This window comes from Sus scrofa, chromosome 4 (genome assembly GCF_000003025.6).
Source record: "Sus scrofa isolate TJ Tabasco breed Duroc chromosome 4, Sscrofa11.1, whole genome shotgun sequence".
Taxonomy (NCBI): domain Eukaryota; kingdom Metazoa; phylum Chordata; class Mammalia; order Artiodactyla; family Suidae; genus Sus; species Sus scrofa.
The window spans coordinates 17635100-17707188 of record NC_010446.5 but is presented as its reverse complement, the minus strand read 5'-3'; the positions used below and the strand labels follow the sequence as shown (position 1 = coordinate 17707188).

At 39.8% G+C, this 72089-nt stretch overlaps 1 protein-coding gene across 1 annotated transcript; it reads right to left on the bottom strand.

Moving 5' to 3' along the window:
- On the bottom strand, window positions 32985–58844 carry LOC100737755 (hyaluronan synthase 2-like). The gene is made up of 4 exons (XM_021088980.1): window positions 58571–58844; window positions 50613–51241; window positions 36014–36113; window positions 32985–34627 (listed from the first exon to the last, which is right to left on the bottom strand). The coding sequence occupies exons 2-4, from the start codon at window positions 51239–51241 to the stop codon at window positions 33698–33700; spliced, it is 1659 nt and encodes a 552-aa protein (XP_020944639.1). The 5' UTR covers window positions 58571–58844; the 3' UTR covers window positions 32985–33697.

The window sequence follows — 72089 nt, the reverse complement described above, 5'->3', positions numbered from 1 at the left end:
AACATAGAAGGCTCTTTTCTGCCTTCCTGCCTTTGCATAAGCTGGTCGTGTTGTCTAGAAGACTACTTTCTCACAATTGAATGCTCAGTAATCCTTCCAGATAACAATGTGGTGGTGATAATGAAGATGAATGGCCTATATGATTTGAGCTGGGGTGCTCTGTGCCTGTCACTGCCCTTAAAATTTGCGTGGACTGTTTCCTTTATTTCTCAAAAAGAATGTGCTCTATTTCTATTCATTTTACAGATAAGAAAACTCAGGCATGGAAGGGTGTGTTGCCCACACATGGCAACTTGCCTACTTGATGTATGGCAAGTAGGTGCCAAAACACTTCACTACACATCAACTAAAAAGACTAAAATGAAAAATACAGAGCACACCATATGTGGGTAAGGATACTTACCTGCATTCCTGGTAGGAGTACAAATTGGTCAAAGATTAATATTTACTAAAGTTGAAAGTAGCTGTACAAGTAATTCTATTCCAAGACTTCCCCAAAAGGCAGATATATGCTCCCCACTGCTGGATAAACATAAGTAAATCACTAATTCCATTCCAGGATATGTAGACCCAAATCAAATGCAAGTAGAAGTTCACTAAGCAATTTGTGTAATAATGTTAATAGCACTTTTTACAGTAATTCCAAATTTGAACTCTTTGAATGCTGTCAACAGTAGGATGGATAAAATTGAGTATAATTACATATGGAATAATAGACCACAGATGACAATGTGTAACAATATGGAAAAGCTTTCAAAAATAACGTAGATAGAAAGAAGCCCGGAGTTCTCTTTGTGGATCAATGGATAAGAACCCAGCATAGTCTCTGTGAGCATGTGGGTCCAATCCCTGGCCTTGCTCAGTGGGTTAAGGATCCAGCTTTGCCACAAGCTGCAGCGTAGGTTGCAGATGTGGTTTGAATCTGTAGTTGGCTGTGGCTGTGGTGTAGGCCTACAGCTGCAGCTCTGATTCGACCCCTAGCCTGAGAACTTCCATATGCTCTAGCTGTGGCCCTAAAAAGAAGAAAGGAAGCCTGACACACAAAAATACATATATCATTGTTTCACTTTTATAAAGCTCAAAAACACAAAAGGAATCTTTTTTTTTTTTTTTTTTTTTTTTTTTTTGGTCTTTTTGCCCTTTCTTGAGCCGCTCCCACAGCACATGGAGGTTCCCAGGCTAGGGGTCCAATCGGAGCTGTAGCCGCCAGCCTACACCAGGGCCACAACAATGGAAGATCCGAACTGCATCTGCGACCTACACCACAGCTCACAGCAATGCCAGATCCTTAACCCACTGAGCAAGGCAGGGACGAACCCACAACCTCATGGTTCCTAGTCTGATTCGTTAACCAGTGCCCCACATGGGAACTCCACAAAAGGAATCTTTGATGTCATCAGTTAAGAGAACAGTTTCCCTTGTGGGAAAGTCGTAACTGTAATGGGAGCTTCTGTAGTGCTGATTATTATTATTATTTTTTTATCTTGGGCTGGTTACACAAGTGCATTAACTTTATGAAAATTTATCCAATGGTATTCTTTCATATATTTTTTACCTTTCTGTATTTATGTATGAACTACAAAATATTTTAATTAAAACTTTAAAATAAAAAAAAAAAAAACTCTGAGAAAATTCAAAGCTTGTGCTCTTAACCCCTGAACATACATAAATATTTTAAAAATCATCTAGGGAGTTCCCATTGTGGTACAATGGATTAATGATCGAGTTGTCTCTGTGGGGGCACCAGTTCAAACCCTGGCCCAGCTCAGTGAGTTAAGGGTCTGGCATTGCTATGCAGCTGTAGCTTGGATTTGATCCCTGGAGCAGAAACTTCCATATGCTGCAGGTGCAACCCTAAAAAGCAAAAAAAAAAAAGAAGAATTAACAGATTTTCCTCATGATTGATAGAAATGAGTCACTTTATAATCTGGTAGAAACATGTAGCCATTGGAGTAGCATACCATGCAAATGAAACCTAAGGAAAAAATAATAAAAATTCTACCAATCATTACTTTAGTAGCTCTATGACATCATAGTATTAGAAATTGAATCATTTGAATTTTTAAATGATTACGGATGTTATGTGCGTAATTTGTCATTTTAATTATTAAACTCCATATCTAGGTATTCTTCTAAAGATCTTTGATTCTAAAAGATTGTTTGCTCTCTTTTGATTTGATTACATATATAAAATCACATCAGAGAGAAAGAAAGATCTCCTTGGGAACAACCATATGAGACATTTTACCAAGACGATACCTCCTCTCTTGTCACATCCCATTCTTTCATTTACTCTTCAGCTGTTTCCCTGAACACATCACCTGTGTATGTTTACAGTGTCCTTCCAAAATGTATTCAGTTAAGCCATTTTTCTTCATCCTTTGAAATTCCATTCAGGCATCACTACTTTTATAGTGATCCATACTAGCCCAGAGAGAATTAATCCCTCCTTTTCATACACTCCATCTATACTTTTTGTAGTTCTGTCATTGCAAATAATAATAATAGAACTGGCTACCATTTGAGACCGTCTTACATGAGAAAAACAAATGACATACTGTATTATTGTTCTCCTTAATATACAAATGTGAAAAGTGAGACTTGAAGATGTTACATAACTCAAGGAAGTACTAAAACTATTTTAATGGAGAAAAAAAGAAAAAAGTTTGAACTTTGTCTAGATTTGTGTTGCTTGAATTGCAATCACTCTTTAGATCCAGGTGTCTGAAGTGCCCCAGCAAGCTTATAGGAGTACTATAGTCTATTTATTTATTTATTATTTTTTATTTACTTACTTTTTTTTTTTTTTTTTTTTTTTTTTTGCTTTCTAGGGCTGCACCTGCAGCATATGGAAGTTCCCAGGCTAGGGGTCAGTTGGAGCTACAGCTGCTAGCCTACACCACAGCCACAGCAATGCAGGATCCTAGCCACATCTGCAACCTACACCACAGCTCACTGCAATACCAGATCCCTGTCCCTCTGAACGAGGCCAGGGATGGAACCCAAATCCTCATGGATACTAGTCGGATTTGTTTCTGCTGGCTGTGAGGGAAACTCCCCTATGGTCTATTCAAAAATTTTAATACTCTATGTCTGTCAAACACTGCAGAAACCTCTAGCCCAAGTAATTCAGATTCACCATTAGATTATACTACCTTCCTTTCAATGATATAAATTTGCAAAGCTGGGGTTCCCATGGTTGCTACAAGAGCAATACTGTGCATAAAACTAATGCAAAACAGGAAATGAGTGGATTAATGTCCAGTCTGCTTCCCGGTTTTGAGAAGTTGCGCCATGCCTGGCAAGTACACACATCTCACTAGCAAGTAATTGTAGCTGTCTATAAATGAAGTAATAATATTATTTTTTCTTTCATTATTAGCATTATTTTTTTCATGGCTACTAAGTTATTGAGACATAAATACTTATAAGGATGCTTGGAGCTAATTAGTGAATAAAGGGAACTTTTAGGTATTTCTTTTGATCTGGAGTACTGTGAAAAAAATTACTGTGACACTAAAGACATCATATCAATGGAGAAATTTTTGAAACCTCTGGCTTAGATATTTGCCTCACTTATCAGGCCATGATTTTCTTGAGTGCAGGGTAAAATAAGACCAGTGGAAGTAAAAATCAGAAACAATCTTTTCCTTCTATTATGGCTCTCTCTCCTCTGTGAGAGATGGGAAACCTTTGGCTACAAGAAACAGATAATGCAACTCATATTGTCTTAATTAATAATGGAGTGAGGAAATCATGCAATGGTTACTAGGCTGTGTAGCTTATTCTCTTGTTTACCTCCTTTAAAGGGACTTGTCTTCTTTGCCTGTGTTTGTTAGCACACTTTCATCAATTATATCACCAGGCATTCCTTGGTGGCTCAGCTGGTTAAGGATCTAACATTATCGTTGCTGTGGCTCAGGTCACTATGACGCAGGTTCAGTCCCTGGCCCAGGAACTTCCACATGCCATGGGTAAGCCCCCCAAAATTAATAATAAATAAAAATTAAAACTTCAAAAAGTTATATCACCAACATCTTTGGAATAATCACATAGATGCTTACTAAGAAATAACTGTGCAAACTTCTAATAAGGGATATGGAGAAATAACACGAAAAGAAAGCTATAATGCCATTACTGCTAAATTCTCTGGAGAGCTACATCAAAGGTATCTAATCATACTGGGTATTCCATCCCAATTAACAAGGGGGAAAAATAAGTGAATTTATTTCATTGCAAGTGATTAGCAGAACATTGCAAACTGATTCAGGGGCAAAGGGGTTGGAGAAAGGTAGTCAAAATTTTTATTCCTCACATAATTCCTCTCTCTGAGGAGAGCAGCCCTATTTCCCCTTACAGATGAAAACTAATGGTTGCCAGATTTATCAAATGAAAATTCAGGGTGCTCAGTTCAATTTGAATTTCAAATAAACAAGAAATAACTTTTTCATATAAGTATATCTAGATACTTCATACTCATACTGAAAAGTTACTTCTTTTTTTTATCTGAAATCCAAATTTAAATTCTGTATTTAACCCAGACCCTCCAATGAAAACAGAAATTCCTTTGAAACATAATTGTTCATAGAATTTAAATGTTACCATTCTGCAACTGCTAATGAAATAATGGATCTAGAACAGTGATTTTTGAAGTGTAGAACTTGTAAAAATGTGAATTCTTGGGATCCGCCCCATACATACTTAATCAGAATGCTGGGGTGGTCCAAAAATCTGTTTTAATGAGCTTTCCAGGTGATTCTAATCCACATGTTGTGGTAGACAGAATGGTCTTCCACCAAAGATGTCTGCTTCGTCCTGATTTCTAGAATCGGTAAATATCTTAAGTTACATGACAAAGAGGAATTAAGGTTGCAGAAGGAATTTGGCTACTTAAAAGAGGAAGAGGAACTTGTATTATCTAAGGTGGGACCAGTGTAATCACAAGGGTCCTTAAAAGAGTCATTCAGAAGAAGTGACGTGAAAAGAGGTCCTAGAGAAATGCAACATTGGGCTTCGAACATAGAGGAAGAGGGCTCTGAGCTAAGGACTATGTCAGTAGGCTCTAGCAACTGAAAAAGGCAAGGAAGCAAATTCTCCCCTAGCGTTCCAGAAAAAAAAAAAAAAAAAATGCAGCCCTGGTGACACCAGGATTTTAATCCACTGAGATTCTTAGACTTTCAACCTACAGAACTTTTAAAGAAAATATTGTTTCAGCCGTTAAGTTTGTGGTCACTTATTACAACGAGGAATATTTAGCGATATTACTCAAGATCAGGTTGAAGATAAAAACATGTGAAAATAAGAAAAGGGGTGTCTTGGTGGTTGCTGGAGAGGTACCAGTTAGGATGTGGGAGGAGAGCAGGAAGCCATAGAGTGGAGAAAAGGACAGAACAATAAGGATATGAGGCAACTGACACCAAACCAGTCGGTCTACATATATCACAGTCTGTTCATTGCTGAGGACCAGCTGGGATTTTCTGATACGTAGGCTGACTTCCTAGTCAGAAACTTGAGAGACACCAGGTGCCCCTGAAGGGGACCTCCGCGTGTGGTCATGCAGGCTGGTCATGGCCCAGGTCCAGGCAGCTCCACTTACCTAAGTGTGTGACAATCGCACCTTAGCTGTACCATGTGGCAGCTCTGCTCCAAGACACATTCCAATAGCTCACCACTTCCAGCACTAGGAGATTATCTCTTCTTTCGTGGTATCCAGCCGAGATAATTTTTAAAACCTTGCCATCTGACATGGAGAACGATTTACATCAAGGCTGTATGGTTCCTTTCAGCTCCAACATTCCATGGGGCTGTAATTCTGATAGCTTTTGAAAAACCTGAGGATTTGGAAGAAGAATAAAATGAATCCCACTCATTCTTCAAGGCTCAACTCAAGTCCCATGTCTCCCTGACACCTCCTCTGCCCTGATCACCGCCTTCTCTAAGCCCCTCTAACAATATGGTCTCAAATCTTCCAGGCTCAGATAAGATCACAGTAGGCTCTCAGGAAGAGGGCTGTTGAGAATGAGAGTGATGCTAAAAAAGAGTCAGAATGGAGGACTCTGAAAACCAATGCAGGGTGTGGCCAGCAGATCAAAGTGCCCACTCCTGGTGAGCAGAGTGACCTCAGCCTTGGGTAGAAAAGATGCTGCTATTTATTAGGAAGGGAGAAACACATCTCGAAGAGGAAGATTATTCTACAGGTGCCTGTCTGCAGTGGGTTCCAGTTTTTATTCCAGTCATAGCACAAGCATGGGGGGGAGGCGTTAATGGGAACAGCATTGAGCTCCATGAAGAAGGGCACTGATAAGAGACCTGTAAATAAGGCAGAGTGCTGAGACACAAGCCCATGCACACACGAGCACACACACATATGTGTATACTAGTAAACACATGCAACATAACTTGTAATCACCTAAGTGTGGCTCACAGGTTGGAGGGTGGTGGAGGAGGTTAGCCTGTTTCTCTCTTCGAAAAATAATGTTTAATTTAGTCATTATAACCATTCTATCCTTTGTCATAAGATTTTTGAAACTCAAGAGGTTTAAAGCATCGCTGTAGTTTATACTTACATATTTTTTTAAATCAACAAATCATTCCAAGTGCAGATAAGACCCAGGTCCCTAAAAGATTGCAATAGCCTCAGTCACAAGGGCTTATTTTCTTACTTATTTCGCTACTTATGTGAACTTTCAGAGTCCACCAAATAAGGTTAAAATAAGAAAAGGAGGGCTTACTCCACCCTAATTATTTGTTTTAGAAGAAAGAATTGATCGAGATGGCAACCATCTACCCGACAGAGAAGCCAGCACGAAGAGCCCTTGTATGAAGGTGCATTTGCCCCCCAAGATAAAGAAGGGAAGTAGCAGGAAATCAGAGAGTTTAACAATACTCTCCTTTCTTCCATCATAACGTAAACAACCGTCCCTGTCTTTGGTCAGAAGGCACTAGCCTCATGAGGCCGCAAATGGGAACCACACCAAATAGCCACTGCTGGCAGAAGATATGGAGGAAAGGAAGTGTCCGTAGGAGGTTTATTTATTTTACCAGAGGCTGCAACTGTCAGGGGAGACTGTAAATGCCATACACTTTATTCTGGACAGGCTGTCAACTTCAAAGCAGAGGTCTGTGGAGAGGAGTCTGGAATCTTCTCACCGCCATTAAGCAAAGCCCCACCAAGTTAAGCTGAACTTCTCTAGTGTTTGTGAAATGAAACACACACACCGTAGGTTACGATTCTGCTGGCAGGTAGGTGTTGTTAAGAAGGCCACTGCTTTTTGAGAGAGTTACGGACTGCCAAGGAAGAAAATCCAAGAAGTGTACAGTGGACAAAAGCAGGAGTTTGTATTAACCCTTGGCCCGTGATATTCCTGGCTCTTTTTGCATTACTCATTTCAGGATATTTTAAGAAAGAGGACTGTGTTTTCTGACTGTAAATACAAGTGCAGCAGGTTGAACCAGGATACACCAAATATTTTTCTAACTGAGGGAGACCAATGTAGAATTTAGATGCCAACAAGATGACTCAACAGCCGTTTGTCTCATATTTACTCATTTAGGACCAAGGGGAGTGGAAAGAAACAGCTGGTGTGAGCTATTTCTATTGGGAAGCAACAAGATACAGCATGCCGTTGGAGATTATTTTAAACCCAAGGTATATTATTGTCACAGGTCTTTTATAGAGCCTTCACACCCACTAAGCTCCTCTGTCAATGTATATACACATATACAAAGAAGTTTTAACTGGATCTCATTGGGAGGGTTTAAAAAAAAAAAAAAATCTGAAGCCACATTGTGTAGCCCTTCATGGTGAAAAGACCAACTGCTCCTGTTAATAAGAAAGCCATGTCTTTATTGTTTCATGTGCGATGTAGCCCATCTGAGCGACCCCAGCTTTTTTCCACTAGTGGTTGGTAACTACCTCACCAAAGCCTCCCAGGGACTGAATTCCTGGGGATGTTTACTCTTCCATTACTAACACTCCCAACACATCCTCCAGCTTTAACTTGGTAGCCTGTCTCCTCCACCAGGGAAAGCGCCAACTTAGATTTTCTGGAGCAGGGCTTCAGGTAGTGGTTTATTTGTGTTCCATTTAACCTCTGAGGAAACTCAATGCAGAAATACAATTTTAAGGAAGAGGTCTCTGTTTTTATCGACTTTTAGAGTCAAAAGCAAATTTTGAGGAGTTTCAAGGTCAGTATTCTTTTTCGTAGGTACCTTCTCAATACTTCAGCAAATTTCCTGGCACGTAAGAAGTACTTAGTTAATGTCAGTTGATTGATAGTTGGCTTTTTTTTGTTTGTTTTTGGGGTTTTTTTGATTTTTGTGTTTTTTTGTTTTGTTTTGTTTTGTTTTTGTTTTTGTTTTTGTTTTGCTTTTTAGGGCTGTACCTGAGGCACACGGAAGTTCCCAGGCTAGGGGTCGAATCAGAGCTACAGCTGCCAGCCTACAGCACAGCCACAGCAATGCAGGATCAGAGCCGTGTATGCAAACTACAGCACATCTCATGGCAACACCAGATCCTTAATCCACCCAGCGAGGTCAGGGATTGAACCTGCATCCTCATGAATACTAGTCAGATTTGTTTCTGCTGCACCACAATGGGAACTCCAATACTGTTGGCTTTTATTCAGGCTTTTGAAGACATTCTTTCTAATATCAGTTCTTATTATTCAAGATTCTGGCTACAAACATGAAAGAGTATTTTGTGGGTACTGAGTTGATGAGGCATTTAATATCTGTTTGGTTTTGTTTTCTTTACTAAATCCCTGCTAATTACTTGTCTTCTATTGTAGTTGCTTTCATGGTTATTCTGTTTTGTTTGTTTGCTTTGTTATGTGTTATCTGATTGTTTTTTCTCCAAAAAAGTAGCGTAAAAAATACACTAGATGTCTTTTCTTAACTTTTACATCCTACACCACTCTTCTTCCATTGCCAACATGCGCACACACACACACACACACACACACACAGAGAGATTTGAAACTCCTATAAAGGACTTCTTTCAGAACCTCTATCATCCTCAGAAATTCTATTTTCTGCTTTTATTATCCACTTAATTCCTCTCAAAGAACAATTTGTTTTTTAAGGATACTGTTAAAAGCTAAGGTCATTTCTAGTCTTTCTGTCCTCATTCCCAACATGTCTTTAATGATGATATTTCAGTCCTGTGCTTGGCGCTGTCTTTTGGAAGGCCCTTTCTAACAACTTTAATGTACAGCCTTGAAGAGAATCTAAGTGATTTGACCAAGGTCTCATATAAATTACTTCTAGAAATAAGTTGAGTGTACGGATTTTTCTGACTCCCAGTTCAGCATACTTTTCACTGACTGTATCCAGCTGAAGTCTGCCATCCAAGAGACTTAACATTCTCAGAGGAATTAAAAACCAGCAATATGAACAACAATAATTACACTGTAAGATGATTTCTCTAGTGTGATAAACGTCCACCATGTTGCTCAATGAAAAAATGTGATGCCAAGTCAAACAGCATAAGCTGTGCCCAGCTTATGGTATTGATAAGGATAATGGTATAAATGATGCAACCTCAGATAAATGGTGAAACAAGCATATGACTGATTAAAGGGCCCAGTAAATACTAGAATAGTGATGACCTGAGAATGGGTTAGAGAGTTTAATGAGAGCTTAAGTAACTATGATGTGTCACACACACACAAAATCCACTTTCCCACCAAAATATACCCGCTTTCCCATAAATAACATCATTACTTACATTGTGGCTGTTATCAAAAGTATCCTTTCCTTTTTTCCCCTTTCTATCACATGAATCCTATCTTTCCTTCAAGAGTTTTTCCTGCTCCATGAGGCCTTCTTTGAGCATCTGGGCCTCACAATTTCCTCTCCTTACTCTGAACCTTAGTCTGTGCTTTGACTGTCTGCTAAATTTTTTTTTCAAAAAAAGTCTATATTTTATTCTTCTCACTAAAACCTCCATGCCTTCTATGTATTTGCTTCTTCCAAATAGTTTACGACAGCTCAATACATTTCTGATAACGAACTGACTTCAGAGTCGGGGAGCAGAGGCATACAAGAGAGAGTTAAAGAAGCACAGGACATTAGGGATGTGTCTCAGAGACATGGGACCTGCATTTACAGTCTGGTTTTCCTTTGCATTTCTCATCCCTCCTTGTAGAAAGTCATCCATGACAATGAGTGCTCTGTCTGGCATTCTCGAGTATTCCAGGAACTTTTTTTTTTCCACAAGGGCAAAGAGCTATTTATTACACATTCAGATGTCCATCAATACATGTCAGTCAAAACTAGGAAGCACAATATTCTTTACAATTACAATGTTTCATAAGTTCGAAATTGGGATCCATGGCCAGGAAATGGATTTTTCCTAATTTTTAGATGTACTTTTTAGAGGAAGAATGCATTATCTAAAAAAAAAAAAAAAAAAAAAAAAAAAAAGCTCAGGAAGTTCCCTGGTGGCCTAATGCTTAAGGATTGGCATTGTCACTGCTGTGGCTCAGGTTACTGCTGTGGTGCAGATTCGATCTCTGACCAGGGAATTTCTGCATACCATGGGCATGGCCCCTCCAAAAAGTTCATGTATTAGAATGAAAACCTGGGACACTGACAATGTCAAGTGCTGGCAAGGATGTGGAAGAACAGGAATTCTCATTCATTGCTGGTGGAATGCAAAATGGTACGGTCACTTTGAAAAATAGTCTGGTGGTTTCTTACAAATCTAAAAACACTCTTGAAGTTTCTGTCATGATGCAGCAGTTAAAAATCTAACTATAGAGGCTTGAATTTCTGTGGAGGGTGGTTCGATCCCCAGTGGGTCAAAGGATCCGGCATTGCCACAGCTGTGGCATAGGTCACATCTGTGGCTCAAATTCGTTCTCTGGCCCAGGAAAGTCCATATGCCATGGTGTGGCCATAAAATGAAAAAAAAAATAATAATTTGTGCTCCCGTCATGGCTCAAGGGTAATGAACCCCATTAGTATCCATTAAGACTCAAGTTTAACCTACTGACCTTGCTCAGTAGGCCAGCAGCTACAGCTCTGATTTAACCCCTTGCCTGGGAACTTCCATATGCTGCAGGTGTGGCCCTTAAAAAAAAAGTAAATAAAAACAATCTTATGCTATCTAGTAATCAGACTCCTTGGTATTAACCCGAAGAAGCTGAAGACTGATATCTACACACAAACCTGTACATAGATGTTGATAGCAGTTTTATTCACAATTACCAAAACTTGGAAGAACCAAGATACCCTTTAGTAGGAGAATAAATCAATAAACCGTAATGCATCTGGACAACTAAAATTGTCAGCACTAAAAGAAAATGAGCTATCAAGACAGAAAAAGATACAGAGGAAACTTAGATGCATATTACTAAGTTGAAAGAGAATCTGAAGAGGCTACTTACTGTATGACTCCAACTATATGAGATTTTTGGAAAAGTAAAACTTTGGAGACAGCAAAAAGAATAGTGGATGTCAGGGTCTGAGGTTGGGGGGACAAGTAGGCAGAGAACAGGATTTTTAGGACAGTGAAACTATTCTCTATGGTGCTGTAATGATGGATAATGTCTTCATACATTTATACTAATTCATAGAATGTACAGCATCAAGAGTGAACTGTAGGGTAAACAGTAAACTTTGGGAGATAATGAGTAGCATGTAGGTTCATCGTTGTAGCAAATGTACCACTTTCGTAGGAGATGCTTAAAATGGGGAAGGAGGCAGGAGGGCTGAGGGACCTGAGGTATATGGGAAATCAGTACCTTCCCTTCAGTTTTGCTGTGTGTGCACCTTAAACTTATTTTTAAAAACACTTAATTAAAAAAAAGACACACAGAAACACAAAAATTAGTTACATTGATATGCTTGCTTAAGTATTTAGGGGGAAATGTACTGATGTCTGCAACTAACTTTGAAATACATCGAATAAATGTGATGGATTGTTGGATGGATGGATGGACAGATATATGATAGAGCAAGAATAGCACGATACTAATTATGGATGCTAAAAACTGGGATTATGGATGTTCACTGCAAAAGTCATTCAACTTTTCAGTATGTTTGAAAATATAATCAGTGTTGAAAATTCTAGTTACAATGTTGAAAAATAGATGTTCCCTTATTTTATCTACTGAACAATCTAAAAGCAGACCGTAATCTGTCAGTAGGTCCCTGTGTCTTTGTGTGTGTGTGTGTACTATGAATCTGATAAATATTTCATTTATTAACAAAAGTTCCTAATACTGATCTGATTCAAAGGAAATACTGATATCTGTCAAACCAAAATGTATTCATCTCCATATAGAATTTCCTAATCTATGAATATAATGTCACTTTATTGGGGGCTTTTAAAACTTGTCTCAACAGTTTATATATATATTTTTTTCTCTTGTCTTTTTTGGGCCACACCTGCAGCATATGGAGGTTCCCATACTACGGGTCGAATTTGAGTTGTAGCCGCCAGCCACAGCCATGGCCATCCAAGCCGTGTCTGCTACCTATGCCGAGCTCATGGCAACTCTGGATCCTTAACCCACTGAGCGAGGCCAGGGATCCAACCTGCATCCTCATGGATGCTAGTCAGATTCGTTTCCACTGAGCCACAATAGGAACTCCAACATCTTATATTTTAAATATATGTCTTCAGTAGGTCTTGCGTGTATTTCATTAAATTCATGATTTAAATTTTTTCAAGTTGTTCACTGCTAATTAATTTTTGTATGTTGACTCATAGTCTGAAACCTTTGCTGAATTTACTTACTAGTTGTAGTAACAGTTTTATAGATTCCCTAGGCTATTTACTGTACACAATCCTTTCAGCTGCGGAAAAGACAGTCTTATTTATTTTCTTTTTGTATGTTTTCCACTATTTTTCCTGCTTCATTGCACTGGCTAGGGCTTCTCATATAAGGTTCAGTAGAAGTGTTGATAGCAACAAACTTTTTCTTAAAAAATTTAAGAAATTTAGTCTTTCATGGTTAAACACAATGCAGGTTTATTGTAAATACTCTTCTTTACACTGAGGAAGTTGACTGAGATCTAGTTTACTGAGTTTTTTTTTTAATCATGAATATGTGTTGAATTTGAAAAATACTTTTTCTGCCTCTAATGGAAAGATCATATGATTTTTCTCCTTTATTCTGTTACTATGGTGAATTATATTTACTGAATTCAAATGATAAATGAAATTGTGCATTCCTGGGATAAACTACATGTGTTTATAATATAGTATTTATTTTGTATGTTGTTAAATTCAATCAATTTTCTGTGTTTTAAAGGATATTTCTGTGTATGCTTATGAGATATATCAGTCTACAGTATTTTGTTGGTTTATTGTGTTTTGCTTTGTTTTTTAAGTAATATCCATTTCTGGGATATCAGAATAATGCTGAACTCATAAAAGTTACTATTATCTTATTTTACAAAAGAACGTATAAGGATTGATGTTATTTCTTCTTTAAAACATTGATGGAATTCATCAATGAAGTTATCAGAGTGCATTTTTTCATGGGTAGGCTTTTTATGGTATTAAATGTATGTAATTTCAATGTAATTTATGTAAATTTATGCAAATGAATGTAATTTCACCATTCAATGTAATGGTGGTCTGAAAAGGCCTTCAGGCAGAACGTCACAGTAATCAGAACGGTTACCTGTCTTGTTTTCCATCTCCCATAGATCACAGTCCTGCACCACCTGTTGCCTAGTGTCTGAAAATATTTGTCCTAGGTATTTTTTTCCATCTTTCTATTTGTTTACAGAAGGAAAGCAAGTCTAGTACCAGTCACTCCACCATAACCAGCAGATGAATTCAAAAGTTTTAATTTTTCATGTTGTGAGCTCTGTTCATGAATTCCACACTTCTTGGCAACTCTATGCATTCAGTCATTCAGTTGTTTGTTTAATATTCATGCCTTCTATAATATTCTATATGCCAGGCACACAATATACACAAACACATAGGCTATTGGGGGAGGGAAAATAAATATTAAATATATATTTTCACATATGTGTGTGTGTGTGTGTAAATATGTATGTAAACATTTTTGATAAGGTATGGTACTATGGAACCTGTGATAACCTATATAAGTATAATTGACCCAGTCAAGATGATCAGAAGTTTCAGGTGGGCTTTTCATACGCTTCTAGTCAGGCTTTTCTTTTATTCCTCATAGTAGGGCTTTCAAATTTCCTTGACTTTCTTCAATTATAGACCTTGCCAACCTCATTTTCAGTAGAGTTCCTCCGCAGATGTCTAACAGTTTGCAGTTTGTTTTTCCTGAGACATCTTCCCTCAGCTCAGGTTTTATAGATTGATACTATTTTTCTATTATTATTATTATTATTATTATTATGAGGCCATATCAGCAGCATGCAGAAATTCCAGGGCCAGGACTAGAACCTGCCACACAGCAGTGACGACATTGGATCCTTAATCTGCTGAGCCACCAGAAAACTCCTATTTTTTATTCTTAAAGTACAAAAACTAGGAGTTCCCATCATGGCTTAGTGGAAAGACAAAGGTTCAATCCCTGGCCTCATTCATTAGGTTAAAGACTCAGCATTGCCATGAGCTGTGGTGTAGGTTGCACTCAGCATTGCTGTGGCTGTGGCGTAGGCTGGAGGTTGCAGCTCTGATTCCACCCCTAGCCTGGGAGCCTCTATATGCCATGGGTATGGCCCTAAAAAAAACTACACACACACACACACACACACACACACACACACACTAGTTTAGAAATTTTTAAAATTACTTTCTCTTGGAATGTGATGATCTTTTTCAAACTGCTTATTCAGGTCTTAATCATTGAAGGAAATTTTTCTTCAATTGTATCATTGATTATCTCAACTCTTCTAAGAGCATTCTATTACCACAGTGTTAATAACTCTATTCTTTTTTTAAATTTATTTATTATTGTCTTTTTGCCTTTTCTAGGGCCGATCCTGAGGCATATGGAGGTTCCCGGGCTAGGGGTCTAATTGGAGCTTTAGCCACCGGCCTACGCCAGAGCCACAGCAACTCGGGATCCGAGCCTTGTCTGCAGCCTACACCACAGCTCACAGCAACACCCGATCCTTAACCCACTGAGCAAGGCCAGGGATTGAACCCGCAACCTCATGGTTCCTAGTCGGATTCATTAACCACTGAGCCATGATGGGAACTCCCAATAACTGTATTCTTAGCCTAAGTCTGTGTTCTTTGTCTTTTAGGACCATCACCTTCACTCTTATATCATTTTCATCTTTTGTCTTTTTTTCTTTCATTCCTGAAAATTCTCACATTTGTCTTTCTCATCCCTGATTTATCTTGGTCGGAACCTCTCTGACCAACACCCCCCCCCCAAATGTTTGTTGTACTCTTTGCTGTTTCTATTGTGTGTATTAATGTAACTATCTTGATTTTATTTGCATTTCACCTTGTTCCTTTATTATCTAAGTGTGGTGTCTTTTTTTCTCATTCTTTTATTTCTTTTCCTTAAATATTATCCCCTTAGAATTTTTGCTCCTATTTCACAAAGAATCTCTCACGTCTTGTAAGATTTTAAGATTTCCTTTTGCTTTCCAAATAAAATGTATTTTAGAAGTAGGACTTTCTTCTGAGTCTTCAGAATAATAATACTTCTTCCCTTTCCATATATTTATTGGCCCCATGGTTTCTAATGTTGGGATCAGTTTTTGTCTTTTTGTTTGTTTGTTATTAATTTTGAAAGAAAGAAAGATCTATGCAGACATGATATTTGTCAGTAAATCTCTGTGTAAATTGCTGTTGGCTTCTCTCACTGCTCATTTGGCTGTTAGTTCCACTCCATGTTCAGATTAATAGCTGGAGTGAAGTGGAGGATAAGGAGGCTATTTTGATGGGTTTTATATTCGACCTCATTTCCAGGCATGAATTCCTCTGCTTTAACTCTGCTGACTTGAAGTGAGATTTCTCTCTAATCCCCAGAGCCTGATTCTTTATCACTTTCCCTAAATCCTCCTACCTTGGTATGTTATCCTACCAAGGTAGGGCTCTTCCCACCCCTGCATTGCCCTATTCCCTATTCGCTAACTTTCAAAATTGCTTTATTATGAAGACGTAACTCCCAACACTCGGTGCTCACAGTCTTGTATAAAAGGAACATAAGGATGGTTGGTGTCTGATAGGTTGAAGGTACAGAGGAGCATAGAGAAAAACACTTTAACCCCCAGATGTAGAACTGAACACTAGAGGAACAATTTTTTTTTCTTGTTCATGATAGTTTAAACAGAATTTGAAGCTAGTTCTCTTTGACTACTTTGTTCAAGTCAGTACAGTAGACACTCCTTCTAGAAACTAATCCATTTTCTTCAAAAGGAAGAAATAGAAAGTTTCTGCCCCATTTATACTATAAGATACATAAAAGGGAAGGACACTTTCCTAGCCTCAAAGATACAAACATCCACATACAAAATGACAACACAGCTTGTGTGGTGAATTCAGAGATAAGGTAAAGGATTGCATTTTTGAATATAGGTATCAGACGACTCATTCCCATAATACAGTAAACTCCTCTTTGTACAGTACACTGTAAAGGAATGGGTATTTGGGATAAACAAGAGCTGCAGCACATTAGGTGTGGTCTGACTCTTGCCCAGACAGCAGGAGTATCACTCCCTTTGGTCTGGACACTGCAGTCCTGTTAATTCAGCTCCAGATCAAATTATCCTCTTGGCAGCATCAACACACTGGTGACTCATATTGGGCTGGCAGTCAACTAAAATCGTTAATCCCTCTCACACGTGCAGCTGTTTAGTTACTTCTCCCCCATTCTGGCTTGGTGCAGTGCTGCTCAGAGGCTGAATGCTGTGTTTTCATATTCGTCTAAAATCGTCTCATTTAGAAGTATGGAAATTTCACACACTGCATAATCATCAAGACATAGGGATGAAACAAGCTGAAACTGTTATTAATTTGCTTTTTAAGGCAAAAGGACTAAGTAAATGAAAAAGAGATGCAAAGATTAAGAATAATGTCAGTTTCCTACCGCTTCTCCTATCTAATAGAACAACAGTTTTCCTCTGTCCTCCTCCTGAATAAAAGGTCTATATAAATTCTCTGCATCCATCTTTTCTCTGCAAATCTTCCAGCTATGGGACTTTGGGGGAATTCATATATACAAGGCAGAGTGGTACCCTGGTTCTCTGGGATGGTCACCTACTCCCCCTCAAATGTAATTTTAGATACCGTCTTCTCCAAAAATGACTGAGCCACACTAAGGGGGAACTAACATTTTCTGAGCCTCTGCTAGATTTATTTAGGGTTAGGCACTGTTTTTATATATGATATTTATAACATTGTCATGGCAACCTTGTAAGTTATACAGGACTCTCTCTGTGTTTTATGGTGGCACAATTAGAGGTATTGGGAAAATAAGGATATTATCCTAAGTTACAAAGCATATAAATGAAGGAGGCAGGATTTGAACATCAAATGATCTGAGTGGAAGGCTTGGTTTATTCAACAAACTTCTATTCCCAGTCAAATGCTTAGAAAGCAGCCAAATCTAGGAGAAAAGCTCTGGTGTGAAAAAAGCGAAAGGACATTTACTCTGAAGGAAAGATTAATGAGGTGGTGTGCTTACTTTGGTCTTGGTTTCTAAAGCGATGCCAAACTCATCATATGTCCTCAGTAAATAATAGAAATTTATAAATTAGGCAGGAAATGGTCAGACATTTTTAATGTTGCTTATCAAACCAATATGACTCTATTAACTAGCAGCAATGTATTAAGTTCTTACTTTATATTCCGTACTTCATGGGGTATCATGGGGTATGTGGTAAAATAAGACAATAAGGTTTGAGTGAAACCCAATATATATGACCAACATTCTCCACTTTCATCAGGTAGCGAATTGTATACTGATTGTTGATGGTATGGATATTTAGAGACGGAGCACTTGAAGGATTTGTGGGGGAAGGGATCATGGAATACATAGGGCTCATTTTATGTGAGTTGTGAAGGTTGATGCATCTCCAAAAAAGAAAATGTCACCAGGAAGGAAGGAAGGCAAAGTGTAGAATGTTTGGGGAAAAGGAGAAACAGAGACACAGAAGTGATAGGAAATGATTGTAAGTTAGGGTAATGTTAACTGGTGGAACAAACAAATGGATAATGCATGGAGGCTTTTATTGGAAGCTCTTCAGAACCAGATACATTAAGTGGTGTTTAACATATTTCCCTTCGAATTCCATCGAGCAGAACTCAGATATGTGATCACACGTAACAGCAAGGGAGGGTGGGAAATGTCTATTTGTGTAGAAGTATTTCAGTTAATAGCTCTAGCGCAGAAATTGACACAACTCGGAAAGTCAACCATACTTTAATAAAAATAAAATTTAAAAAATAGCTAGTTAATCTCTGCAACAGAAATGAAGTGATTAAAAAACAAAACAAAACACTGAGGCTGACGATTAAGACCTAATCTTTTTGTGCTTCAGTTTTCTTAATTGTAAAATGGAGCTAAAACTCTTGATAGCCTGCTTGCTCATAGGCTTGATTTTAGAAGGAGCAAATAAGAGAATTATTATAACCTGGCTTTGAGAACTCCAATGAGTTCTAAAAGTTTCTCTGGTGTTGGGGTTGGGGTCTCTTCTTAGATGCCAGGAAACTGTTATGCTTATAGCCGTATTTCTTTTTTTTTTTTTAAGTTTTATTGAATTATAGTTGATTTATAATGTTGTGATAATTTCTGCTGTACAGCAGAGTGATTCAGTTGTACATGTCCACATAGCCATATTTCTTTGTAGCTGCACAAAGAAGATGGAGAAAACAGTAACAAATTAAAGGATCAACGGTACGAAGGAGTTTGGACTGGGAAAAATAGGAAATTATCATTTTAAGACGGCTTCCATGGGTCCAAAATTTTTCCAGCCACATGTTGGGTACTAATTAAAAATTTGTTGAATATATGAGAACTGCCTTGTTCTTTTAATACCCAGAAAACCTGTATCAATGTCCTGTGTATAAAATAGGATTCTGTGAGTGAAGATATGAGATAAATGGAAGGAAGAGTGAGCAAGAAAAATAGGAAGAGGAAATGTGGAAGGATTGAGCAATGCTACCTTGCTTTACACTTGTAATTTTAGTATCTTTTGTAGTATTTTATCTTGATTATTTTTTTAAACTTTTTACTGTGAACAGGACTTTGCATGTATAGATGAATAGAAAGATATTTATAAAGACTCTCTAAAGCCCATTGTCTAGATTTAACATCATGAGATGAAAAGGGAAGGTTGGGCAATGGGGCACTTGTCTAAATTACAAATGACTTAAAAGTCTGAACAATCATATGTAATGAATGGATACTGATTGGATCGTCGTTTGACTAAAACAACCATAAAATGCATCCTGAGACAACTAGGAAAAGGTAAATGAGACTAGGATGGTGTTAGATGACATTGATAAAATTATAGTATGTTTTAATAAATAATTTTGTCCTTAAGAAAATGTCCTCACTTTTTAGAAATAAATGCTAAGATATTTAGTATACCTTACAAAGTCTAATATCCCTTTTAAAAATCAGCAAAAAAAAAAAAATGATGAAGTACATATAACAAAATCTTACCCATTGTTCGTGGCTTGCTAAAGGGGCAGGAGCAGTGTTCCTGAATACCTTGATTTTCAAAGTTTGGGATAAAGGGATTAAAAGCCAGGTAAATTACAAATCATAGGTTGGGACTGTCTGTGAACATGAAAACGAAATTTGCAGTGAAATTTCAGCTACTTCAATTCAATCTACAGTTACTGAGCAACGTAGCACTTGTTTTACACAAAGTGCTGTTAATCATTTTGGAGAATTCAAAGGTTAGTAAAGCAGACTGTCCCTCAAGGAGATAAAATGATGTCCTGAAAAGTTACAAAGTGTGGTAGGAAGGATCAAGAAATATCTTCTGGGATTGGGGGGGTGGGGGTCGAGGGAGGGTATGGACATGGAAAAACACCTTAAGTAAATATGTTCATTCATTCATTCATTCACTGAATACTTGTTTAGCACTGGGAATGCAAGATAAATAAATCAGGTCAATTAACAAGGTTAATAAGGTGTTGTATAATCTGTAACCCAGGGCAGATTTTTCTTCTACCTTAAAATAAGGTTTTATTCTCAAAATGACCTCTGTATTCATATTATGCCAAGCCTGCCTAATAAAGTGGCAAAAGCTGGGTGGCTTAAAACAACAAAAATGTATTCTCTTTCAGTTTAGGAGGTTTGAAGTCTGAAGTCAAGGTGTCGGCAAGACCCTGCTCTCTTCCAGCTGCTCCGGGGGAGAACGTTCCTGTCTCTGTCTGCCTTTTCAGGTGGCTGGCCATTCTCAGCATTCTCTGTCCTGTAGATTCCAGTCTTTCTCTGCCTCTGCTGTCAATGACCACCTCTCCCTGTCTTCCTCTCTTCTTGTAAAGACATCAGTCACGTGGGGTCAAGGGGCCACTCCACTCCAGAATGACCTCATCTCAACTTAATTATATTGGCAATGACCCTATTTCCAAATCAGGTCACATTCTGAGGTAATGAGGGTTAGGGCTCCACAGATCTTTAGGGGAACAAAATTCAATCCATAAACACCTATAATCCTAAAATCAGTTACTTCCATAGAACATGTGCACTGGGTTAGACTTAAAAATATGACAATTATGCCTCAGAAGCAATTTTCCTAACCTATGTTGAACGACAAGCCTCTGCATGGCCGGGGGGTTGGGGGCATGGGGAGTGGAGACACAAAAGGCCATGATACAAGGTGAGATGTATTCAGTCCCTAACTTTTTTTTTTAATTTCAAATTTTAAACCTGTTTTTACTGTCACTTACATATAATTCTAAAAATATTTTTCGTTATTTATTATTATTATTATTTAATAGTTATTTCACCAATACAATTTTTTTTCTACTGTACCGCATGGGGACCCAGTTACACATACATGTACACATTCTATTTTCTCATATTATTATGCTCCATCTTCTTATGCTCCATCATAAGTGACTAGACATAGTTCCCAGTGCTACAGAGCAGGATCTCTTTGCTAATCCATTTTAGTCCCTAACTTTTTAAGGTCAGGGTGTTCTTCTCTTCATTTATATTATTTAAATAGAACATATTTTAAGGTATTCTGACAGACATATCCTGTGTAGTACATACATATGCTGAAGCTTTAAGAGCAATGTCGTGGAGTCTCAGTTAACAATAAATTTTGTGCATCTGTTTCATGAGAACGTATCACCACTCATAGGTTTCTTGGCAACTGAGCTATTTTTACCTACAGAGAACTAAAGAGGAGCTGGATGGTATTTGAAACCACAAATTCCAACTGTTGGAATTATGAGTCTGTGTTCTTGTATGATGTCTTCCTCGACAGCTGCCTCTGTTCTAACAGCTCTGGAGCCCTGCCTTCAACTGACCAGACACTCTCTGAAGCCCGCTGTGTAGGGTCAGTAGCAACCATCAGGCAACCCAAACTTCTCATCTACAAGATGCTCATTATATGTTTGTCAAATGACAGGGATGATTCTTACTACTCCAGGTTATTTCAATTATTTTTCATGAACAATTACTGATTACCCCCACAGCTCATGGCTCCATGACCTGGATTAAATTCTGCCTCTTGTTTGTGGAATCTCAGCAGGTTGCTTAGCCTCTTTAAGGCACAATGTCTTCCCTGGTAAAACTGTAAAATGATACCCATCCAGCACATTTTTGGGGGGAGTCAGCTAGTACAGGGCCTGAGGTATAAGCCACATTTGGAGAGGAGGATAGAGAAGTTCTTGCTTTGACTCTTTCCTTTTTCTCTGTCCCTTCTCTTCTCCCATCACCCAATGACTGTGGGACCCTAAAGAGAGGTTTCTTTCTTTCTTTCTTTTTTTTTTTTTTTTTTTTTTTTTTTTTGGTCTTTTTAGGAGAACAGCAGAGGCATATGGAAGTTCCCAGGCTAGGGGTCAAATTGGATCTGTAGCCACTGGCCTACACCATAGCCACAGCAATGCCAGATCCAAACCACATCTGCAAAAGCAACCACAGTTCACGGAAAAACTGGATCCTTAACCCGCTGAGTGAGGTAAGGGATCGAACCTGCATCCTCATGGATGCTAGTCAGATTCGGTTCCTCTGAGCCACGATGGGAACCCCTAGAGGTTTATTTCTAATGAAGTGGGAGCTTAATTCCATTTCCATCAGTTCAAGGTGATGAGAAATTCCACTGTCCTGGGTACCTGTCCTTAAGAAAGTGATCTGTGCTTGGGAAGGATAGATGCACATAATGATGCAGATTTCTCAAACTGCGTCTTTATCATCACATTCTCATAACCACCATATGGCATCACCTTAATCAATAATTATGGCTAGCCTGTTTGTATAGAACTCACTTAAGCATCACCAAACCCCTTAGTGTTAAGTGCTGTTCATTCCTATCAAAGTTGGAGAAGGAATACAACATAGTAATTGGACACTTAGTTACTATAGTTAAACTTGCCGGGTTTAATCCTTTTTGAGTGTTAAGCTATGATCTAGGACAAGCTATTAATCACTCTGTACTTCATGACTCTTAATAAAATTGTGTTGATTATTATTAGAGTACCTGCTTCACAAGAATATTCTGAAGGATGGATGAGTTGAAATCATGTATAGTGCTTGCACATAACTCAGGAGGACTTACACAAATGTTTACTATTTTTATCTCTGTGTATTAGACAGGGAAACAGACTTAGGGTTTAACTGGCTAGACTGAACCTATGCAATTTTTAAACACTGGCCCTGAGATTTTACCATGGGCAATCTGATTCTGCAGCTTCCATTCAAAACCTCTACCCTCTATGTCTACATAGTTTGATTGCTAAACCCATAACCACCAGAGAACAAGTACCATGTCATCTAAACCTAAGGGCCTGAAACTGGCACAGAGATGCCATGGCCTCACACTTCCCCAGACGGGAGTGGAATTGAAATTCAACTTGGTCTGGAGGTTTCCACGGTGTTCTCTGAACAGGATAGAGACACCCTGGTGTAAACCCCTTCAAATCCTAGGGACTGAATTGCAGAAAAGGTCAAGGGCAGGGAGGTGGGACTCTCTCCTTTGCCCTGTGAAGCCTGAGCTCAGATGGAGATGGAAAGGGCAGCCAAAGATCCCTCCTTGCCTTCCCTCTCCTCATGGGTCCAGTAGCCTGAGCCTGGGGACAGGCTGTTCTGAGTGTGGGTGGAGAGCAGAGGTTGGACACCCAGGGAGGCTTAAGTTACTAAACTGACTGTGGAATCCCATGTCTCTGGTGGAGGGAGCCAATGGTCTGGCTGCCCTGCCTGGGTACTTAGCCTGGGTGTTGAAATCCACAGCTTTGTCAAGCAGCGAGTCTCATAATCCTAAACTAGGCACTCACCTGGCCGCCCTTTTCCAGATGGAGTTAGGATCAGCTGTAATAGGGAAGTTTGACTATAAATAAAAGCGCTGACTTCATATTTATAAGAACAAATACGTGCTTTTTTGGTCTCTGGGTTTTTTTTTTTTTTTTTTTTTTTTTTATGTCCGTTGAACTAAACTTTTCTGGACTTCAGGAGTGTTTCTTGTCTTTTCTCTCTCTCTCATTATTTTTTGACTCAAATCTGGCATCCCAAGTATTTCATGGAAGAGTTCATTCAGAAAGAATCTCCAAGCCTTCTACTTGGGGGGTCCAACCAGCTCTAAATGAGATCCATCATGGCCAGCCCTGGGGAAGCTAAAGTTGGAACACAGCTGAGTAATGGATACAGGTTGCCAGGAACCTTTCTTTTTTAATTTTTTTTTATTTTTAGGGCCACACCCATGGCATATGGAGGTTCCCAGGCTATGGGTCGAATCAGAGCTATAGCTGCCGGCCTACACCAAAGCCACAGCAACAAGGGATCTGAGCCACGTCTGCAACCTACACCACAGCTCATGGCAACGCCAGATCCTTAATCCACTGCGTGAGGCCAGGGATAAAACCCGAGTCCTCATGGATACTAGTTGGATTCATGATTGCTGAGCCACAACAGGAACTCCTCTCTTTGCTATAAAGAGCTCAGGGTACTCAATTAAGTGTTCTAGAATGGCATGTCCTCTGCTAAGCTACTAGAAAGCTATGTACATGGCATATGGCTCCTTGATTTTTTTTTTTTTTTAATTTAAGCTTTTTTTTTTCTTCTCCAAAAATGAAGACAGAGAGTTAGGTATTTTTAAGAAACCTCTTTGCCTAAGCAGGAAGCTCTGAACAAATGAAACTCCTATCTGCAGGAGTTAAGTCAGAGATGGTCAGTACCTCCCTGAGACCCTGCTTCATAGATTTCACTGGCTCCCTTTCCACAGGTCCTAAGCTTAGACTGGCCTGGCTGTGGCTCTTTATTTGGGGCATGGGCTCGTGTTGATTTTTGTACACTGCTTCTCAAGTTCTGATCCTGATACACAACTCATCTTCAGGGTGAACAAGACATGACTCAGGCTCAGAAAACACCCTGGCACACTTTCACTTGGAGAATCTCATATATGAATAAAAAATTTAATGTTTTACTCATTCATTTGACCTTTTACCCCCAAGCTCTCCATAAAATTGATAAAAACTTATGATTATAAAATACCCTTTGCAAGCCCTTTTTCTCATACGAGCTAATTAGTTTTTTTTCTCAAAAACAGATGTTTGACTCAATTATGTCCAGTTTTTTTAACTTTGAAATTATGTTTCTATGACTGCAATTTAGTGTTTCCTTCCCATACAGGAGTTTCCTTAAACTCGGGGAAGAAGTATTGTAAATAAGGAAACAGAGCAGGCAAAGTAAATTTCTTAAAATTCTTGCTAAGACCCAATGAGTTCATCTCTAGGGCCTATAAAAATTCTGAAATATCAGTGCAACTCAGAAAGATGAATGTGGAGTTCCCGTCGTGGCGCAGTGGTTAACGAATCCGACTAGGAACCATGAGGTTGCGGGTTCGGTCCCTGCCCTTGCTCAGTGGGTTAACGATCCGGCGTTGCCATGAGCTGTGGTGTAGGTTGCAGACGCGGCTCGGATCCCGCGTTGCTGTGGCTCTGGCATAGGCTGGCAGCTACAGCTCCGATTAGACCCCTAGCCTGGGAAACTCCATATGCCGTGGGAGCGGCCCAAGAAATAGCAAAAAGACAAAAAAAAAAAAAAAAAAAGAAAGATGAATGTGAGGAAGCAGTAATAGTCATGTTTACAAACAGGAGAGAAGAATATTTGGAATTTTATCGGAAGTCCTGCGCACTAAGTGTGGTAAGCCACCTGCAGCTCAGAGACCAACCACCTCCTCCTTCCTCTGACCTCCTTCCAGTTCCCTCCTTTCAGTTGCCGCTTTCCTTTCCCGCTTCTTCCTTTGTACCTCTTCCCCTCCGGTCTTTCCCTCTCTTTCATTGTCAGTTTTAAACAACTTTTCAACACTGAAGTATTTATGTACTCAACATTGTCCCCAAATAAGATAACTATGCCAACTCCTGATCTACTGCCTCCCAGTTCTAAATGTGTCCATTTTCCCTGCTCTGCGAAAATGGATCTGGACCCTTGAAAATCGATGCTCTTTGCCAATGAGAATGGGTTTAAGCTTTCTATGTAGGGAGAGCTGTGGTCGTAGGGTCTTTTCAGGAGGAAGGGAATTTGCTTCCTGGTGTGTGTTCTCCGCTCGAAAGGGCCTTTGTACAGCACGTCTCCAGTGTGGATGTCTGCAGTGAGCCTTTCTCCAGAGCTCGGCTCCTGCAGCCAAGGCAACCTCTCCAGGCTTTTGCTGCCACAGTGCAATGGTTTCCCCAGTGCCACGTTCCCACATGATGGACTCAGCTTCTCCAGTGTCCAGCTCCTGGAGTGCACGACAGCAGGCAGTTCCCATCAGCTAGCAGCTTTCTCTGGCATGCCTCTGGAGGGTTTTTTTAGTGGAGGGCCTTTGGCAAGATACTTCCCTAGGAAGGGCTTTTCAGAGAACCCTAGAGGACAGATTTCTGTCAAGTTCTAGAAAGGGGATTTCCGGCAAGTTGTGCGGCATGGCATCACAGGGACTTCTCAGCCTTCTGGTGAGACTCAGCCATGTCCTCTCCAGCAAGATCAGGATCTCAGCCCGGTGCGTAAGGAGGGTTGTGAGCTTTCTTGGGGTCTCGATCTCAACTTTGCCGACGTGACGATTGTCCACCAATTCTCCATCATTACAGTTTCATTTCGTCCTCATCTATCTACCCTTATACTCTGCCCTGACTTATAGTTAATAATTATTTACATTAAACTTTCCCTTTCTTAGAAACGGTAGAGCTGGGATTCTAACTCACATCTATAGTGCAAAACCCATGTTTTTCACCACTCCTAGCCCAGATGCATCAGCCTTTTGCATTCTCTAAACTATATGCTGTGAGATATACAGTTATTTTTGTGATCTGATAATGAAAGTAACATAAATGGACTCTATTATTTTAATACCATGCAAAAATGTATGTATTGAGATGTGATTCATTATAATACCCTTGGATTTTATGTAAGAAAACAAGTGTGCAGAGCTTATCAGAGATTTGGAAAGAGCATCAGACTTGAGGAGACTAAATCTATGTTGAATTCTGCCTCCTGTGTAAGTAGACTATAGAGAAACTTATACTTCTGAGTCTCAACTCCCTCATCCATAAAATAAGGTTGTCAATACTTAATTTACAGACTTTTGGGGGGTTAAATTAAATCACATATTCAAACTGCTATTTGGTAGAAACTCAACTGTGTTAACTTATTAACTAAGAGTTGTATATTTTTGCTTAATGTATCTTAAGTAAGATCAATCATTCACTCACTTGATCAACAAATACAAATTCCTCAGTCAATAAGGATTTCCAATTGGTAAGATGTGTTTACAAAGATGAGTAAGATATCATCCTCCTCCTTGTGTAGATCACAGCCTATTAGAGAGAGGGAAAAGTAAGCTTTTAAATAGCTATTTATTACAGAAAAATACAAGTGCCTTTTTTTATTATTATTGCTGAAAAATACAAGTGCCTTTGGAAAGAAAAGATGTAGTCACTGACTCGTATTTTGTGACTACCAGAAAGACTTCTCAGAGGAGGCTGAGATTTCACCTGGGCTTTCTAGGGTGAGACAAGTTGAGCAAAGTTTAAAATTAACCAAGGGGAGTTCCTGTCGTGGTACAGCAGAAACAAATCCAACTAGGAACCATGAGGCTGGGGGTTCGACCCCTGGCCTCCCTCAGTGGGTTAAGGATCCAGCGTTGCCCTGAGCTATGGTGTAGATCACAGATGAGACTTGGATCTGGCGTTGCTGTGGCTGTGGTGTAGGCCGGCAGCTGTAGTTCCAATTTGACCCCTAGCCTAGGAACCTCCATATGCCGTGGGTATGGCCCAAAAAGCAAAATAATAATAATTAAATTAAATTAAATTAAATTAACCAAGGAAATGGATAAAACTAGTTGAATTAATGTGATTGTCTGCTAAATTTTACTCCAAGTCTAAGCTTCCATCCACCATACTATTCACATCTGTCAAGACAGTTTAAATAAGAAAATAGTAGTAATAATTTTATCAGTGGGTTTAGAGTGAAAAAAAAGAAAAAAAAAGACAGCCTATATGTTTTCACACACAATGCTAGAACAACAGAGAAGATGAGGCTATGACTATAAGGGCCCGTGTTTATTAGACTCCGGAAGTTCAGCTGGGTTAGAACAATTTCAAAGAAATATTTCCACATTTATATACAGATTCTCAACCAGTCATAGTTCTGTAGACTGCCTGTTATCTGGTTATGAAGGAAATGACTTAAGCATGGAAAGGAAAGGCAGATAACACCTAAGGCACCCTTGGATTTGTCTGTCGCCAAATAGTATCATTCTCAAGTGGACGCTTTCCTAACTGGACCTTTTCCAGGCTGGGCTCCTATCCATGCAGTGAGATGTCAGCTCTATATGCCCAGAAGTAACGCTCTGAACAATTTGGAGGGTGGCCATTTAATGGGGTCACGGCAACATAAGCAGCCTCAGTCATGATTCTGGAAAATCAATGGAAGCTTTCAACTTCACACTCACTAATATCTCGCTATGTTTCTTCTGCCAAAACTCTGTTTGGGGAAGACTTTCCCCAAATCACTATCCACTGCCTAGATTCTTGGCTACCCTGGATGGAACTCCTCCTGGGTGGGGCTGAAAATTAGGCAAGGAATAGCTGTGGTCATTAGTGCACCCACAATAGTATTTTTCCCTCCCCTAATTTTTTTCCTGGAGATACTTAAATATTAAAATGTTGCCATGTAAGAGTAAAAAAAATTAAAACCCTGTTTTTTGTGTTTAAATACACATTGATGCAACATTAATATAAAGAAAGAAAAAAGAAAGGAAAGAAGAAAGAAAGAAAGAAAGAAAGAAAGAAAGAAAGAAAGAAAGAAAGAAAGAAAGAAAAAAAAGAAAGGAAAGTTAGTTCTAGTTCCACATTCTATACATAACCAGAAATACATTTTAAGTATTTCCTTTGCTCTGAGCTGTATGGTGAATTATTGATTTGTGGAAATATAACAAAGTGGGGTAAAAGAATCTTTTTAAAAATCTGAGTAACAAATGATGTATTATTTAAACTCATAAAGTCCTAATTAGCCTGTCCTATGCTTCGGTTTGGGGTAAGCAACTACAAGCTTTATAAAAATTGAGCATTTAGTACCATTATTTTATACCTGCGTATGTTCTACCTTATTCATTGAGTACTTTTTCTACGTCATGCACTGTTCTACATTCTGAGAAACAGATCATGTTCCTGTTCTCTGAATTTTATTTGTAGTCTAGGTCCTGAGAAGGACCAAAAGCCAGTCAACAAGTAAGTAAATAAAATAATTTCCAATAAGGATAAAGCTTGCAGGAAAAGTGCAGGGTAATGTGACAGAAAGGGTCTAGGGGTTGAAGGTGTCACTTTAAGTCTCATGGTCAGGAAAGGCCCCTTGGAGGAAGTGACTTAAATGACAGGAGGAAACCAATTATGACAAGTTCATGGGGAAGAATGCTTTAGGCAAAGTAAAGAGCAACAGGTAATGGTCCTGAAGTTGGAACAAGGTTAACTTGGATGAGAAACGAAAAGACTGCCAGCATGTAGTGTAATAAGGAAGAAAGATACAAGTTCAACAGGAAGTCCTGGAAAGAGACAGAAGGCAGATTGTGTCGGACCTTGGGGAGCACGGCACCCTGAGACAGAAGACACTCAAAGGTTTCTAGGCACATGAGGGACACCATCTCACACTGGCTGTTCCGTGGAGACATACAGAGAAGCAAGTGGGGAAGAAAGATGAATAGACATCCCTGACAAGAGGCACAGGATGATGGCAGCGTGGCTAGGGTGGTGGCGATGAGGAGGGAGACAAGTGTCCCCTATGACTCAGGGCCCTAATGGACGTGCACCCTGGGAAAATCTGAACGTCTCCTCCTGATGCTCAGAACTGTTGTCGGAACTTGGCCTCTGTTCATCAGTGCCAAATAGAAATATGGAGACAGAGTTTGGGGTGAAGGAGAAAAAGTAGGTTTATTGCTTTGCCAGGCAAAAAAGGATCACAGCAGGCTAATGCCTTAAAGATTATGCCCTCCCTTAGGAGAGATTGGGAGATGGTTTTATAGTTTGGGGAGTAAAAAACAGGGCTGCAGATAAGGGTCAGGGTAGAGGCAAGCTTGCACTGTTTTCAAAGCTGATGTTCAGTGGTCTAGTGGTCTTTTTTCCAGAATAAAGAATACTTCGTTACCGTCTTCCATTGCGGGGTGGGGGGGGGGTGGGTCGGGGAGGGGCTTACTTCTGTACAAGAACTCAAAGATATTGTTATCCATATTCCTTGAGAAGGGACAAAGACCCTGCCACAGAGCTACGTGGTTGTTTCTTTTTTCCTTTTTTTACATTATTTTAGTATTTTAATTACTTATGGATAGGTTTCTGATTTAACATGGTTGTTTCTTGATTGTTCCTCTCTGGTCTTTGCATCCCCTCCCTTCCCTGATTAGCAACTGTTTGAACCTGCCCTTTGGAACCCAGGGAAGGTCATGGAGGCTAAAGTTTATTCCTTAAAACCAAGTAATGGGGGACACAGAAAGTCTTGTATGCCTAGGATCCCCAAAGGGCACTAGCTCAGTTACAGAACTAATTATAAGAACTCAAATCAGAAGAGGTTTTCTGAATTTCCCACTTCCTGTGAGTTTTATAGAGGGGAGTCCTCATACTTGCACAAATGAAGAAATCGGGTTGTCTGCTCAGAGTCACCCAAAACACAGTGGTGCCAGGACTCAAAGCTGTCTGATGACCAGGCCCACCTGCCACATTTTAGACACTCCAAAGCGTTTATTTTTCAGATGAGAATTGACTGTTCTTCTGGAAGTCAGAACACACTAGACAATTTCAGCAATTGACTTGCTCTGTGTCTAAAGGAGAAGGCCACATATCAAAACCCCAAATTGGGTGAATTAAAATGCATTTTGAGAAGTAGAAGTCCTCAGTATTTGAGTAGATATCCCCAGCCCTTGGTCCAGTGGTTTGCTGAGTGAGGAAATTTTAGGAGGGAAGTAAGAAAGTAAAGGAAAACTAAAGGAACACTAATGAAGGTGGTGTGGCTTAGGAAGGAGGGAAGAAGAAAAGAATACTTTACTAAATACTTGCCAGTTACGTGGCAAGTATTTTCTTTAGGTACATCTCATATAGTCTCTTGATTATACAGTAACTCCTAGAGGTGAATGTCCTCCTAGGGTTTAAAGCCAGCTGTGAAACCTTGACCAAGGTGCTAAATCCATTCTTACACCTTTGAGATATAGAACCTGGACTGTCTCCACACACCGTCTTTACACCTTGCTCCATTCCAGCAAAGATCTGAGGCAGCTGAGTTGTGCAGAATGATCTCTTGTTTCCTTTCCATACTGAATCCGCTAATAGCTTCATAAAACTGGCCACTTCACTTTGATTCTCAAAGATCCTTCTTCCAGGATTTTTTATTTCCTTAAGATTTTCATCTGTGTTTTGTTTCGTTTGTTTTTGTTTGTCTGTTTGCTTGTTTGTTTTAGTTAAAGAGACATATTATGTGTTATCTGGAGAGATGGGTTTTGTAATTACATGACATACCCTGCTCTGTTCTTCTAAGAGTGAGCATATGCACTGCGATTTTTATCCTGATGTAGTTTAAAATGATTGCATTTAGTTTGTGACTCAACACTCAGCTCAATCCAAGCCAGACAATCAAGTGCACCCTTTCCCTTAGTTTATAAAGCAACTGTCCCTTTTTTGAGTCACTGCTCTCAAACACTGCCAAATTTGTTTCAAAGATCAGGCTCACCCACTCACTATAATTTCTCCCCCCATCTCAGGATGGAAAGCCATGTTGCCCTGAATAGCAGAGCTAAAACAAGTCACGTAGGTTTGTCTTAGCTACAGCATGGAGAGCTTTCTGACAGCAGATGGGTCAACCCAACGCTTTTGGGGGGAGTCTGTTTGTGTGGCTCAGAGGCTGAGCCAAATGCACCTGCCAGCTCCTCCCCCTTCCCTCCGTGGTTCCACACCTGGAGCTGATAACTCCAGTCTGAGCAGGGTCAGCTCTGAGTGCGATTTCTGGATCTTGAGTGAAAACAAATCCATTTACGTGACAGGCACCACAAGAGCACAAAAGATGAAACCATCATCTATTTAATTCAGAAAAAAAGATCTCTCAAAGTAAAAGACAATTACAGCTGAATTGGCCAATTTTTAATCTACCTGTTTTTTATTTATTATAAATTATCCAAATCAACCATGTAAACCTCATACTAACTTGTAAAGTGAACTGGAAGGCAGAAAAAAAAGACGGGTAGAACATATTCAATATATAGACAGGATAAGGTACATTCAGGCCATAGAACAAAATGATACACTGTTATGTTTATCCAAACTATACAATTAAGGGTTTTTTTTTTTTTTCACTTTCTAGTTTACTTAGCTTAGGAAAACTTTGTCAGAGTCTCCAAAAAGTATTCATTTTCCATATTAATATTTCGTCCACTGCTGGATACCTAGTGTTTTCTTTCAAGGACCAACAGTCTCTCTTTTTAATCTCATGGGAGGGTTTCCCATTGTGGTGCAGTGGAAACAAATCTGACTAGTATCCATGAGGATGCGAGTTCAATCCCTGGCCTCACTCTGTGGGTCAGGGATCTGGCTGTGGTGTAGTTTGCATATGCGCCTCGGATCCCTTGTTGCTGTGGCTGTGGTGTAGGCCAGCAGCTGTAACTCTGACTCGACCCCTAGCCTGGGAACTTCCCTATGCCACAGGTGTGTCCCTAAAAAGCAAATCAAACAAAAAATAAATCTTATGGGTAAAAGATGTACTTTTCTATCCCTCTGGCTTTGCTCCTCAAGGATTTATTTTTGGACTAAGAAATCAACTATTGCTTGCCATACCAGTAAACAAAGGATGCCACCGTCATCAGAGATTGTAGCCATTTCAGAAGCAGGTGTTCTGTTGAGCCATGAAGGAGGTATGACCATAAACCCTGAGGGAACTCAGGAAGGAAACAAAGAACACCCACCATCTAGCAGTCATCAGACTGCAGCTACTCCCAAAGGATGTGAAAACACAGGATACTGGCCAGGATAACTGAGGTGCATATCAAAGGGATTTTACTGTGCCCTGATTCTTGTGTCCTCCTATACATATAAAAGCACTAAATTCCTTAACTTGAGATGCCTTGTTTTCTTTATTAACAGTTATCTTTTGTTCTGACTACCTTCCTTTATTATAAAACTATAAATCCTGCCTTTCCCCCACCTCCCCTCTTCCTTGGAGAAGTCTCTCTGCATTATTTGAGATGCTGTGTCCAGGGCTTATGTCCTCAGTTTTGTCCATTGATTAAAACATAACTCTCACCTTTTATGTTGTGCATATTTTTCAGTTGACAGTACACAAAAATCGGTATTCTACCCCTAAGGTGTGACAGGTTTTTTGGCCTTTTCTAAAAGAAATGAAAAAAGTTAAAATATTGAACATTTAAGTACTTTTATCAAAGAAATAGACTGCTCATTTTGAAAAGGTAGAGAGTGAAAAAAAATTTTATTCTTTCTATAATGAGCAACACCAGTCAATCAAGCATCACATTCTGGGTAACATATTTAAGTGTAATTTTGTCATAACGCATTTTAGTTTTTTAAAAGGAAGAAGAGGTATATTTTGTCAGAGAAGAAAAATATAAACAATGCAATACTTTAACAATTGGTGTACAATATCTGGAAACAATTCAATTATATAAAACTTCTGCAGAGGCCATGGCCTGTGAAATTTCCTTTGGCATTTCATTTGGTAGAGTTAAATAACAGCAACAACAAAAACTTTCTTAAATAAAAAGTAGCCATTAATACAGTCCATAATTTAGGTTGTATATGTTGAAAGAACTTTTCCTTGAGCTTCCAAAGTCCTTTTCTTCCATGCTAACCCACCTAAAGCCTGACTAGTGAGGTATATAGGGCAAAACACTGTTAGCAGATGTGCAGTAAGGAAAAAGTGCAAAAACAACGAAATCTTCCCATTGTTCTAGAAATAACACTTAAATCTGAATGTCTTCTTGAGGAGGTTTATTTTGGCAGAATCAAAATAACTCAAAGAAATATCTTTGTTCAAGTCCCAGCAGCCATGCTATGCCTTCTTTTTTGCCTTCATTTGATGCCACAATTCTGTCTATGCAGTCAGTGCAGCTCCTAGGAGAAGGTTTTGTGTATGGCTGCAAACCTCGGTGTAGATTATACATCAAGCATCATGTCGTACTGTTGTTTCTTCTTTCGCCTACCACATTTATTGATAAAAAGCACATACAGCATGAAAAACACAATCCAATAGCATACATAGACAGCTACTCCAATACTTATAACTTTCATTTTGTGTTCTGAGAATGGCTTTTTTGATTCCTCATAAATGGTGAAAATTAAACCACCCAGGAGGATTGTAAGCCAAATCGACACTGGAATGAGTCCCATGAAATTAGCAACAATGGTTTTCCTTCCAGATGTGCCCCAGCCAGCTCTGTTTATTGTTGCAATGGCAAATATCTTGGCAGGAAGTAAACTTGACATGTACAACACGGAGTAGAAGGACATGAAGATCATGACAATGTTTCCTCTAAGGCAGCTGGCAAAGGATGATTTTATGAGAGCTACTAACTTGATGGTTAACAATAAGAGGAGGATGTTCCAAATGTTACCCTTGTAGCAGAATTGGATTACTGTGACAATGAGAAAGAAGGGGAAGAACCCGGTGATAACTGCCTCATAGGTCATCCACAGGTGATGCTTATGAAACCACATCGCATTGTACAGCCACTCTCGGAAGTAGGACTTGCTCCAGCGGGTCTGCTGGTTTAACCACCTGAGATAATCCTTAGGCGTCTCAGTAAGGCACTTGGACCGAGCTGTGTATTTTGTTGCATAGCCCAGACTCAGCACTCGGTTCGTTAGATGCCTGTCATCTCCAAAACTACATTGTTTGCCCAGAAATTTCTGATGGTACCATTCTTCCACAAATTCTTGCAGTAAGGAGTTTCTGTACATCCCCAGAGGTCCACTAATGCACTGGACACATCCAAAATAAGACTGGCAGGCCCTTTCTATGTTAAAAGCCATCCAGTATCTCACACTGCTGAGGAAGGAGATCCAGGAATCATACTTGTTTAAAATCTGCAGGAAGAAAAAAATAAGTAAATGAAGGTCAACCTCAGCTAAAAATGCCACCCAAATCGGCTCCATTGTGAGGTTACTGCCTGGAATGATGTTTCTTTAGCCTTCAATGTTGGCTTTTTTCCTCTTTTGGACATGGTTACATTTTATCTCTCTTATTATGTATTATGGGATTAATTTGATAAGGGGAGTGCTATGTTGAGACTTGTTGATAATGAATATTTTTTCTACTGCATTACTCTCTGTACTCTTTTTGCTATGATTTTTGTCCCTGTGCTTCTGTTATAATATTGAGATTTTTAGGCTTAATTTTCAGCCCCTAAATTCTTTTCCCACCCTATCTTACCATCCAATATTTGAAAAAAATTAAGTCCTATTCTCTCCTGCTCTGGTTAATTTCCAACTCATGAAATTCTAATTTTCCATCTCCTTCCTCCCTTTTTTGCAGTGCCAGCGATAAAAGGGTTTCCTCTGACCTCTACTGAAAACTTAAATCCTGAAATAAGGATTGAGTAAGGGGGTGAAATTTCATAATTCTCTCCTCTGTCTCAATTTTGTTCAGAGGAGAAATTTTTCATGCTTCCTTTTTCTCACCAGGGTATTTTGTGTGTGTGTGTGTGTGTGTGTGTGTGTGCATCTAGTGCATTTTCTTTGCCTTCACTTTCACCGTGAATATAAATGAGGGTTATCCAGAAATACAATACCTAAATTTAAAGTCAAAATTCCATGTGCCTCTCATGTTTTTCTAAAATCTAATCGCACTTTTGCAAAAGACTTGCTTAATCTTCATATATTTTCACATATTTGTTTTCCCATCCCACAAATTTCAAATCACCTTTGTTAGTACTTTTTTCATTGTTTCCCCACTGATAACAAATAATGGGAAGTAAATAATTGGAAAACTCACTTTCTTTGCCTTTCTCACCAGTGTAAATGGGTTGCCATTTCTCTTTCCTTCCTTTGTTTTCCAATTTAAATTTTCAGTCAACCCCAGATTTGAAATACATAGGTATGCAGTGCAGAATCCACTCCCTGCCATACTTCCATTTTTTAACCCTTTACTCGTCGAATTCTATTATTAATTTATCAGAACATTAAATTATGGCTCAAGAAGTTATGGCAGAAATCATACACATTTACATTATATTTTATATAACTTATCAGCTACTACATGCATATGTTATAACCCAGGATTAAGTAAAGAAATCTTCAATGATTTCAATTTAGACAGGAGAAGAGAAAAGTAAAGTGTGTCCAAGGCATATTCTAATATGTCTCCATCCCCCAAAACAAAACCTGGCACAGAATTGGGTGCTCAGTAGTAAATATTTGTTCAAGGAGTCAGTGAGTAAAAGTGACTCTTGCAAAAGGGGAAGCCATATGCACCTTGACGTCTCCTCCGACACCTCCAACCATGGGGTCTTCTTCTAAAACTTTCACCATCTCCACTGTTGAGGCAGGGTCAAGCACAGTGTCTGAATCACAACCTGCACAAAAGAAAGTACGAAGTGAATTAAAGTAGTCTATGATTGTGCTCCATATAGTCAAAATTGGACGTATATAGTATGCCTTTATCATCACAAGGTCTTAATAAGCAAGTATCACGGGGATAAAAGACTTTGTTATATAATGGTCAATGCAGAAACCTTGTTTTTCAGCAAGCTTGATATTTCAGTTAATGACGCTGCTGGATAGAACAGCTGAAGTATGTCTTGGAAAGTGACCAGCTTTTCCTTGTTTGCCATACCTGCTCCCAGTTTTGGCAATGAACGTCTCATATCTTAGGTAACATCCTGGTTTCCAGAACTTGGAAAATAGTTTGGGTTGGTCCCTCAAGATGTCTTTTTTAAAAAGTCATTTTTAAAAAGTCAAGCTTTTAGGAAACTTTCTTTCAGGCCTGAACAATGATTGGAAACTTCTATGATAGTATTGAAAGGGAGGCATGTTTAACAGAGCTTTTTCCCTCTGAATAAAAGACAGGAAGTCAATTCCTTAAAACTTGATTGTATAATTCTAAAGCAAGATATCCATGTGACATTGGCTTAGCTGATGACACTCCGTCAGAAGGGAAATTTGCATGACCTTCAGATCACGTTTTAGTCTAGAATACTAAGTATTCATGTAGCCCTTTGTACAGAAAAGCAGATATAATTAGCTTAAGCAGTTATAGAAATTTCAGTTGTTCTTAAAATTGAAATCTCCTTAGAAGGGACAATACCAGATCTTCCTCACTGTTCAGACAGCAGCCAAACTTCAAGAACTTAAACCTTGGGTCCATGTCTCCCCATAAAGAAGGGCTCCTTCAGACCCTAGGAACTTCACACTAGCTTGAAACCTCAGAATCAAGTTGATGAGGAAGAGAAGTATTGAGATGACATCAATTTAATCTCCCACTCAAGTTGCCAGATTAAAACTTTATAGTTTAACTACATGTGAAACCCTCTCTCTTTCTCTTTCTTTCCTTTCAATGCCCTGGCATTGGCTTGGAAAGAAAATGCCATCATGCTTATCTCCCAGGCCATTGATAAGAGGGGTAACCTTTCAGACTTTAGATTTGTCATCGAGACCTCTGATCTGTCCATGATGCTAGATTTCATTAGCAGTGCCATCTTAGCGGGAGTGGTTGATGCCCCAGTAGTGTTTATCTTTTGTCTTTGTCTGTTATGGTTATCATTGTTCTTGGGTTTATGAATGCCTGCATGGCAGCGGCATACTGGTAAGTACCTTTTAGGTTGTCTCTCTGTGCCCCTCAAAGTTCACAAACTGGAATGCCTCTCCTGAAATTACATCACCGAGTTAAAAAGGGCTTATCTGGAGGCATATATGATTCAGAGTTCACTTCCTTTGGCAGGTTCCTACTTTCCTGATTAGGAGCAAATATAAATGAGGCTATGATCAGGAACCTCTCCTTAACTCTTTAAAATATTGTAGAATCCACTGCTAAGGCAATAGCAGCTCAACAAAACTCCTTAGAACGCTGGCCAAAGTTGTTCTTGACACTAGAATAGCCCATGGTAGTTTTTCAGCTGAGCAAGGAGATGTCTGCTGTGGCCGACACTACCTGCTATAACTGGATTAACAACTTGTGGGGAAGTTGAAACTCAGTTATACAAGATCACTGAGCAAACCACTTGGCTTAAAAAGATGGCTTCTTCAATGGGATTCTTTCTTGGACTTATTTGATTTTGATTGGTTTGGATCTTGAGGACCATGGCTCTGAAGAGCACTTCAAACTTTGGGAATTATCCTGTTTATAACAGTCATAGTAACCTCACTGGTGTGTTGTATTCTCTCAAAAACCTGAAGTGCATGTTCACAGTCACTAACTGTGAAGCCAATCTCCTAAAGAACATTCCCTAAATTTTTAAAGAACAATTCCTTAAATTTTATTTTGGTTTTTTTTTTTTTTGCTTTTTAAGGCTGCACTCGCAGATTATGGAGGTTCCCAGGCTAGGGGTCCAATTGGAGCTACAGCTGCTGGCCTACACCACAGCCACAGCCAGGCCAGATCCGGGCCACAACTGTGACCTACACCACAGCTCAGGGCAACGTCAGACCCTTAATCCACTGATCAAGGCCAGGGATCGAACCTGTGAACCTGCATCCTCGTGGATACTAGTCGGGCTCTTTAACCATTGAGCCATGACGGAAACTCCCAGTCCCTTAAATTTTGATCATACGTCTCAGTTAAGCTGAGGGTCTGGTCTAAATGTGGAAATTATCAGAGTCCCCTGGTGGCTCAGTGAGTTAAGGATACAGCATTGTGACTGCTATGGCTCACGTCACTTCTGTAGCATGGGTTTGATCCCTGGCCTGGGAATTTCCACATGACGCAGGTGCGACCCAATAAAATAAAAAAATTTAAAAAAAAGTGGAAATTGTTTAAAAAGAGAAACAGGCTCCAAATGGAGTCAATTGTGCTTAGCTCCATGTCAGCAAAACCAAGACAAAATATTGAACCTAATTGTAATTTCAGCTTCTCCAAGGAATGTGACTTTTAACCAGTAAATCTGGAATTACCTGGTCAGTACTAGGGAGGTAATCTGCCTGATAGACCCCCCCTTCCCCCCCCCCCCGGCTTCTCCCAAAGGAAGATGACCTTGCCTGAAATAATCCACTTTTTGCTAGAGACTTCCTTTTTCCACTCCCTTCTGCCTAAAAAACTTTCCATCATGTACGCCTTCTCAGAGCTCCTGTCTGCTGAGATGGGATGCTCTCATGAATCATTATGTAAATCTGATTAGATTTTCAAATATACTCAGTTGAATTTTGTGTGTGTGTATTTTTTAAATTGTGTTTTTTAATATTATTCTTTTCTGAGAATGTAGCAAGGCTGTAGTAGATTTAAATTGATCAGCGTTAACATGTAAGGAACCAGTTTCACATCTTCCTTCAAATAATAAATGACATGATTGGCAGTGATGGGGGTGTTATCTATATTTCCCATTATTTTTCCAACAACTCTGACAGTCCTGGATGGATTCGATCAAGATTAGTCTAATTGTTTATATCAAAATAAATTATTTCTACAGCTCTCTATGTTATAAAAATAGTAAGGATTTGATGTACTAGTTTTGAAAAAAAAACTAATTTATTTCAAGAAAATAATTTGTGGAAGCATAAAATCACAGTTGTAGGGGAATTTATACATATATAGCAAGATCACCTCCATTATGTAAAAGTAGCTAAGGAATCCCAACATTTAAAAATGCATCTACATATCTACGTTGGGAGTTCCCATTGTGGCTCAGTGGGTTACAAACCCAACTGGTATCCATGAAGATGCGGGTTCAATTCCTGGCCTCGCTCAGTGGGTTAAGGATCCGGCGTTGTGGTGAGCTGTGGTGTAGGTAGCAAAGGCAGCTCAGATTCCACGTTGCTGTGGCTGTGCCCTAGCCTGGGAACTTCTATATGTCTCAAGTGAGGCCCTGAAAAGCGAAAAAAAACCAAAACAGCAACAAAAAAAACATGTATCCATGTCCATTTTACTAATTGCTTTTTTTCCTGAAAAGATTGTATACTGATAAATATGTTGGTGAAAACAGCAGTTTAAATGCATTATTGCAACTTATGACTTAAGAAGGAGTATAAAGGCTAGCCAATTATAAAAAGTGAACTTATCACCTCTCTGGATTTCACTAATTATAGCAATTTTAGTGTTAACTTCTGAGTTTTTAATTTAGTTTTGCTTATTTAGAAGCAAAATAAATACATTTTCTAAGTAAAACCTGTTTATTGTCTTTGCATTCTATTTCAGTGCAGCATGATTTCACTCTTTTTAGGGGAAAAATTTAGATGAAACCAAGGTGCAAGTTTTTCATTATAGAAAATAGGATTTTATTAATACTTCAGTTTATACTCAAGTATCCCAAGCCTCAGAAACCTAAACAAATTCCCCCAGTAGCATGTTTTGCCTCTCTTGCCTTGTCGATCACTGTTTTGTGTACACGGCACAAGCCTGGCAGCCCAGTAACTAGCAGAGTAAAAAGTGAAGGCAGAAGTTCAACCCACCTTTCAACCTCTCAGCATCCTGAGAAGTTATGGCCACACCCACCTCTATTGACTCAAGCTGGAAAAGGGAAAACCAGCAAGCTAAAATAAGACTAAAAACAACAGGAAGGGGGCAATCTAGAATTAATGTTCAAGTAACTCCGCCTGCTAGCCAGCAGAAGCAGGCCAAGGGAACAGCCTCTTTGAAAGGACTAAACTCGAACCAAACTTCTCCATATGTAAATTGGTGCCACCCCTCCCAGTTTCCAACAGCAAAGTGCCAGAACTTCTCTGAGAGAGATTGTTCACATGGAGAGTTTAACTGTCAGAAGAGAAAGCTCTCAGGAACCTCCTGGGAGGGGTTGGTTGTAGTGGGATTCATGCGTTTTCAAGAAGTTCAGTTTCTGGATGTTATTTGGTGATAGAATGCCAACTAGAAAGTCGCCCTCTATGACAGTCTGTGAAAGCACATATGTTCATGGACAGAACGGTATTGATTTATGAGTGTGTTAAAAAGTGTAACTTTAGCCCTTCTGAAAATCATCCTGGTAAAACAGGATTTCTAGTTCTCTCCTCCCCAATTAATGACAAGTGTGTAATTTCAAGATCGTTGTCTATTTAGTCCTGAACTAGAAGCTGTGGGAGACATAGACCAGTTCACAAAGAGCTAACTTTACACTGGGGGAAAAAAACAAAAAACAAAACAAAACAGGGCATTATCTGTGCACAGGAAACAATTAGAGAACAAGTCAAAACATCTTGCTGGCCACACTGAATTTATCACTCTAATTTGTTTAAACTACATGATCGGTGATCATAGGACTTCTCACTAGGAGATATGGAAATGAAGCAAAGTTGTCAAATTTTGATTAAAATGAATGCAAAATGTAAAGACAAAAAGATGTTCATGGGAGGAACCAGCCTGCTCAGTCTTAACCACAGAATCATCAACTAAAGTGCAAATGACCATGGCTCTTCCTCCTTCCCTATTCTAGGCAAGATTTAATGCTCACCTCTTTCTCCCTATGTAAAACAGGAGTTAGCAAACTAAGGTCTACAAGCCAATTTCAACCTGCTACCTGTTTTGATATGGCCTATATGCTAATTTTATTTTCATTTTTTAAAGTTTTATTGAAGTATAGTTGATTTATGATGTTTAAATGTAATTTAATTTTAATTAAAATTTAAATTTATTAACGTAATTTTTAAACAATTGAAAAATCAAAAAGAATATTTTGGGAGTTCCTGTTGTGGTGCAGCAGAAATGAATCCAAGTAGTGTCCATGAGGATGCGGGTTTGATCCTTGCCTTCGCTCAGTGGGTTGGGGATCTGGCGTTGCCCTGAGCTGTGGTGTAGGTCGCATACACTGCTTGGACCCTGCATTGCTGTGGCTGTGGTAAAGGCAGGCAGCTGGAGCTCCAATTCAACCCCTAGACTGGGAATTTCTATACGCCATGGGCGCGGGCCTAAAAAGCAAGTATATGTGTGTGTGTGTGTGTGTGTGTGTGTGTGTGTGTGTGTGACACACATGGAAATTATATAAAATTCAAATTTCAGTGTCCATAAATAAAGCTTTATTGGAGCCCAGTCATGCACATTCATTTTCATATTATCTAAGGAAGTTTTCATTCTAAAATAGCAAAGTTGAATAGCTACCGCAAAGGCTGTATGGCCTGTAAAGACTGCATTTACTATCAGGCATTTTACAAGCAAAGTGTACCAACCCTGGGCCTAAAATAACTGGTTTCAGGGGGGTTCACTTTCATAAAATTAACAAAAAAAAAAAAATATTGAGATAAAATATGTTCTTAAGTCCCAATTTAATTCTAGTGGAGTTTTCTAAGGTTGCCTCCCTGTTCTTAGACTAGGCCAAGATTTGCCTATTATAAAAACAAATCAAGAAGCCTCAATTAAGTTCTGTACCTTCCTACTTTGTCTCATATGGCCTTGAACAAACCATTTACCATCATTATGATACCAGAGTAAGATACTGCATATAAAGATACTTCATAAAATATAGAAGGCCAAAGGGAAGCATGTCATTAGTACAGGGTAATGATCTTTCATTTTTTCATGCTTGCTAAGTAAACCCACACCTAGAAGATCACGACAATCATTACCACACATACGTGACTCAGTAATCACTAAAAGAAGGAATTGATTATATGTCTTATCCCAATGAACATATTTAAACGTATTGGGAACTTCCTGTGGCAGTTAAATTTAGACTGCTATTAATCTATAACATAAGCTGTTAGACTGTAAATCCATTCCAATTTAAATCACTGATCTTAATTTACCTCACAACAATGTAAATAAAAATCTCCTGTAGCAATATTGTTACCTGTTCTACCAAATGTTTTTCAGTTTCTAAGCTCAAGTCCAAAGTGCCAAGTAGCTATGTTTATGTTTTGGGGTGTTTTTTTATATATACCTGTTTCCTTTCAGACTGACTGGTAGATTTTTCCACCTCTGCCTGCCCCACACCATTTCAAAAGGCATTGGGAGCTACCCAGCAAGAGGAAACCTTAATTATTCTGGCTACCTTCAGTGAGGAAATAGGTGGAAACTAAACCAAGACCCCTTCTGCCTTCATCCTTTCCCTGCTCGTAAGGCTCAAACCTTCCTTGACCTTGATCCTTCATCTTAACTTGGACGCAGTGAGACTCTTTCTTTCTACTACGTTTGCGGTTACTTTTGATTATGACCCCAGTACCTAGTTTCCCTGCCACAACTTAACCATACAATAAAAGGAAAGTCCTCCTTACACCTCCTTCCCCTGGAACATTTCTATAGTGAGAAGGGATCAGTCAGAACAAAAACATTCACAAATATTTATATACCAGCAAACACAAGTATGGGGCCAGCCCCCTAACTCCTAACAGTACCAGACCCAGAGCAAATATACTACTGAAAGGAAAGGAAAGCCCTATGCAAAGCCTTGGAATCAGACAGATCTGAGTCCCAATCCATTTACCATTTATATACACTTGGACTAGCTTCTTAACCTTAGACTTCTTACCACAGCTTTCTAAGTCTCTATCTCCCAGGTGAAAAATATGGATAAAATCATGATCAGAATTAATTAGACAATGTATGTATAACATTTATAAGGGCTAGCTCATAGGAGATGCCCAATAAAAGGAAGCTATATATACTAAAGTAATAAATCAAAACCAGAAGAGTAATTTAAGGATACTAATCCAACGAGGAAAAGAGTTCTTCTTTTATTACTAGAAATAAACTATGACTCACTCAGAGAGCAAAAACTATCTCCAGGTCCAATGCCCAACAAAGGTGATAGTGTTCTTGGAAAACCAATTAATGGATCCTTAGTAGAAAACTAAGGAAAAGATATAGATTAGAGAGAATTTTATAGTTGATTGTGATTCACTTATGGCCTGAGCTATATCCTTGGGCTACAATGTGTGAAATTTCCTATAGCAAAGGTAGACCCATGGAAACTTCCAAAACTGTTTGTTGCTTCTTGAGTCAGCATCTCTTTGTTGATTTGGAACCTGCTGAATGCACTGCTACTTAAAACAGGAATGGAATCTTGGTTTTGGAAGTACGTAAATGTGTATGATACAAATTTTATGTTAACTGTTGACCCAAAGAACTGCTTTGTTTGGTTAAAAAGAAAACATATAACTGGTAATTTGTGTAGGGACACATGCATGCAGGAGATGGGGGAGACCAAGGAATAGGATAAAAAAATAACTTTCACAAAAATGGAATATTGTACACACTTTTAAATTTCTCATATAACCAAAAGGTCAAAGTTCATAATGTATGGTCACTGATTATATTAAACAAACTTCTAGGACTTTATCAATATTACATGATTTTTTTCATTTAAAGAATCTTTTTCTATTCATTTGAATTCTGGAAAAATGGAATTTATGTGTAAGCATACAACTAAATTTACCAGCATCAGATTAAGTGGAAAATAGGAAATGGCAAATGATGGGAGTGGCAAATACAAAATCATAAAGCCTAAGAGTTTTAGCACTAAAAAGACTCATTTGAAATTAATGAGTAAAATCATTCCAGAAAAAAAAAAAAAATGTCCTCGAAGAAGAAAAAGATAATCTTTCATTTGGGATAGAGATGGGGGATGGGGAGGATGCTTCTCTTTTACGGTATTTGGTTTATGGTAGAAGATCTCAAATCTAGCCAATGGGAAACCTCTACTTCTGCACACCTAAGCAATTTGCCATTTTTTATTACTATTCTTGAAAGGGATTAGGAAGACATAGGCCTTCTTTGGTAGAATGAATTACTCAAATTGTTATAAAATAATTCTTGCCTTTGGTCAGCCTAGGATCTCTCCAAAACACTAAAGTTTAAAAAGGAGTCATTTGGTTATTCTCCTTTCATTTTTAGGAAAGCTTATACATGTGTGAAGTTTATAGAAGGTGTAAAGCAAAGGTGACAAGCCAGCTGGAAAAGTGAGAAACCAAATGTTGTCACCTCTAGGTCTTAAGCCACAAAACACCCTTATTCCAAATGGTAGAGATTCTCATTCTAAAAAGGGAAATCGAGAAGTCCCATAATGGTGGCCTTTAAACACCAATCTAAACAACAGAGTTGATTCTAAGTGCAGATTCCCTCACCCCTAGTCTAATGTACTCTTGATCTTATCCTTTAAAATGAAGGATACAAAGAAACAAAGAACATTCTCAACATCAGCCGTCAGACTACTTCAGTTACGTAAGCTTTCTATATAGAACGAGAGCCAATCAAGTGTTATATATCATCAATTCCTACTATTCACAGTAGCTATGTTCTACAAAGTTTCCATGACAATGAATTAGCAAATACAAAAAAATCACCTCCAACAGAAATACAGGGTTAGGAGTTCCCTTGTGGTGCAGGTTAAGGATCTGGCATTATCACTGCAGTGGCTCAGGTTGCCACTGTGGCAATTGTTTGATGCTTGGCCAGGGGACTTTCACATGCCACAGGGTCCACCAAAAAAAGAAAAAAAAAAAAGAAAGAAAGAAGGAAAGAAAAAGAAAGAAAGAAAGAAAGAAAGAAAGAAAGAAAGAAAGAAAGAAAGAAAGAAAAAGAAAACAGGGTTAACTACCTCAAAGCCTCTAGTAACAATATTTTTAGTCTACTGATCAATTTCTAACCTTATTTTATTTGTGTTTCTGTTTTAAAACACCTAATTTTGATCCCTTAACATTGAGCTCCTATACAACAGTGCTATAACTCATGCCTGAACAAAGTTCATTTTATAAAACTATTTTCCCCACAAGGCAATCATAGCCTTTTAGCATTAGAAACACTAGGCAGCAATACAGCCTCACACTTAGGGACCATTTTAAACAGCTACATCAGCAACGAAAACCACGAAAATGTGGAAATGCCATTACATAGACTAAAGAAGTTATTTGTTACTTGTTTTCTGTATAAAAGCTAAGTCAAGAAGGCAAAGCATAACCTTTTTTAACTTTAGTGGGGAACATGCCCATCAGGCAACTCCAATCTTTTGCTTCTCTGCACATGGCTACAAATAATCACAAAATCACTGCAACTATTGGTTTTGGTAGCACTTACAACATAGGGAGTAGGCTAATTTACATACAGCATTCATGAATAATGAGGCTCAACTCTACTGTTATGAATGATTGATTTACTCTTACTTTTTTCCTGCTCAAAGATTCTTGGATACCTAGGATAGTACCAGATTAAATTAATAATAAAATTGACTCATTATATATTTTCCTTTTAGAAAATGTTCAAGCGAAGTTCCCATCATGGCTCAGTGATTAGCAAACCCAGCTAGTATCCATGAGGACTCAGGTTCAATCCTGGCACTGCTCAGGGGGTTAAGGATCCAGGGGTGCTGTGAGCTGTGGTGTAGGTTGCAGACCTGGCTTGGTTCCCACATTGCTGTACCTGTGGTGTAAGCGGGCAGCTACAGCTCCAATTCAACCGCTAGCCTGGGAACCTCCATATGCTGCGGGTGCGGCTCTAAAAAAGACACACACAAAAATGTTTGTAGTTATTGTATATTTTCTATCTGGAAAATCCCTAACACTCATACCATGGGGTAATTGTTTTTTCCTTTGTCACACAGGCTGGTGGCCATTTATGTTGTAAAATGCAGTGATGTTCACGTGTAGTGATAAGGAATATTAAAGCAGTTGAATAATCTAGATATCACAGAATACTTAAAAGGTCTTCTGATTTCGAAAAGGAGAAAAAAGGATGCAAAAAAGCAAATATGAGTTCAATGTTTTAAAAAAATAAGGGGACAGAAGAAAGATACATGTTGGAAAGTATTAAATTTGATGATATATGTGTAAGTGTTTGCTGCAGATAATTGTAATTTTGCTCACTGTGCTTTTCTACAATTTTAAAAACACACTGCCATAACATAAATAAAAAAGCTAACATAAATACCATTTTGCAAAGGTGAGAAAGACTTTTGCGCCATATTCAGACTAGTCAGAACCTGTCCTTCTGTGAGAAAAAAAAAAAAAAAAGTTTCTCCAGAAAATACTTTGATTCAAAATTAAGATTATCTTCCTCATTCTTCTCTTTATTTTTTATTCCCTATACCTTTGTTTTCTCATTTTGTCATATTTCTTCTGCTGCTTTTCCATCTTCTCTGTCTCTAGCATCACAGATGAATCTGCTACCACGCTGGATTTATCCTGGACTAAATTGTCCCTCTGTATTTCATGCCAGCATTAGTTATTTGAGTGGCTGTAAGACTGAGAAGTGGATAGAGAAGACTAGAGATGAAAACTGAGAGAGATAGAGGTGCTAACTGATAAAGATTGATCTGGAACATACCAGAGGACACCAATCTGGAGAACCCAGGAGAACAGATGGAAGAAAAGTTAACTTCGATATAGGAAGTAAGTCAACATCTTTGAAATTATCAGAAGGAGAGACGAAGGATATGGACAGCCTTCAGAATGAGTACTTTCTTTTTTTTGTCTTTTTGCCATTTCTTGGGCCACTCCCACGGCATATGGAGGTTCCAAGGCTAGGGGGTGAATCAGAGCTGTAGGCGCCAGCCTACATCAGAGCTACAGCAACTCGGGATCCAAGCTGCATCTGCAACCTACACCAGAGCTCACGGCAATGCCGGATCCTTAACCCGCTGAGCAAAGCCAGGGATCGAACCCACAATCTCGTGGTTCTTAGTCGGATTAGTCAACCACTGAGCTACGACGGGAACTCCAGAATGAGTACTTTTGATATTATCTTTCATAGGCAGCAAGATCATCTGTTGGTAGTTAAGCAGGGAGGGGTCTGGATAAGGCCCGGGGAGGGTGGTGAAGATATGAAATAAGAGACATGAGAAAAATAAGCAAGACATCTATTCAAGATCAAGTGAAGAGAGTGCTGGCCAGTGCCTAGGACCCATCTATAATGGGAAATCAATCATTTTGGCCCTACTGAACAGTTAAGCAGTGTTCTCCAGCCAGGTTAGCAAGAATGAGCAGACGGTCGGTTTCTTCCCCTTTGCCCCCATTCTGTTGTGTATTAGCACCTGAGCTTTGTTTCCTTCCACCCCTAACTTACCTGAACTCTATGGTGAATCACTTGTAATGCTCAGGAGCCAATATCCTCAACCCCCTCACCCTCTGTCTTTCTGTAGCTTCTGCTCTGCAACTCTTGGACCCTGTGTCAGTCAGAATGGATGATGAAGAGTGTATTCATTTGAATTTTAGAAATTTGCATTGCTGTAGGGTCTGAATGGTTAAATATCAGGGGATTTGATAAGGGATGGGGAGGTGGAAAGTACTGGTTTCCAAATGCCAAAAGTTGTTGTTGTTGTCTTTTGTTTGTTTGTTTTTTAGCCTTATTTGGATGGTTAGAGTAGACTGAGAGTCCAAAAAGGATTCAGGGCCCAGTTAAAATTTGCCTCGAGGATCAGGCTATCTGAACTTTACCTGAAGGAAGGTAAAGTTCTCAAGCCTGGTTAGGGCTGTAGCAGAAAGCCTATTCTAACATTTCATATTTTATGCTATTTTTTTTTTCCTGGAAAGGCACAATATCAAACTACCAAGAATATAAACAAAATTCAAAACAACAGTGATGAGAGGAGATTTGGGAGGTGTAGGTTTAAAAAAAAGAAAAGAAAACCCCACACAAAGACGTCTTGATTAGAAATGAAAAACGGAGTTCCTGTTGTGGCTCAGCAGTAACAAACCTGAGTAGTATCCATGAGAATGCAGGTTCAATCCCTGGCCTCACTCTGTGGGCTAAGGATATGGCAGCTCTGATTCCACCCCTAGCCTGGGAATTTCCATATGCCACAAGCATGGTCCTAAAAAGCAAAAAGCAAAAAGCAAAAAAAAAAAAAAAAAAAAAAAAGAAAGAAAGAAAGAAAGAAAAAAAGAAATGACAAACATAACAATTATTTTAACCAGAATTAAAGGTAAGATATCAAATCAGATGTTCTCTCCTATTAGGCTTCATTCTTCAAATCCTCCGCATATTTTTCCTAGTCATCTTTCTTTAAATGTTTCATTTTATTATTTATAGTTATACTAGGTGAATATGTAAAAATGTCCCAAGTTAATTAAAACTACCTAAATTGTGACAGATCTAGAAGTTAGAAAAACTTAGGGGTAAAACCCTGTCAATTCTCTAGAAGGTAGGTTAATATGAAGATGCTGTCATTCTAAGAAATACCTTAAAACTCTTTGGAGATTAATCAAATTAACCCCGTGGTGGCAACTGACATGTACTATAGTTTTCAAGTAAGGACTAGATGATGCTATTAAAAACAAACAAACAAAAAAAAACACCATTATCAGCAAATTTTTAAATCGTTTTAACAATACCGTCGTTAATAGTTTTTGAGAGGCCTCTTTGGATACATCATTTGAAATATTGATCTCAAACCCCTTGTGAGATTAATTTCTACTATCCAGATAACTGAGGTCTAAGAGGTGGTCTTGCTCAAGGTCAACCAGCTAGAAATCCTAGTGATTAGAACCTCAGTCAATTGACATTGAAAAGAGGACCCATTCTTTTCTCATTAAAAAGAAAGACCCAGAGCTCCTCTTGTAGCTCAGTAGTTCAGAACCTGACACAGTGCCCAAGAGGATGCCGGTTTAATCCTTGGCCTCACTCAGTGTGTTAAGGATCCGGCATTGCTGCAAGCTGTGATATTAAGTTGCAGATGCGGCTCGGATCCCTCCTTGCTGTGGGCTGTGGTATAGGCTGCATCTACAGCTCCAATTCCACCTCTAGCCTAGGAACTTCCTTTCGTAGTTCAACTGGTTATGAACCCGACTAGTACCCATGAAATGTGGGTTCGATCCTTGGCCTTGCTCAGTAGGTTAAGGATCTGGAGTGGCCATGAGCTGTGGTGTATGTCACAGATGCGACTCGGATCCTGCATAGCTGTGGATGTGGCATAGGCTGGTGGCTACAGCTCCCATTCGACCCCTATCCTGGTAACTTCCATGTGCTTCTGGTATGGCCCTAAAAAGACCAAAAAAAAAAAAAAAAAAAAAAATGGAGAGAAAGAGAAGGAGAAAAAAGAGACCCACTGGGCATCACTTCGTGCCCATAAAGCCACCCCTGAAAGCCAGAGTTTCACTTTTAAGAGAAGAGAGAAGAATGTCCAGGGGATTTTGTAAGCCAGCAACATTTCTCCCTTCTCAGTATCATCATGGTCAAAATCTACTAAAGTATCTACAGAAAATTACAACTGAAAAACTCACAGGGATCCTACTAATATTCTGAAAAAGAAGGTCTCAATGAAAACTAGGGGCGGAGAAACCTTAGTGTGCGCAGGCATGGAATTAATGAGAGACATGGCCTGTTGAGTGTTCATGCGAGCAAACACCACAGATGCTTTCAAAGGTCAAGTTGCTGGGAGTGAGGTAATGCTGTTTGGGGAGTGAAATAAACATGATTTAGGTTTTGCTTTGAGAAGTTGGTTTTTTGTTTTTTGTTTTTTTCTTTTTTCCGCTCCATTTTCATTTTCCTGTATCCGTGTCTAAATTTTGAATTCTCTATCCTTTTCCATGAAAATTATCTTCACCACTCCCATTTTTCTTCGTCTCTGTAAAAGATTTCCTTGGGCCTGTAGATTTTCTTAAGATCCTTCTGCTGGGACAGACACGATTTTATTTTACTTATTTATTTATTTATTTATTTTTTGCGAGGCTGGGCTTTTTAAGAGTAAGGAAAATAATGTTGGATTTCACTTCACAGGTTTAAGGTGGCAGAGAAGGCTAAGAGAGGGGAAGAGAAGGAAGGAGAGGTCTCCTGTTCAACATAATCTTGATTTCTAACCAATAACTGCACAAGTTAGGCATTTTCAGTCTTAACCATTTTATAAGATTTTTTTCCCCTCTCAGAATGTGCTTTCAGCAGTCATGCTGTTTTCAAATGAACTGAAAGGAGTACTGTGGCAGAAGGGACAAGGATGGGCCATAGCATATGACTGGAGAGATACAAAAGGTTCTTTATTTAAATGTATGTTTGTCCTGGCAGATTTGGAAACCTACCTGTACATAATCCACACTTCGTCCCAGAGCTCTGAAGGCCGTGTACATGACTTCTCTTTTTCCACCCCATTTTTGCATGATGCAAACACTTCTGTTGGACAAGACCAGTTGGGTGACATGTCGGGAGCTTTCTCTATGTGACTCAACCGTCTCACCAGGACCTTTCTCGTGGAAGTTGTTCTTCCAGATATAAGTGGCTGAATTGTTCCTGCCCATGACTTCACTGAAGATGTCCATCATGTAAAGGTCATCTTCCGAGTTCCCATCTATGACCATGACCACTTTAATTCCAGGGTAGGTTAGCCTTTTCACAGATTGCAAACACTTTCGCAAGTAGTTTGGATCTTCTTGATAGGCCGCGATGCAAAGAGCAATAGTGTGGTTCAAGTTAATGGGGATATTTAAGTATTTTTTCATTTTTTGATGTTCCAGGAAGGCAAATATGTTTTGAATGATGATGTGTATAGCTAAGAAGAGACCATATGGTCCAAAAGAGAGATAGTAGTCATCCGTATGGACAAATTGGTAGCCAACAGTGTAAGAAACTATCATTGCCGTGAGCAGTGAGACTCCAAAAAGCGTTGTTCCAAATATTCTCAGGAAACTTAGAAGCGCCTTGCAACACATCTGTAAAACAATCAAATACCACTCTTGGTTAACCGCTCTGGTTCCATACTTGTTGTGTACATTGTATCACAGGGAGAGCACTGGACTAGAACACATTCTAACCTTGAGTTTCTCAGTTAACTGGTTTGTGTGACTTTCTGCATCTCAGTTGGCTCTTTTGCAAAACAGAGATAAGAATGCCCTTTTGGCACACCTCTGAGGACTCTTTCGAGAACCAGATGATATTGGAAAGTATCATGTGTTAAACAAATATATGGCTGCATTATTTGCAGTGTGTTAGATTATCTAAGGATGCGCTTCATGAACCTGATCATAGCTACGTGTATAACCTAAACTTCCCAGCAATCAAGACAGTTTCTTCTTGTTCCCTCACCCCAAATATTGATCAGTGAAAAGTCCACAGGTTTTGCTAAATTTCCCATGTGTAATTCCATTTCACCTCTGATGTAAATCCCTCAGCTCACACCTTTTCCATGCAGCCAGCTAAAGTTAAAGATAAGGATAGCTGGATTTGAGGACTAGCTCTTCCATCAGCTAACCAAATGACTTTGAACCAATAGCTTTATCTCTCTGGGCCTTAGCAGTAGTAGTAGTTGTTGTTGTTATTATTTAAATTTGTTAAATGAGGGGGTTTAGCTTTGATTCTTTCCAAAAGCTCTGTTGACATGAAAAATACTTTATGCCTGCATAGACATCCATCAAATCCCCTGTAATTCTGAATTGCATTTCTTTGTTCAGATGGCTATATCCCCCATCCACCATCACTAACACCAGCTGGTTAGGTTCTGGGGATCAGAAAACTTACTGGAACACTTACTGGAAGAATAAGCACACTATAAACATTGGTAGAAATAAATCATGAATAAAAGAAGCGGTAGCTTAATTTCAACAGGTGAGTCATCCATCTTCTTAAAGACTTATTAGCACATTAGACCTAAAACAATTTCAGTTCTTAATAATAGCCAGTTTTGTGCTCCTCTCTGCAGATTGTGTTTATCATGAATAAGGTTTTGAACAATTAGTGTATAGGAAGATCGTATTTTCTATATTTCCCAAAGCATCTCCAATGCTGAGCATAGAAGAGGTGCCTGGTAGTCTTTTTAGTTTTTGGTTTTTGGTTTTGGGGTTTTTTTTTTTTTTGGCTTTCTTTTTGGTTTCCTGGACTCAATTCTAGTGAGTATAGAAAGGGGTTTTCCCCCACATACCTAACAAACACATCTCACACACCAGCTAAGTGTCCCATCATTTAACTCAGTTCTGACTCTATCTTCCCAGAGATAGCATCTGATTCTGCAGGCTAAGTCTTCAGTCCTACAAGACAGCCCCCCACCCCAGCATGTCAGATGTCAGTTGCAATCCCAGGTTGTTACTTGTACTTTTGACCAACTGGCAATAAATCAGAGGTCTCAGAGTTCCCATCATGGCGCAGCGGAAACAAATCTGACTAGGAACCATGAGGTTGGGGGTTTGATCCCTAGCCTCACTCAGTGGGTTAAGGATCCAGCATTGCCGTCACCTGTGGTGTAGGCGGCAGACATGGCTTGGATCCCATGTTGCTGTGGCTGTGGTGTAGGCCTGCAGCTGCCACTCCAATTTGACCCCTAGCCTGGGAACATCCATATGCCATGGGTGAGGCCCTAAAAAGCAAAAAAAAAAAATCCAAGGTCTCCACCACCCTCTTTTGGGTACAATGAATCTGCTAGATTGGCTCACATAACCAAAAAAGAGAAAATAAAAGAAAAGCCCTTTTAGTCAGTAGACTACTGGTTTCTTATGAAATAACTAGTGGCAACCAAATTAAGAAACACATAGGGCCAAGTATGGGGAAAGGGCACAGAGCTTCCATGCCTTCTGTAAGCACACCACTTTCCCCAAATTTCCATATGTTCAGCAACCCGAAACTCTGTAAGCCTTCTCCTTGTTTAAGTTCTTCATGGAGGCTTCATTCCATAGGTATGATTGATTGCATCATTGGCCAGTGGCAATGCAACTCAATTTCAGATCCTTTCCCCTACCTAGAGGACTGGGCATGGGACTGGGTATTTTGATCTCTAATCGCATGTTGGCCCCACTGACAAACGACCTCCATCCTTAGGTGCTTTCCAAAAGTCTCATGAACATAACAAAGATATCTCCGATGTCCTCATCACTTAGAAAATTCCAAGGGTTTTAGGAACTCTGTACCAGAAATGGGACAAAGACCAAATATATATTCCCTGTTATAAATTATAGTATTCCATTACTCCCCACTGAAGCTTACTTTCCTCCTCTTCTAAGAATGAACTCTAATGAGGGGTATTATTAGCATAAATGCAGGGTCTCCATCTTCAATCATTCCTACCAACTTCAGAGTTTTATCGTAATTACATGTAGTTAACACTCAGTTTTTTCCTTTAATTCAACTAGGTATTGATAGCTAAGTAAAGTTATTTTCAATGATAACTTAGGCTAAGTAATTATCTGCAAAATCTCTTGCTAGTTTTTCTTTTTTCACATTTCCTAATTATAGTTGATTTACATTGTTCTGCCAATTTCTGCTGTATAGTGAGGTCACCCAGTCATACACACACACACACACACACACACACACACACACTCTTTTTCTCATATTATCTTTCATCATGTCCTATGACAAGTGATTGTGTATAGTTCCCTGTGTTATAGAGCAGGACCTCATTGCTTATCCATTCTAAATATAATAATTTGCATCTATTAACCCCAAACTCCCCAGTCCATTCCACTCCCTCTCTGTCCCCTTTGGCAACCACACGTCTGACGTCCATGTCTGTGAGCCTGTTTCTGTTCTGTAGATAGGTTCATTTGTGCCATATTTTAGATTCCACATGTAAGTGATGTCATATGGTGCCTGTCTTTCTTTTTCTGACTTACTTCACTTAGTATGAAAATCTCTAGTTCCATCCATGTTGCTGCAAACAGCATTATTTTGTTCTTTTTTATGGCTGAGTAGTATTCCATGGTGTATATGTGCCACATCTTCCTAATCCATTCATATGTCAATGGATATTTAGGTTATTTCCATGTCTTGGCTATTGTGAATAGTGCTGAAATGAACATAGTAGGGGTGCATGTATCTTTTTGAATGAAAGTTTTGTCTGGATATATGCCTAGAAATGGGATTGCTGGATCACATGACAGTTCTGTATTTAGTTTTCTGAGCTACCTCCTTACTGTTTTCCATCGTGATTATACCAATTTACATTCCCACAAACCGTGTAGGAGATTCCCTTTTCTCCACACCCTTTGCTGGATATTCTTTATATTTCCTTATTCCACATTAAGACTTCACATTGAATGTCCATGTAGCACCTACTGTTGTCTTGGTTCTTACTAGTTATGTGGCCATCATGTCTATTAAAAAGAAATTACACACCTCAAATTGAAACACCTGTGCTAAGCCTAATGTCAGCAAATTGAGACCTAATGACTAATCTAACTTCAGCCTCTCCTAAGGAACATGACTAGTCATTCTGGAGTTATTTGGTCAGCACTAATGAAGTAAGGTGTAATAGACCTCAGCCTTACAATGAACGAAGGTGACCCTTGCCTTAAACAATCATTCTCTGCTACAAACATTCTTTTTCCAACTTCTTCTGCCCATAAGAACCTTCGATTTTGTACAACTATGGGAGCTCTTTTCTGTTTGTTAGGTGGGATGCTATCTGATTAATGAATCATTGAATAAAGCCAATTACATCTTCAAATTTACTCAGTTTTCTTTTTTCAACACACTGCTCAGATCCAAGAGGCATCATTCACCTTGTATTCCCTATAATCATTCTAGTGGAGACAAAATTTTCCCTTCTTCTTTTCTGGGTTTTTGGTTGGGTAAACAATTAAAATGATGTAAGACAGATTACCAGTTAAATTAAAAACAAATTTAATTATGTACTTATAGGAGTCCTCCGAAGATATGAAGACTCCAAAGGCAGCCAGGTAATTGAGGCTTATATAAGATACCAAGGTAACTAAGAGGTAGGTCATTGAGTCTACAAAGGGGAGGAAGGACATTTACAAGAATATAGGAGATGTTTGGATCTTGGGTCCTAGAAAATCTATATCACAAAAGCACAGAGAAAGTGCCAAGTTTTATCCAAGGAGTTTTAGGGTATATTTGTTTATTATCAGAGGGCTAGAATAATTATATTTTGAAATTTTCCATCTTTTTCTTAAGTTCAGGACAATTGTACTTTCAATGTCTTGATTTTTTTTTTCTTACAATATCTGCAAACGTCTGCAGGAAAATAGGAAACAATCTGAGCAGACTTTTGAGTTGCTCCCAGAGTTATGCTTTTCTTTCTCTAAAGCTGCTAATAAGACTTGTTCATTTTAACTCATTTTTCCTCCTGCATTTCTACAAACTATCTTCAAAGAACTGGGTAGCTTCTTCCATTATGATGTTTAGAGGTTGACCAGACCACCCAGCCACACTATTTTGAATTTGACTTTTTGTATCAGGGAGAAATTTTCCTACTAGCATAGAAATTAAAAGGTTTATGTTTTGGAACTTCAGGGTTTATTGAAGTATGCCTTTGAAAAATCTATATAAAGTGTTCTGCAAAGGCCTTCCAATGCTCTCCTTTGTGAGTGCACGGTTTAACTTTAGACCAATTTACTTAGGGGCAAAAGCCTCATCTGTCAGCCCTTGAATATCAGCTTCCGGATGGGTCATTTTCTGGTCATTTGTGGGAGGATCTGGGAGATGTTTTCGTCTTCTGTTTCCCCAGTGAGGTTTGCTTTGTTTTGTTTTGTTGTTTTTGTTTTGTTTTCAGCAGGGGACCTAGCTTGTCTGATTCCTATAATGATGCGTGGGAAAAACATCCCATAACAGTCCAGTGAGGTGCCTGGGAGTAGATTATAAATGGCCACTAGTCTTTTTAATTCCTGCCTAAAGTTGGTAGAATTTTCTGAAAGTGGAGGTATAGGGGCTTTATAATTTAGATTTGCTGCTGCCCAGGGGACATGAATTACTTGCAGTGGGGGGTTCAGGATACATTTGCAAATGATATTACATGAGGAAGCCTGAAATTAGCAAAGCCTGATGGTAGAGACCTGGAAAGTAAGAGCAGTTGTAAGGAAGAGCTAAATGAGCCCTGTCACCCATCTAGGGTGATTCTGATACATTTACTTTCTGAATGTTTTTGTATTTATTTGCTTGAGTGACCTGTGTACCCTGGGCCTGGAGATTGGGCCAGAGGGCTCTCTAAATCTTTTAAAGAAAGGGAAATCCAAACAGGCAGCTGGATATGTAAGGGATTTTCTGGGGAGGCTGCCAAAGTTTTGGGATCTAAGGAAATTTGATGGGGCTGGATTTTGAGGGAGGTGATTTAAATCAGGGGCCCAGAAAGCCAAAGGATCTTCTGGAGTGTCAGGGACAGGGATTGGGGGAGACGGAGAATTTATGTCAGATGTGGACCTTACTTTTTGTTCTTAGCAGAATTCTTGTTCTTTTATCTGGTTAAGGGAGTCCCCAGGGTTGGCCGTTATACTCCTTTGCATCCAGTTTTCAGCATGGTTTTTCCATAAGTACAAATAAAACAATTGTTGAGGGTGAGAATTCTCTCTCTCTCTCTCTCCCTTTTCTTGTAAATATAGCCAGTTCAAAGGATTGAATTGATGAGTAGGAGCTACCAATCTCAGTAGCTATTCAAACCAATAAGTGTTTTTATGGCTTAACCATGGATGTAACAGGCATCCCAAAGGAGAATGCAAAAGATACAGAACCCACAAGATCCAGAAAGTTTATTCCCTGCATTAGTCTAAGAAAACAAAGACCGTCGTTGTCAGAGGCAATAGCAAGGCTGTAGCAGAAACAGTCTCTTCTATTTCCCGTAAGAAGGTAAGACACCTCCAGTCTCAGATCTGCTAACCTGCCACACCAGGCAGGTACTACTAGAATGGGCTTTTCTAGCGCTAACAGGACAATGAAGGTTGAGGTGGCAAAGGCCGCTGATGGACTGGGACCCCTTATGAAAACCTCCCCTGAGTGCTGACATGATCAGACAAAGATGATGCTGTTTGTGAGTTTATGTGCTAGAACCCAAGTCTATCAACCGGCCACCAAAGGCATGTCAGCCCTTATACCTTCTGGCTGATAGAGACCAGAGGAAATATTCTCACTGGTCCTAAAGCCAAGTCCTCAAGACTAAAGGGAAATCTGACCTATGGTCTCCTCTTTATGACAAATGACATAAACTAGAGACAAAAGAAAACAATGACTGTCTCTAGGAGGAAAGGGATCAATAGAAAATAAGATAAAATTGGATTGTGATGATCATTGTACAACTATAAATGTAATAAATTCATTGAGTAATAAAAAAATTAAATTTAATTTTTAAAAAAAGAAAACAAGAGGTTGGTGGGAATGTAAATTGGTGTAGCCTCTATGGAGAACAGTATGGAAGTTTCTTTAAAAAACAAACATACAATCACAATATGACCCAGTGATCCCACTGTGGGCACATATCCCAAGAAAACTCTAATTCGAAAAGGTACATGCACCCCATGTTCACAGCAGCATTACTTACAATAGCCAAGACATGGAGGCAACCTAAATGTCCATTGACAGATGAATGGATAAAGACGTGGTACATTTACAAAACAGAATAGAAGTCATCCATAAAAAAGAATGAAATAATGCCATTTGGAGCAACATGAATGGACCGAGAGATTATCACATAAGTGAAGTAAGTCGGACAAAGGTAGATATCTTATGATATCACTTATATGTCGAATCTAAAAAAAATGACACAAATGAGCTTATTTACCAAACAAAAAATAGACTCGCAGGTCTGGAAAGCAAACTTACCGTTATCAAAGAGGAAACGAGGGAAGGGATAACTTAGGAGGTTAGGATTAACACAGATGCACTACTAACAAAGAGCTACTGTACAGCACGGGGAACTCTACTCAATATTCTGTAATAACCTATATGGGAAAAGAATCTGAAAAAGAACGGAGATATATAGGCATATATGGTATATCTGAATCACTTTGTTGTGCACCTGAAACTAACACAATGTTGTAATCAACTAATACTCCAATAACTTTTTTTTAAAAAGAAAATAAGTAAGTAAAATTAGAGAGCATTTGATAAAGTATAAAAAAAAATCAGAAAGTCCTCGGGGGCGGGGGGGGGAAGAGTACTATAACCAAAAATTTGGCCTGAGTCACTATACCTAAGAAACTAATTCACAAAGATATTTTTCTTGCTAATCTAAATTTGGAAAATGAGAAAGAAACACTCGCCATTCTTATTTCGCCAGACCTTGCAGACAGAGATCTGGAAAGTGACATGATAAGAATTCTTACCTTCTCTTGATTCTTGCGAGAGGTCCCACGATCTCAGCTGTGGCAGCCCCAGAGTGAGCAGTGTCCAGCTGGTGGACACGTACATTGACTGGAGAACTGTAAGACAGGAACACTATCCTCTCCTTCCCTTCTAGGTACTTTGGCTATTTAAACGATTTAAATGTGAAGAGAGCAATTAACGGTGTAAAAATCTATCAAGTGTGTGCAGGCACCCCATAAAGATAGAAAGCTCAAAGGGCAGCCACCTATTGGAGGTTTATATAATAGTCTGAGCTAAGAAAACAGGTAGGAGTCTGGGGATGCACAGGGGAGGAAAATCATTCACCGGAAGGGAGGAGATATTTAGAAAACAATAGTTGCCGTGTTAACGCAGATAAGTTCCTTACGCAAAAAGATGTCTCTGATTAAGCACTCTTCCTGGTCTAAACCCCCTTTCCAGAGCAAATTTAGGTAATAGAGAAAGAAGCAAAGAGCTTTTCCTGAATCTGCTGGGTTTTAAGTGCCTTTAGTTCAAATAATCTTTATGCCAAAGAGACATATTTGGGGGTGGCAAATTCTACTCCGCTTTACTATACATTGAGGTGATGCTGAGTGGATATGCGTTACTATTGGGGGAAAGAGTGTGACTGCTCACAGGTTGTGTTTTTCCCCTTTGATTGATATGGCCATGACTTTAAAAAATATGAGATAGGGAGTTCCCGTCGTGGCGCAGTGGTTGACGAATCCGACAGGAACCATGAGGTTGCGGGTTCGGTCCCTGCCCTTGCTCAGTGGGTTAAGGATCCGGCGTTGCCAGTGAGCTGTGGTGTAGGTTGCAGACGCGGCTCGGATCCTGCGTTGCTGTGGCTCTGGCGTAGGCCGGTGGCTACAGCTCCGATTCAACCCCTAGCCTGGGAACCTCCATATGCCGCGGGAGCGGCCCAAGAAATAGCAAAAAGACAAAAAAAAAAAAAAAAAAAAAAAAAAAAAATGAGATAGGCTTCTTCCAATAGGGACTTTTAAAAGACATAGGCTAGACCTCCTGCAATCCCTGTTTTCTTTCCTCAGGCTTGCTGTACATATCAACAAGGTTCTAGAGCATTTCACAGCCCGAAGATAGAGGGAGCTTAGTCTTTAAATTTCCACATGGAAGGGACCCAGCCATCAATCAGGAATACTCACAGAACCAGGAAACTTATCTACTAACTAGATTACTGGTTTATTATAGGAACTGCCATATTGGAGAGATGCAGAGGGCAAGATAGAGGGAAAATGAACAGAGGGTCCATGTCTCTAAATGCACCCAAGTCTCCACATGGTCACCAACCCAGAAGCTCTCTGAACACTCCCCTTTTGGGCTTTTATGGAGGTCCCATTACAGAGGCGTGATTGATTACCTCACTAGCCATTGGCAATCAAATGCAATCTCAAGCCTCTCTCTCTTTCCCAGAGGTCTGAGTGTGGGAGAGGAATTTCCAACCCTCTAAGCACGTGGTTGGCTTCGCTGGCAACCAGCCCCGTCATTAGATGCTTTCCGAAAGCCATCTCGTCAACATAACAAAACACATCTCTAATGTTATAGGAAATGCCAAGGATTTTAGGAGCCCTGTGCCAGAAGTTGGATAAAGATCAAAAATATACTTCTGGGAGTTCCCGTCGTGGCGCAGTGGTTAGTGAATCCAACTAGGAACCATGAGGTTGCGGGTTCCATCCCTGGCCTTGCTCAGTGGGTTAAGGATCCAGTGTTGCCATGAGCTGTGGTGTGGGTTGCAGACGCAGCTCAGATCCCGCATTGCTGTGGCCCTGGTGTAGGCAGGTGGCTACAGCTCCGATTCGACCCCTAGCCTGGGAACCTCCATATGCCCTGGGAGCAGCCCTAGAAATGGCAAAAAGACAAAAAAAAATTATATATATATTTCTTATTATAATTAATCACAGTATCATAGTTCCCCACCCTCCGAAGTTTTGTTTTGTTGTTGTTCTCCTCCTCTTCCAAGAATGAACTCTAATGGGGAATGTAATTGGTATGATTGGGAAATCCCATCTTCAGTCATTCACACCAGCTTCATGGTTTTTGTCATATTTGCCTGTAATTAATACTTAATCTTTACCTTTAATTCGACTAGCTTTTGAAAACAAGGTAAATTTATTTTCAGTGGGAACTTGAGCTAAGCAACCATCTCTGCAAATTCTCTTGCTCACTGTGCTATTTTTCTTTCCTATTCCACACGAAGACTTAAAATTGAAGGGTGATAGGACAACTACTAATAACTATTAATATCCTGGCTGACATTAATTTGTGTGGCTATCACATCACCCACCTCTAAGTGACCTCATTCACATTCTAGGCCCTGAGGTGGTCCTGAGTGGCTATGCATTAATAATACTTCAGGGTAACTTAATGTAACCAGTCACCAATTATGTTTCTACTCCTTCTGAGCAGACTGCTTGATGTGGCCATGGCATTCTAGGCTCTGGAAATCTGGGATGAGCCACTTCCAGTAGGGCTTTTAAAGGAGAAGGTGAGTCTCCTGCAATGTCTCTTTTCCTTCCACAATCTTGATGTACATATCAACAGGTCCTAGGGGATTAGAGAACCCAAAGATAGACAGAGCTTGGTCCTTGAACCCCCCCACATGGAAGGGACCCAGCCAGCAATCTGAAGTATGTGCCTTGGACTCTCATGTGAATAAGGAATGACTTCTGACTTTGTGTTTGTGTCCTCATTATGCATTTTGGGTTTGGTTCACCGTAATTAATTACAACCTAAGTAATACAAAACAGGCTGGAAACCAGGATATGAGCCTGTGGATATTATTTTCCTTTGTTAAATGGAGATGATAGCACTTGTCAATAACCCTTCACAGGGCTTCAGTGAGGAGCAAAATCAAAGTGTTTGTGAAAGTGTTTTTAAACATTGGAGACACAGGAGTTCCTGCTGTGGCACAGTGGGTTAAGGATCCCATTGCTGCAGCTGTGGCGTGGGTCACAGCTCTGGCTCGTATTTGATCCCTGGCCTGGGAACTTTGATATGCCATGGGTATGTGCCAGAAAAAGAAAAAAAAAAAAATTAGAGACATAATGCAGTTTAAAGCATCAGCTAACATAGAAGCTAAAAAACAAACCAAACCCCACAAATGTGTGTTCTACCTCTAGCACTTATATAGGACACAGTAGTATGGAACATGTGGGCCTGATGAAAGTAATCATGACACAAATGGAAAGGCGAAGCTGAGGGAGAATGCTGAAATGCTGAGTTTTCAGTGAAAGCCAAGAGAGAAAAGCATACCTTGTTAATTAAAACAGCTGATTGGGAGTTCCCATCTTGGCTCAATGGGTAACGAATCTGACTAGGAACCATGAGGTTGTGGGTTTGATCCCTGGCCTTGCTCAGTGGGTTAAGGATCCAGCATTGCCGTGAGCTGTGGTGTAGGTCAAAGACGCAGCTCGGATCCTGCGTTGCTGTGGCTCTGGAATAGGCCGGCGGCTACAGCTCCGATTAGACCCCTAGCCTGGGAACCTCCGCCAGAGCGGCCCTAGAAAAGGCAAAAAGACAAAATAAATAAATGAATAAATAAATAAATAAATAAAACAGTTGATTGGATGCTGAAAACTCCGAGAGTGTACAGTAACCAATGCCTAAAGGTGGTGGGATCACCAGACTTGGAATTTATCCTTTTTCAAAATGTGAGTCATTCTCACAGGAGTGAAAATTTTCAAGGGGCCTAAAGCACTCTGCCTGGGAGAAACGTGTTCTGCTTAAGTTTGAAGAAATACCATAGGCAGCAAAAGAATGGCTAGCCATTCATTGCCATTATTCACATTTTCCCTGCTTTTATCAGCACTCATGGACACATAGCATAGCACAGCATCTGCTGGCTGCTGCTGAGGTGGGAACACCCTCTTAACGTCATAAGAGTCTACCGAAGGTCCTTTTGGCACCCAGGAAACGTTGCTAGTATACAGTAGCTATAGAAGTTTCCTATTTCTGCGAGGTATTGCACTGTTGCCTAGCATGACACATGCAGCATCTCAGCACAGGCCAAAGGGTAAGGTACATGCAGAACCAGCTTTACTGAGGGACTAGATTGATCTCGGGGACTGACACACAGGTCGTGTTTCCTTATAATTTCCCCTGAGAGATTTTGGAGATATATGTACCATATGTGTGAGAATCCTCAACTCAACTACTCTATTTCATAAGCAAACTCTCCTTGTCAGACATATGGCTTCATTGTTAAGTTGGAACATATGTTTCGTTCCATCCGAGATCCTGAGAGCTTACTACTAGATAGAATGAGGATTTAGAAATGTACCTTCCATAAGTATTTAAAATATAAAACTTGGATTTTTTGTCTAGTAATAGACTTTATCCTAGTCATTTATTTTTACATTGCTCTTGGACTCAATGCCAATTATTCACTAAGGACTAGTCTTCACAGACTTCTAGGCCAAACCAAGTGTTGAAGAAGAACTTGGTGCATCTCAGTGTAAACTCTGCAAAGTCAGTAGATTATAAGTTATATGTATTACTCTATTTTCACTACTGTGCCCCAAGGACATAAGACACTACCTGGTTTATGGTTGGTAATCAGAAATTATTGGCTGAATGATAGATGTGACTTAGTTCATAAATATCATCATTGTCTTCACTGCTAGATCAGCTTATCTTTATTCCTCATTTACTAGGCTCCAGGCATTGGGGCAAGTTTTGTTTTCTTGAAGAACAGGACCCTATTTAATTTTTATAACTTTAGGTGTTAAGTGTATTGGTAATCTCAGGCAATGAGACTGAGTATTTAAGTAACTTGCCCACAATGCCAGGTGATTAGACTATTCTCAGTAAGTATTTCCTGAATGGATTTGAACCCTCATGGCAGAATAGGCAGCATCCTTTTGTGTCTGGCTGATGTGCAAGGAAAGAAAAGAAAACAACTTTGAAAACTTCTCCTGTTGTCATGGGGGAAAAAAATATTATGTACTCAGGTACAGATACAACACTAGCCATTACTCAGAGATTTCACATACATTCCATGTGAGTACAGCTGAAAGGGACCTGAAGTGGTGTTGTCTCTAAGGGATCCGACTGGTGGTTCCATCTACACGGCGGCGGTGCTGCTCTTAATGCCAACAGCCAAAATCCTGTTGAACAACTAAAAAGGCACTTCACTTTCCACTGGTTCTACCAGTAGAACAGATAGAAGCCTTGCTCTTAGCTTGTGTCCCCAAAACGGGATTCAGGTCGTTGGGCATCAGAGCCTTTTCCTCCCCCTTGTCCCTCCTGTATTAATCAGAGAGCAAATATTGGGCATGAGAGAGAATTACAGCTGCTCTCCCAGCCCTGGTGCAGTGGTAAGAACTGAGTTCCCACAGCCTTCGTGAAGGGGTCCTTCTGTTGGGATCTGGGAGAAGCTCAAGTGAACGCAAATGAGTCAGGTCAGCCTCTGGGACAGGCTGCAGACACGGGCCACAGGAGACATCTTTGGAGAGGCCTTTGCTTACGACTCCTTCTAAAGGCACTCTCCACCCTGCCTTCTCTTGACTCCCTGTCACTCTGTCTCCACTCACTCTGCTTGATTTCCTAAGCAGCACTAAGTACCTTCTATGGCTATAGGGGCTTGGGTGTCTCAATCAGTTGTGGGCACATAGTAGGTACCCAATAAATACCTTTTAAATAAGTGAATAAATGTGTGTGGACTCAAGTAATCAGTGCAGCCTGACGGCGCACCTCTGTCTTGCTGTAGGGGCAGTGACTATGTGCTGAGCCCTTAAGAATATTCCCCAAGGCATTCCCATCATGTCTCAGTGGTTAACGAACCTGACTAGCATCCATGAAGACACAGGTTCCATGCCTGGCCTTGCTCAGTAGGTTAAGGATCTGGCGTTGCGGTGAGCTGTGATGTAGGTCGCAGACATGGCTCAGATCTGGCGTTGCTGTGGCTGTGGCACAGGCCAGTGGCTACAGCTCCAATTTGACCCTTAGCCTGGAAACCTTCCTATGCCACAGGTGTGGCCCTAAAAATACAAAAAAAGAATATTCCTCAACCACCAGTTCCATAATTTCTTGTCCAGGTATCTAAAGGTAATGGTTGTGGGGGTGACCAAACCAGCTCTAGAAGACCTTTTGTAACAAAGTTAGAGAAGATGAATAGAAGAAAACTAAAACACTAACTTCAAAAGATCTATGCACCCCCCTGTTCACTGCAGCATTACTTACAATAGCCAGTATAAGAAACAGCATGTGTTCAGAGGTGGATGAATGAATAAAAACACTGTAATGTACATATACAGTGGAATTTTATTCCGACAGAGGACAGATGCCATTGATCTCTCTTGCATGTGGACTATGAATAAATAAATTAATTAATTAATTAAGACAACCTCACCTCTACAGAGATTGGATTGGTGGTTGCTGGAGGAAGGGGATGGGGAGTGGGAGAAATGGGTAAACTGTTGGTTTTCATCTTAGAAATATTTCCATTTTAAAAAGTCATAATGTTACACCTCCATTCTGAAATAATTATAGTCAATATTTATTGAACACTATCTACCAGGTGCCTTGCTAGGCCCTTTAATACATTTCCTTTAATCTTCACAGCAAGCCTAGGAGGTCTTGTTGACCCCATTGCATAGGTTAGTATTCGAAAGCTCAGAGAAAAATATATAACTGCTTACTTGCGGAGCTGGTATTCACACAAAGGATAATTTGACCCTGGAGACTACGACCTTGACCATTCCACCCTATTACATCTTTTAATTAAGATATTCTTACAAATGTGGGAGATGATACCACTTTACTGTTTTGGACGGAAGTAATTTCCTCCAAGTTTCTAGGAAATGTGAAAACTAAAGTACGCCCTTGTCAGGTCCCGATAACGGAGAGAGCAAAATTTATCTTTAGGATTTTTTTTTTTTTCTGTTTTTCAAAGTCCCCAGTAATAGAAAGCTAATGAGCACTAAATCTTAGCTTGTCAAATTTTTTATGTAATAAAAATGAGATTAAACTTAATAACTCCCTTGATACAGTGTAAATATCTTACTGGCCTCAGTGTTTCAAATTCAAATTCAAAGGCCACATGACTCTGCTAGAAAACCACTACCACAGCCTTTTTTCCTCCCTCACAGAGTGGAAAAGGTGTATCCTTGGGCAATTATCCAGGTGAAAAGTTTCTGTAGTGAAAAGCTGAATCATGTTACCTAAGAATATATCCTCAAACATAAATTTCCCCAAATACTTTTCAAAACATTTGTCATCCCTCCTTTAGTATCTTATCAGAACATTGAGGTTTTCATCTTGTGCGTTTTATTGTTTTTGGTAAAGTTTTTATTTGAACTCTTTCAGCATGATCCTTCAGGACAGCCTTTTATAGAGCATCCGTTTGGCATCCGTGCACTGTCGATCATTGCTCTAAACCAATTGAAATAACCAGTTGGACTTTTTTTTTCCTAACAGAAAAACAAAATATTAAGTAAAACAACGTCTTTTTGATGTGTTCATGTCCATTTTTGTAAGTTCTAGGTATAAATAACTTAGAAAAAAAATGTTTATCTTGTTTAGAAACTCTACCTTCCAGTGGATTGCTGAGTAGTCTGTAAGAGTAAAGGTTAAATTCAAGTGTGTGATGGAAGGATTGTTAGCGTAGTATGAGTCAGAGAGTAAAGTCTAAGATACACTGGATTGTTTGTCTAAATCACATCAAAGAAATGGTACTCAGGACTCCATTCACAGTAAACTCCACCTAGGTTAGGGTGGTACAGACTTTAAAAGCCCAGGAATCAGCACATCCAGTTAAGATAATAAAGTGGAGTAGCTAAGCAGTGAATTAGGGAAACAGTAAGTTCTGGTTTTCATGCTATCCACTCCAGCCTTCACTACTATCAGCATGATTCAGGCAACTTCCCAGGATGGGGTGTTATATATAGTACCGTATATATGTGTACCGTACCTAGTTCCAGTAAGCCCACAAGAAGCTATTATTCCCATCATGAAAATGAGGCTCAGAGAGTAAATAGCAAAAGGGATTTGGCTCTTTGTACTTATCCTTGTTCAGGTTAACTGTGATGAGGCGCCTGTGCACAGTGCCACCTTATAGCCATCCTTCTAGATACTCAGCTATGGATTAAGATCATTAAAATGAATAAAGTTAACGAAACCCCTAAGCATTTGACGTTCAGAAATATTATTTTTCCAAGGACACAGGTCTCATTCTCTAGAACCCTCAAGTGGTTTTTCTAAAGTCAAACAGGTAACATGAGGTGGAGCTTGGGCTTGACTCCATTTCTCCCCTGCCCTGCTATTCATAGTAACCAGCAGAGAGCTAACATCACTGAGCTCTAACTCATGATAATTCCCTTTTAGGTATTTAACCAAGTTCCATTTTTAATCCAGTAATTAGGTGGTTAATGTAATTAGCTCAATTTTACAGGTAAAGAAACTGAAGATGGCAAGTAGCTTGTTCAGGGTGACCCACCTTTAAAAGAGCCAGTAGTTTATTCTAACACGGTCTGGTTCCAGAGTCCAGTACGTGGTCCTGTGCACACACACATAACATACACACACAAACACACACAAGTCATTAAGATCAAAACCCAGGAGTTCCCGTCGTGGTGCAGGGGTTAACGAATCCGACTAGGAACCATGAGGATGCCTTGCTCAGTGGGTTAAGGATCTGGCGTTGCCATGAGCTGTGGTGTAGGTCTCGGACGTGGCTCAGATCCCGCATTGCTGTTGCTGTGGCTGTGGTGTAGGCCGGCAGCTACAGCTCCGATTAGACCCCTAGCCTGGGAACCTCCATGTGCCGAGGGAAGCGACCCTAGAAAAGCCAAAAAGACAAATAAATAAATAAATAAATGCCTTTAAAAAAAAAAAAAAAAGACCAAAACCCAAAGCAGTGTGTGAATTAATGGAAAAGAAATATTGTAATAATACTAGATATCAAATTGACAAAAATGATCTCATTATCACTCATGCCCCAAACAACACCTGAACTCATACAAGTGCTCAGATTCCAACTTAATTTCTGGAAATGCTCTTGGGAGATTCTTGCCTTTTCTTTTCTTTCTCCTCCTCCCCCAGGTGATTAAAGCGTGGTCTTAGTATGTAGCACATGCATCCATGTGTGTGACAGGGAGAGAAAGAGGAAATACCCAAAGATTATAATAGCAATATGTGGTATGATAACATAAGGGAGAGGCACTGCTAAGCTCTCCCCCATGGATTTCAGGGATCTTTATGAAAAATACTTGGCTTTGAAGCTGAGTTTGTGAAGCTTGGGTGTTCCAGCAATCAGCACCGCAATGAGAATTGTAGGTGTGGATAAACTATGACTTTGTGTGGCGTTATGGTTCTTTGCCACCCACGACAACCAGCAACACAACTTTCCTCACCTCTCTGCAGTAAACTGGACACGTTTGCTTAGGACATGTGTACCAATAACAGAGAAAATGATATCTCCAACCTTCAAATGTTTAGGGGTATAATTAACTTTATTCATAATATACTTACTAAAATAGGTGACTTAAAGAGTTAGACTTTTATTGAAAGTATAAAAGGACAGGTAAAATACTAGGAAAAACTTTGATGGAGTAAGACAGCTTTTTTTTTTTTTTTTTGGTCTTTTTGTTGTTGTTGTTGTTGTTATTGTTGCTATTTCTTGGGCCGCTCCCGCGGCATATGGAGGTTCCCAGGCTAGGGGTTCAATCGGAGCTATAGCCACCGGCCTACGCCAGCCAGAGCCACAGCAACGCGGGATCCGAGCCGCGCCTGCAACCTACACCACAGCTCACGGCAACGCCGGATCGTTAACCCACCGAGCAAGGGCAGGGACCGAACCCGCAACCTCATGGTTCCTAGTCGGATTCGTTAACCACTGCGCCACGACGGGAACTCCTAAGACAGCTTTTTAAAAAGAAAATAAGATGTTCCCATTATGGCACAGCAGAAACGAATCCAACTAGTATCCATAAGGATATGGGTTTGATTCCTGGCCTCGCTCAGTGGGTCAGGGATCCCAGCATTGCTGTGAGCTGTGGTGTAGGTCACAGACACGGCTCAGATCTGGCGTTGCTGTGACTATGGAGTAGGCTGGCAGCTGTAGCTCCCATTAGACACCTAACCTGGGAATTTCCATATGCTGCAAGTGCAGCACCTAAAAAAAAAAAAAAAAAAAAATTGTATCTACAAACAATTTGATGGGCATAAATATTTGTTCTGGCCAATTGCATATTAAATACACATTTTAAGCCTTTCATCATTGGCATGTTTGAATGCGTGCTGACATTTAAAAATTTTTGTTAAAATGACCTTTAAAAAAAATCATTATTCTGTTTAAAACGTCCAAAAGCACGTTATCATATGCCTTCAGTGCAATGGAGAAATCTGCAGGGGGAATAATAAAAAATAAAAAAATTTAAAAACAACCTTGAAATCTACAATGGGCAGTGAAGTTGTTTTGCCTCTCTTCCCTTCTTCAATTACCCACCCCTTGGCTTTAAGGCTGAGCTGAAAAATAGGGTATACTGAGGCCTCCAAGGTCAGGGAAGCCCTTGGTGGCCAATCAGGACTTCCAGGTCTATGGCATCACACCACCCCCCTGGGTGTTGCTCAAAGGCCATCCCCGGCCAACCCAGTGGATTAGAGCAGTGTAGCATTTCTGGGCAGCTGTTCAGGAGACTCCTGGCAGTCAAAGTCTCCAAGGGCTGGCAATTAATGGGGCAAAGAGTGATCTGAAGGGCTTCTACATTCCTTCCTGGGAACAGAGCTGTAGCAGCTCACTTGACCTTTGTGTGCGTGAGACTGGGGAGTCCAAGTTCACATCAAGGGCATTGAGAGTTGGAAGGAGAGGAATTGGGCGAAGCTGGCACTTAAAGCTGGGTGTACTTAAAGCTGGGTAATAGGACCTAGGTCTTGTAAATCCTCTTTCCCAGTGTCATCTGCTCCCAGCCCTTCTTTCCAGCCTACGTACCCCTTCAAAGCCATCTTCCTTACATTGCGCTTAGATGGCCAGAGGAAAAGTTTGTCTCTCCTCCGCATTCTCACCCTCACGTCTACCTTCCATTCAGACCCTCCCTCCCATTCACAAGGACTCATTTCAGGGCCTCTTGCTCACGCTGGGCCAGAACCAGCAGACAAGTTCTGCTCAATTTGAATCAATTTATTCCAGCCAGACTCTGGTGGGGGAAGGGAGGCCATGACTCTGAGACAAGACAAGGAGGAGGTACCCTTACTCCCTAATTTTATGTGGTCAGTATGTCCCTCTCTTAATTTATATGATTTAAGTATTAAAAACACATTTTAGGGTGTTAGGGTGGACCCATTTCATATTGGGCCACATGAGTTGAGGCTTTAATGAACAAGCTTGTAGAGTTTCATTTAACCACATTTGTGCATCTGTTTCATGAGAACTTAGCATCATTGTGATTTCTTGGCAACTGAGCTCTTTTTACCTAGAGAGAAGTGAGGAGAAGCAGAAGGATATTTGAAACAACAAATTTCCAACTGTTGGAAATTTGTCTGTGTGTTTGTATAAAATCTTCCTGGACAGCTGCCTCTGTTCTAACAGCCCTGGAGCCCTGCCTTCAACTGACCAGACACTCTCTGAAGCCCGCTGTGAGGGTCTGTAGAACCCATCAGGCAACCCACACCTCATATCTACAAGATGCTCATTTTATGTTTGTCAAATGAAAGATGCTCTAATTAGACAGGGGTGATTCTCACCCTGGGGACTCTCTGTAGTTTGTTTCAATTATTTTTCATGAACAATTGCTGATTATCCTCACAGCTCATGGTTCCATGGGCCTGGATTAAACTCTGGCTCAGAGATTGTCTGTGGCATCTCAGAAGGTTTCTTAGCCTCTTTAATGTGCACATGTCTTCAGTGGTAAAACTGTAAAATGATACCCATCCAGCACTAGCTGTTGGGGGAGTCAGCTAGTAAGGATTTGAGGTATAAGCCACATTTGGAGAGGAGGATAGAGAAGTTCTTGCCTTGACTCTTTCCTTTTTCTCTGTCCCTTGTCTTCCCCCATCACCCAATAGCTGTGGGGCCCTAAATAGAGGTTTATTTCCCAAGAGATGGGAGCTTCATTCCATTTCCATCAGTTCAAGGTGATGAGAGATTCCACTGTCCCGGATACGTGTCCTCAAGAAAGTGATCTATGCTCAGGAAGGACAGTTGTATACACATTATTAGTGTCATCATCACATTCCCATAACTACCCTATTGTCATCACTTAATCAGTAATTATGGCTAGCACTTATCAAGTGTGTTCTATGGTCAAGGGCCTGACCTAAAGCCTGTTTTCATAGAACTCACTTGGGAATCACCTTTGAGTTAGGTACTGTTCTTCCTATCGGACTTGGAGAAGCAATACAGCATAATAACTGGACAATTATTCACTGGAGTTAAACTTTCTGGGTTTCATTCTTACCACTGAGTGCTGGCCTGTGACCTGGGGCAGTCATTAATCACTCTGTGCTCTATAACTATTAATAAAATGGTGGTTATTAGTATGATAAGAGTACCTGCTTCGAACAGATACTGACTCATGGATCTTGAAAAACTTATGGTGTCCAAAGGAGACAGTTTGAGGGTGGGGAGATGGGCTGGGAGTTTGGGATGCAATGCTCTAAAATTGGGTTGTGATGATCAACTATAAATGTAATAAAATGCATTGAGTTAAAAAATAGAATACAAAAAAAGAGTACTTGCTTCATAAGAACATATAAATTGGAATCATATATAGTGCCTGAGCATATTTTACAGAGTAAGAATTATACAAATGTTTACTATTTTTATCTCTGTGTATTAGACAGGGAAACAGACTTAGGGTTTAACTGGCTAGACTGAACCTATGCAATTTTTAAACACTGGCCCTGAGATTTTACCGTGGGCAATCTGATTCTGCAGCTTCCATTCAAAACCTCTACCCTCTATGTCTACATAGTTTGATTGCTAAACCCATAACCACCAGAGAACAAGTACCATGTCATCTAAACCTAAGGGCCTGAAACTGGCACAGAGACGCCATGGCCTCACACTTCCCCAGACTGGAGTGGAATTGAAATTCAGCTTGGTCTGGAGATTTCCACGGTGTTCTCTGAACAGGATAGAGACACCCTGGTGTAAACCCCCTTCAAATCCTAGGGATTGAATTGCAGAAAAGGTCAAGGGCAGGGAGGTGGGACTCTCTCCTTTGCCCTGTGAAGCCTGAGCTCAGATGGAGATGGAAAGGGCAGCCAAAGATCCCTCCTTGCCTTCCCTCTCCTCATGGGTCCAGTAGCCTGAGCCTGGGGACAGGCTGTTCTGAGTGTGGGTGGAGAGCAGAGGTTGGACACCCAGGGAGGCTTAAGTTACTAAACTGACTGTGGAATCCCATGTCTCTGGTGGAGGGAGCCAATGGTCTGGCTGCCCTGCCTGGGTACTTAGCCTGGGTGTTGAAATCCACAGCTTTGTCAAGCAGCGAGTCTCATAATCCTAAACTAGGCACTCACCTGGCCGCTCTTTCCCAGATGCATTTAATAACAGCTGTGAGTGAAGTT

Bases quoted from the DNA above. Each gene is read 5' to 3' on its own strand.
- LOC100737755 (XM_021088980.1), bottom strand. From the start codon at position 51,241: ATGTGTTGCAAGGCGCTTCTAAGTTTCCTGAGAATATTTGGAACAACG. The intron at 36,114-50,612 runs AGGTTTCCAAAT...CTTTTGTGCAGG, and splicing joins AGTGTGGATTATGTACAGGT to TTGTGATTCAGACACTGTGC. The intron at 34,628-36,013 runs GTGCATATGGCT...TTCTTCCTGCAG, and splicing joins GTGTCGGAGGAGACGTCAAG to ATTTTAAACAAGTATGATTC.